General features: G+C 39.4%; 2 long non-coding RNA genes across 2 annotated transcripts; both read right to left on the reverse strand.

The window, feature by feature from the left end:
• Window positions 1-45,255: 45,255 nt before the first annotated feature.
• On the reverse strand, window positions 45,256-45,879 carry LOC141351374 (uncharacterized). The gene is made up of 4 exons (XR_012359616.1): window positions 45,814-45,879; window positions 45,683-45,733; window positions 45,494-45,538; window positions 45,256-45,403 (listed from the first exon to the last, which is right to left on the reverse strand). It is a non-coding gene; the product is annotated as an uncharacterized lncRNA (long non-coding RNA).
• Window positions 45,880-45,999: 120 nt separating this feature from the next.
• On the reverse strand, window positions 46,000-54,137 carry LOC129454747 (uncharacterized). The gene is made up of 5 exons (XR_008648047.2): window positions 53,770-54,137; window positions 48,943-49,687; window positions 47,367-48,721; window positions 47,174-47,257; window positions 46,000-47,064 (listed from the first exon to the last, which is right to left on the reverse strand). It is a non-coding gene; the product is annotated as an uncharacterized lncRNA (long non-coding RNA).
• Between the last annotated feature and the right edge of the window lie 6,811 nt (window positions 54,138-60,948).

The following is a 60,948-nucleotide window of genomic DNA, read 5'->3' on the forward strand; positions in this document are numbered from 1 at the left end:
AAGCATTCTTAAATACTGCTCTAAAATAATCACTTCTCCCACAGCCTCTACAGTCTTCCCTTTAGGTTGCACCCATTTTTCAAACAGTTCTTTAAGTCGAACATAGAGTTCTTTTGGAGTTTCATCAAGCTCAATTTCTAATGAGCGAAATCTTTGACGGTAAGTTTCTGGACTAATGGCATACTTGCTCAATATGGCAGACTTTACCTTGTCATATTCTAATGACTCTTCAATGTCCATGTGCACATAGGCACTTCTAGCCTTACCAGTCAATAAGGGAATTAACCTTAGGGCCCAATCAGTTTTTTCCCACTTACAGGCTAGAGCTATTCTTTCGAATGTGGTAAGAAAATGTTCAATGTCATCTGAATCTTGCAATTTCTGCAATGTAGGCTCTATCATACCTCGAACAGGATCTGGAGCAAGGGGCACAGAGGCGTTGGACCCATTATCTGAAACATCAGAATGCACATCAGGTCTTGGTAAAGGTGCAGGGTCAGGGGTAGTACGAAAATCCACTTCCTCCCTAAGAAGATTAAATTGATGCTGCATTGTTTTCCATCTTTGTTCCTGTCTGGCTGCCTCCCGTTCCATCTGAGCCTCTTGTTTCCTCTGTAAGTCCATACCTTTACGAAACATCTCCGCCAGGTCCTTCAGAGTCAGTTGCTCAGGCTCATCAGGCCCTTGAGGTACTCCTCCAACCGCTGATGACTCCTCAACTTCATCTGGTTGCTTCAGTGGTACTTTCTTCGGAGCCATAATGCACTTCCTCACCACTGCCCTCTACTGACTATCCCACCGCTGCCACCAAATTGTGATAGTCGGGGCCAAAAACAGGCAGGACAGATGATGATGATCCAGTGGAAAAAATTGTTTATTCAATAAGGGAAAATAATCTTCCCGTAGCAAGAATAACAAACAACAAAATTAACCACAAAAAACTCCATTGAAGGTTAGAAGCCCATGCTGTTATAAGAGCTTGACAACACTGCCCCACATTTTAACACAGCACCCCTATAAATACATTTTGGCCTCTACCAATTTCCCACAAAAGGTATATATTAAATAATACTTTAATCAATAAACCTTTAAACCATACTAATATTTTCAAAACATACATTTTGCATCACAATTAACTCAATACAATCAATTATCTAAGAAAGAATAAAGAAGTTAATTACTACAAACAAACAAAGAAATAAACTACTTGAAAAGAATAAATGATATCCCCCTCAGAGTCTGAACATGATGGTATAGTCCAACTTCCTCTGGAATAGCATAAGTTGAGGCTTGAAGCCCCGCCTCTTCCTTTGTGTGCTGGCACATGGAATGTGGCCATTCACTCCACACCAGAACAACAAGACTCAGGTAAAAGAAAAACAGTATTAAGAAACAGTATTAAGAAGTGTGCACCCTTCCATACTCAAGTTCCAATAAACTGTCAACTTTTAACATGTCTTGAGATTGTTTATTTGTATACATGAGGGAATCCAAAAAGCAACAAAATGCAATTAAACTTCAAACTAACTTAAAATTGGTAGGGCTAAATGCTTAAATGTGTAAGTGGGCTACGTACCCGTCACAAAATTATAATACTAAAGTTAAAGTAAAATAACTATACCAAACAAATTCAATATTCCACAAAACCATGTCAATGAATTTCAAATAAAATTAAAATAAGTTAAATGTGTAGCTACATATGAAATAAATAAATATAAAATAAATAAATAATACCAAAATATAATTAAAACAATGTAGAATGTTCTCATATACAACACACAGGCAAGAGGTTTTCCTCCTTCACTACTTTTTACAAATTATACTTTTAGACTTTAACTCTGTCTTGCTCTGAACTTTAATATTTGAACAGTGTTTTGAAAAATGTCTTGAACAGGGTGCTCCTTAGTACTGCCAGTTGAGAAGTGGCAGGTTGTAGTACAGGAAGCACAACATCTCTGCCTTGGAACCTGTTAGAGAGCTCCTCCTATCTTGATAGATATTGCCCACAGTGCTGAATACCCTCTCACTAGGGACAGATGAAGGTGGAGGAGTGAGAAACCTTCTGGCCAATGGAGCCAGAGTCTGGAAGCGGCCAGCGTTTTGCCTCCACCACTGCAGGGGGTCACCTGATGATGACAAATACAAATGTTATATACGTAAAGGAAAAGTATTTAGGATTGTGGCCAAAACTGGTATTGCAATCACAAAACTTGTGGCTAAAACTGGTACTGCAATCACACAACTGGGGCCTGTTGCACAAAAGTAGAATTAAGACATCAGCTGAGCTCAATGAAGCTAAAACAAGTGCGTCCAGGCTTAATTGGTTGCACAAAGACCAAGCCAGGATGATCAGACATGGATTCATTAAGCCAGGTGAAAGCAATCCTGGATAGGTGCGCGCTCACGGATCACTCAAATAGACCCCGCCACTGATCACAGATTCACCGATCCACCATGGCAACTAGCGACGTTCTTTTATGAATGTAGCAAACTTTATATGTGGGTATACTGTATGTGTATTTACAAACCCTTTATACAGAACGTCACATGTGCTGCTTTTCTGTTTTACAGAAAAATGCCAACGTAAAGCTTTCAATTTGTCATCCAGGAGTTTTTATTTTGTATATGAGAGATGACACAGCAACAGATGAAAGAGCAGGAGATGAAACGAAGATGATGATGATGAGACGACAGGAGCCATGGATGTTGAAATCCGACGGGAGGAGATGTCTTTAAATACACCTGTTTGTGCAGTCAACATAAACTTCAAGAGTAACACCGCGGATGGAGCAAACATCTCTATCTTCTCATCTTGGCTTTCACCATGCAAACAGCCGCATCAGTTATTTTCATTATGTTTGTTGTATGATGATGCGATCTCACTCCCGTCTCCTGTCAGATTGAAGTAAGTGACTCCCTCACGGTAAAACAGGCGGAGTTGTGTGACGTTACATCCAGGTAGGCGTATTAAGGGCGGGGTTTTCTGAAGCGCTGCGGCGCTATTGGCTTGACAATGCAAACGCGTCGTGATTTTGGCTACACAGCTGGAGGTCTGAGGCTATTGGCTCCGTGAGGCCCGTTTGAAGCCCTGGCTCGCACAGGCCCGATAGTGCAAAAGCGGCTACTCACAACAAGCTGGAGAGTGTGAGCACTGCAGCTGAGGTCAGGCATCTCCACCAACCTCATCGCCTTAACAACATTGGCTCCACTGTCCCTGAGCACCAGCAGCACACGTTCACTGTCTATATCCCACTCGGTAAGCATGTCTAAAAACAACTGTCCAATGTACTCACCAGTGTGAGATCCACTCATGGCTTTCACATTTAGGACAACTTGCACCCTGTTCAATTCTTCATCGATGAAGTGAGCAGTCAAGCTCATTAACGACTCAGTGGACCCTGACCAACAATCTGTTGTAAATGCAATATGCTTTGCATTTTCAACAGCCAAAAGCTCCTTTATCTTGATCACCACTTTTGCATGCACATGATGCAATTTATCTGTGCGATAAAACTTTTCTGTCTTCAGAGTGTACCTAGGCTCTGCAGCAGCCAGCAGCCTTCTAAACCCCACACCTTCCACCACAGAAAAAGCTTGGATGTCTGTCGCTATCATCTCCATTACTTTTTTGTCCAGGTTTTTTGCCCTTGGATCTGATGGACCCCATTTGAGTACCTTATCAAATGCTTGTGGCAGGGTAGGCTGCTGTGTTCTAACAGAAAGAGTTTTTTGTACCTCACTCTGCTGCTGTGCCTCTTTATATTGCTCACTGTGTTTGGTTTTCAGATGAGTCCACAAATTGGAAGTGTTTTTCTGCTTTGCTTTGACAGACCCCTGGCTTACATTAACTGCACACCGTCACGGAAAGTAGGGACACAAGTCGGCAGCACAAGTTCAGAGAAAATGAGAAACAAAGTTTTTTTTTCAAAATTTGTGATTTTCGTTTTATTGCAGAATCTGTTAGTTGAGATCACGAAGAAGCCTCTCCATGTTTGAGATAGCAGTTTTTGTATATTTAAAAGCGTACATTTTGCGGTTAAAATAGGCTTGTTTTTCCGGAGATTCTAGCGTGCAGCGGGGGCGTCATTGTCTGTGGGTATATTTACATCCTTTATAAGCTTGTGTTTTCGCCTCCGCCCGCCCCCAAAGGTAACAGCGTGACTACTAAATAAGGATAGTTCGCCCAAAAATGAAAATAATGTAATTAATGACTTACCCTTATGTCGTTCTAAACTCGGAAGACCTCCGTTCATCTTCGGAACACAGTTTAAGATGTTTTAACGTTAGATTTAGTCCGAGAGCTTTTTGTCCCCTTCATTGAAAATCTATGTATGGTTTCCATGTCCAGAAAGGTAATAAAAACATCATCAAAGTAGTCCATGTGACATCAGTGGGTCAGTAAGATTGTGTTGAACCATCGAATATACATTTTGGTCCAAAAATAGAAGAATTACGACTTTATTCAGCATTGTCTTCTCTTCCGGCTCGAGCGTGAAGTTACGTGACTGTAGTGTCGCGGCTGCCCTGTTTTTCAGATATGTTTGCTAAGTTGTTGTTTTTTTCAAGCTTATAGCGTGCGTCTCCCCAGACTGTAAAGCTCGGGCGCACAAAACAAAAGAAAAATAAAAGAAGCTGGGTGGAACAAGTAACAGTCAGCCGCATCGTATGTCAGCCGCGTCATTGACTTTATGCGGCGCCACAGTCGCATGACGTCAAAGTACCGCGAGAGCTCTTCAAGAAATCTTAGGGAGTAGTTTAATTTCGACTCGCTCTCGCTGTACTTTGTCGTCATCTCTTTGTCAGTTCTTGCAGCGCAGCATGAGTCCAAACACACAGAAGTTACACAGAGATTGTTGATTTCGTTATATAATAGGGCTTATTCGATCTACGTCATCAATGTTTGCGGCGGCCATATTGTTGACATAATACTGTCAGTCAGTCAATTGACAAGCGAGGCAGCGTGGGTAGTATGCATGGTATTATCGGTGTAATTTTTTTTCAAAACCGCGCGATGGTGTGTGGTGTAATACACGGATGTCTAACAACAGCAAAAAGAACCCTGGAATTAGTTTTTATGCGATACTGACTGTTAGAAAACATGAAAGGAAGGAGACAGAGGAGTTGAACCAGCGAAGGAGAGACTCCCAACAGCAAAGTCTGTGCCCATCATTTTACCAGGTAACGTTAGGGATATATGCTCACAGCAAAGTCTGTCCCCATAATTTGATCACATATGGTTAGCTGTAAGCAGTGGCTGAAACTGCTCTTTCAAATAAGCTGCCATAAATTGAGACCGTTATTAAATTAGTATTAATAACTATATGAACATAATAATAGGTCTGGCATTGATACTAGGTAGGGAATTAAGGAGTTTTGAAAATCGTTTTATATAAACAGAATAGCGGAGCTCACACCAAAACTACAACGATACAGATACAATGAACGACATAATTGGGATCACTTTCTGAGCGATTTTTCCCACCTGATGAAGGATAAATCATTGATAGCATTAAAATCTTTTGAACTTCAAGTGCACGGCCACTTAAAATTACAGTGAAGCTCATTGCTGAGGTCTATAACATTAGATTACCTCCAGTTGCTGTGAAAATTGACTACGTAATGCTTTTTAATCTATTACATTAACTAACTGTTATGCCAAAAGGTAAGAGATTACACAAACTATTAGATTCACTGTTTAGAGTTACGTGAAACGCAGCGTGTTGAGGACATCTGCAAAAGTTTTTATTACAAGCAATATTAAAGGCAAGTGATTTGTGTGAGTGCCGTGAGCGAATTAGCATAAACGTATTGTTTGGTGATGTGGGCGATGATATAGTAATCGGTATCGTTATAATGTGAACGGCCCTTCAGTGCTTGTATGATGAATGCGGATACTGTATGAACGATATAGTTATAAATATCCGGATAAGTTACGGCTGGCAATAAGGACGGATCTTTACTTAAGGCTATTGGGTTTATTTGATATTGTTCCACAATAATCAAGCTCATCTTCTCTTAATACAGACGAGATTAAGCCATTAGGGTACTGCTCCCCTCGACTCAAATCTACGTGCGGCTAGGGGCAGGACAGATGTTATGTCAACAAGATGGCCGCGGCTAGCGACTTCCGGTGTTTGCGAATAAGCCCTATTGGCTACATGTTTTGTCTATCAATATTTTCCATGAAGTCATTGGCTGATGGAGGAACGAGCGAGCGATTGGTAACATCTCTAAAGGACGTCACGTTTTCAACGGCGCTGTTTGGATGATCTGTTATATTACCTATTTTAAATAAAAACTTTGAAGGCGGGTTCATGTGTTTAACGGAGTGTAATCATATACCCATACATGTTACGGTGTAAATAGTCCTCAGATTGTATATTATGTTGTATTACTAGACATTCATGCGAAATCTGATGTAAACAATATAGACTAGGCCTACATCTATATTTGACGGATTATACGCATTTGTGGACAAAATGGTCATTGGATAATCTGAAACAGACTGGATTTCGACAGTAAAAAGTCATGTTTATTTTTGCATGTTGTCATTTGGACTTCTGTCATAAAATACTACATATGATGCTAACGTTAGAACATCTGAATCTCAAAACGGCTTTACAGGGGGTATGGCTTAGCTTAATGAGATGTAAATGAGCCCTATTGTCTCCCCCAGTTGGAAAGAAGAGTCCCTTTCGTCTAGATTTTCTCAGTTTGAGTATTTCTGAGTTCCTATATTCAAATGGCCACAACTTCTCCATATCTTATCAGATTTCCATGTGTTACACATCGTTGGAAAGCTTAGAAACTGCACTTTCAGAATCTGTGAATAACGCAAAATGGCCCAGATCCGACTTGTGTCCCTACTTTCCGTGACTGGTCACATATTACAGAACACTGCATTAGAGGAATCTTTGCAGAAGTAAAGACGCACCTACTGTAGTTACTCTAACTACACTGTACCACACTTGTTGTTTTTTCGAGGCACGCTGTACATAACTTCTAGTCATTGACTACACACGCCCCCCTGCCACAGTTACGCGGTCATTATGTGGTAGTGATGAGCGAGTCGCTCGAAACTCAGATCATTTAATCCGATCCCTAAAATGACTCGAGAACCATGAGTCCTTAGTGACCATTAACCCGAGTCAGTTGAGTCCTCTCAGACTTTGCTTTAAATATGAGAAATTGGATCAAACACAAAGCTCTTCAAATGTTTACAACAGAATTACAACACATAACTCTACACAAGCTGCCATATGTTCTATAACTTGCAACAACGAGTTAATTTACATCACCAAATGTCGACTGGGGGTACCGAGTGAGCAAATGTTTAAAAATTTTAAATACGAGGACTGCTGCAGCAGTGCTGCTGTAAAGATCCGCCACTGACAGACGTACACGGCTCCTCTTGACTGAGTCACTCAGAGTGACGTGAGTGGTTCACTCACAGGACCCGTGCAGGAGCGGGCGAGCGGCTCTGTCTGGGACTAACTCACAAGATCATGTTCTTGCGCGGATGAGTGACTGTGTGGCTGCATTAACCGAAGCCTATTGTGGATCTTGTAAGTCAATCTGGAACAGGACACGTTCCTCTCACGTCCCAATTCAACAAAGCCTCACATCTTTTAAACGTGGTGTTGATATACACTAGTCAACATTTGAAGTGGATCAAAACATTTGATAAAAGTTGTCTTAAAACCAAAATGTGTTTTTTTTTTTTCACAATTTATGCATAACATGTCAGTGTGCCACTAGTCAATGCTGTCATGAATGAAATGTAACCCCTCACAGCCTTCGATAGTCTCCAGCCACGACTGTCCGTCAGCAGGTACCAATTGACCCGTCACATGGGGTCCGTAATGGGGACTGGTGATTATTTAAGGCTCTGTAAGCTTCACTTGAGGTCAGAAAGGACTGAAAATGCCATGTTTAGTGAGATTGCAGGACTCTGACCTGAACAGGGCCATTGGGATGCTGCAAGGAGGCATGACTCAGTGTGAAGTGGCATTCGAAGTGGGGATGTCTCAAAGTGTTATTTCCAGAGCCTGGAACAGGTTTATAAGGTCTGGTAGTAGAATCCATGGTGGAGGCAGACAATGGGTCACAACACCAAATCAAGACCGATACTTGACCCTGCATGCCGGCTGAAATTGTTTCATGCCTGCAGTCAGCCTGCAAAATGACCTACAGGACGCAACAGGGATGCGAGTATCCAATCAAACTGTGAGAAGACGGCTTCATGAAGTTGGCTTGAGAGCCAGAAGACAGGCTGTGAGGGTGCCTCTTTCCAGAGCATACCACCTGGCATGTCTGCAGTGGGCCACAGAAAACCACAGGTGGAGACTGAATAAGTGTGGTACAGTGCTTTTCACAGATCAGTCCCGGTTCTGCGTGAACTTTCTAGACAGGGGTAGGAGGGTCAGGCGTCAACCTGGGGAGAGGAATTTCCCACAAAATGTTGTTCAGCATGACAGTTTTGGTGGGTCAATAGTCATGGTTTGGGGAGGAATCTCCATGGCAGCAAGGAGATAGCTTGTCATCATCTAAAATGGCAGCCTGCTTGGCCAACGGTATAGGGATGAAATCCTGAGACCAGTTGTGCGACCATATGCTGGTACAATGTGGCCAGATTTCGTGCTTATGGATGACAATGCTTGCCCACACCGAGCAAGGCTGGTGAAGGAGTTCTTGGAGGATGAGGGCATTTCAAGAATGGAGTGGCCAGCCCGATCACCAGACATGAACCCCATTGACACATTTGGGAGCAGTTAGTGTCAAGAGTGCAAGCATGCCAGGTCTCTCCAGGAACCCGTGTGAAGTTGAGAATAGTGTTGCTGGAGGATGGGCAAGCCATTCCTTAACAGAATATCCAAAACCTCATTTCAAGCATGCACAGGCGATGTAAGGCTGTGATTAATGTCAGAGGTTGTAACACTGCCTATTGACTTGTTGTCCCAATGCATAACTTTTGTTGTTTCTTGTTCATGTCTTGTCTGTCGCATTTTTTAAACCATGCAATTCATGTTTGTTTTACAATACATACTCAGATTTTTGATATGCTGTAACATGTGTAATAAAATCTTGTTTTGTTGAACTGTAAAAACATTATTTCCTGTTTTGAGTCCTGCTTCAAGCTCTCACTACAGTACAGTACAGTATCCAGTGCATCACCATTATGACTATTGTGCTGGCTTCTTGAGGCCCTCCAAAGGCACCACACTGCTGCACTGCAGGCAATAATGTTTAAGAGGCATTTCTAGTCCAGTGTGACTTCAGTTAAATCACAGATTTTTGGTAAACTATTGTCTTCACGAATGTGTGACGAGCCACTTCACACCTTGTGATAAACAATCATGTCTGGGCACCATTAAAAGTGATGACGCATAAAATTCCACTGATGGTAACATTGATTAATAGCAGACTTACGTGTTTTGCAAGAATTTTAAACAATACATGTTCTTGTCTTAGGACAATTTTGATGAACTTTTTTGATCCAGTTCAAATGTTGACTAGTGTATTTGTCGTTATGAAATTAAACTAAACACACACACCGAACTTTTACAATTATGTTATTGATAATGTTACCACGGACATGCATGTTTTTTTACAAGTTCCTCACGTCACATGAGCCCTTTTTTGCGAGCAAAGGAGTCGTAGACTCGTAGCTGCATGCGTGATCTGAGTTGCATTATTATTAGCGATTGGACCTGGGAGATTTTGACCAAGTGATTCAAGTGACTCAAGTGACTCGCACAACCCGGATCATATTAGTGAGTGACTCAGAATAACCTGAATCCTTAAAAAGATCCGGGTTGACCATCACTATTATGTGGGAAACAGATTTGCAAATTCATTTATAATAAGTTAAACGCTAACGTTATAGTTTGACCTCTTATTGGTCTCGTACACACTACAAACTTTCGGGAGTGGCAACCGCATTTAAATGCGGGAGTGAATCTCCTAAATGTTCGTTTCATGTCTGTACGGAACAAGACTCACTCCCGAAAATGCAAGGATTGACACAGAAATAACCATAGCAACGTTCTACCGTCTCACAAGCTTATCACTCACAGCTTTGACCAAAAAAATGTAACAGAATTTTTTTTTGCAATAAACCTCCATCTTAGCATTGTACGCTTTTGTGAGGCTGCTTCACAGCGCGTGGTCTTGTAGTGTTGCCTTGCATTTTTTGTCAGGGCGGATTTAGTGATTTGGGGGCCCAAGGCAAAACCATGTGTGTCGGGGCCCTAACTATGCACCCTTTACTGTATTTTTCTATCTCTTTCTCATTGCTATCTCTATCTCTTTTTTTTTTCTTGAGGAAGATGTTTCAGCCCCCAATGAGGTTGAGATTAATATATATTGTGTGTATATATATATATATATATATATATATATATATATATATATATATATATATATATATATATATATATATATATAGGGGTGGGCGATATGACCAAAATCTTCTATCACGATAGGATTAATTTTATATCATGATAACGATATGTATCACGGTAGAGTTTTTTTTATGTTTTAATAAGGTTTAAATCTTTAATACCATAGAAATGTTCATAATTCTCACAAAAAAACATATACAAGCATAGAAAGAAGATAAATACAAACAAAACTCAAGCTCTCTGAAGATAAACAGTGAATGATATGAGAATGATAATAAAAAATTATTCATGTATGTATAGGCCTATATATATTTTTATTTAAGGTAGAAAAGTGATTTAATCAGGAGCAGTGAGAGATTTTCTCTCAATGCTGTTTGATTAACACGAGTGACAGACAGGAGCAAAATTAGGTAACTTCCCCTTTAAGACCAAAGTCCCTCTCCAAAACACTGTTACACATGCGCTTTCTCTTTTAGCTGTTTACTTTCTCTTAAGACCTAACTGGTCATGTTTATGAGGATGCTTGCAAAGACGGGAATTTTGACGCATATGTGTATTTAAGGCCAATAAAGCGGAAAATGCTCACGAGCTTAATGAGCAGCGGTCGCGCGACTTGCGCGCTCCTCACAGACAGAAAAAGCAGCGGTTGCGCGACTTTTCCGCTCCTGACACACATAAAGAACGCACGCATACAGATCTGCTGTCTGTGTTTCAATAGCTTAAAATAACTTGTTTTAAAACTGCAGTGCTTAAATACGTGTACAAACGTTACGTTTTCGCGAGCACGCGCACAGGAGCGTGACGTGAGCGCGTAACCTCGATAGAAACGATAGTCCAAAATCTCTACCGGTTGACAAATTTCTACCGGTTAATTATGTCTACCGGTTTATCGCCCACCCCTATATATATATATATATATATATAAAACAGTATATATACTAGGGATGCACCGAATCCAGATTTTTTAGGTTCGGCCGAATCCCGAATCCACCGTTTAAGATTCGGACGAATCCGAAACCGAAACCGAATACTACTCGCATCCTTATTCCATTAACACAGTAAAACACATTAATGAAGTAAACAACATCCACAGCAGTGTATTTTTCATTTTATTTAATTTTAACTGTACATTATGCCAGGATGACAAGTTGGAAAAACTATTTTGACAATTACCATAAGCCTATGCATAATGAAAGCGATGCATTGCGACACGCTCGTTTTTCCAATAAGCAAGCAGCTCCGCGCTGAAAACTATATTTAACTTTGAGTGAGAACTGAAGCTCCGCTCGTCAATGTCAGTTTCACACGGCCATCCAATTACAGTGGAGGAGGGGCGGGACATTACCACAGCAACCAACCGGCTCACAGCTGAAGCATCACAGCTACCAAGTGCTCGGCTGAAAAACAGCTGGCATTTGGCGTCCTCAAGGCGTTTTCAGCCGTGTTTAAAAGTTTTGGTGTGTCCAGCCCCCAAACTTCACCGAAAGATAAAGCTCATCTCCACGTCAGCACCCGATGTGTGTAATCAACGGCCGCGTGACGTCGACCAGCGTAGCGCAAGCCAAGGGTTCGGTTCGGTGGAAAAAAAATCTAGGATTCGGCTGAACCCGAACCCCGTCAAAAAGCCCAGTATTCGGCCGAATCCGAATCCTGGATTCGGTGCATCCCTAATATATACACAGTATTATGATTGGATTTTATACTAACCACAGTACTACATGGTAAAAAGATGTGTATAACATTTCTGTACTTTTTTATTTTACTTTGTGTACTGAATTTCTTTAATATATTTTCATTTAATGCCACATTACATCTACAATATACTTTAAATTAAAATACTTTGTATTCAAATGAACATTATACGATGAGAAGAAACAATATGGTTTTAAAATGCAATCATAGGTGTTAAGGACCCAACATCCAATAGGAAAATTCAACTGCAGTAGCCACCGTTCAACCTGAAGAGGGCAGCACTCAGACGTTTTTTACACCATATATTGCAGTAGCATTGAAACACTTTCCAAATGTCAAAAAAAAAAACTTACTAAAATCAATGAACAGCGCTAATAATGCATCATTCTTACAGATCATTAACTAAAAACGTTGGTTTAGGGTTTAGTTACTCTTTAAGAACTCAAGATAAGATAAACAAGGGGTGAAATTTGACTTTATACAGTGAATGGTAAAGCGTCATGTATTGCTTCTCCATTACATTATGTAAACAGTTTTTATATTAATGAACTAAACAGATGTCATCTATCAGTTAATGTACACATCTTGTACTTTGACGTTTGCTAGTGAAACACAGGGCAAAGCCAATGCATGCTAAAAGTTACCGTTTTCATATGAGATTTAAATGAGACTGAAGCGATCACAAAGTCGTGTGCAGATTGTGGAAGGAATTACAATCTTTAGTGGGCAGACATTTCGGCGGACTAAAGCTTACCTAAATGCTACTGTACCTGAGATTACACGCTAATATTATATAAACTGTAGAACCTGTGCTATCAGTGTCCGTGGCCGACAGAGAGCTGTGTCTGACTGAAAATAGGTTGCTGACCGTGGTGGTGTTTGTGTGGTGTGAAGAAAAGCGGAGACTTTGGCTTTATTTTTGTGAGCTTTTTTCTGCTCCATTGGTGTAGCTACGTTTTACTGTTAGTTAATTTTCTTGCAGCTTCGCTCTTTTAATGTATCATACTCACTCGCTGCTGCCTGCAGCTCTGCTCGCTTTGTTGATTTGAGCTACGCGCTAATATGCGGTAGTGCATGGAATGATCCACTTTAAACTATAATGGGGGGCGGATTCGTGCAGATGTAATAACGTTCACACCTTTTAGGGAAATATACTGAAAAACACAAAATATGTTTAAATAGAATTCCTTATTAAACAAAATTATGATAGTCTTCTGGGAATCTTGATTATAACCAGGGGCAAAAAGTGGCAGCTCACCAAGTACACCCCTGCATTTTGGGGCCCCTTGGTAAGGCGGGGCCCAAGGCAATTGCCGACCTTTGTCTAATGGGTAAGTCCGCCCCTGTTTTTTGTACGTGACTGCCGTTTTGGCGTTTAACTGTTTATGGCTTTTGGCTCATAAGGCGATCAAGTCTTTGGTGTTAATAAAGTGTGAAGGTGCCGGTCCCAAATTTTGATCTTTTAGGTAAAGCATTTAGATTTATTTCGGTTTATTATTGGATTTTTCTTGTTTGCTGTTTTTTAGTGCAAGATCTGGCAACACTAGTCAGAAAACGCTCGTGCCTCTGTTATTTCGAATTCTATCGCATCAGCCCTATTGGAGTTGCTACAAGAAAATTTTCCGCTAAAAAACGCCTAATAATCGACCTCTCAGCCCCGCATAATTCTCTGTTTCCAAGCATAAATAGCCTCATCCCGCTAGATGAAATCTCTCTCCACTAACACAATATCAACCAAGCAATCTCATTAATAAAAAATGCCAGCCGCGGCGCTTGGCTTGCTAAAGTCAACATTACCTCAGCTTTTAAAGTCTTGCCCATCTACCCAAATTTATTTGGCGTCCGATGGCACGAAAAATATTACTTCGCCGTCCGCCTAACCTTCGGCTGCAAAAGCAGCCCTAAGATTTTTGACATGCTATCAGAAGCAATTTGCTGGATTCTCTCTAACAATTACGCAATTCCCTACCTCATTCACCTGCTCAATGATTTCTTAATCATATCGCCTCCCAATGCCATCCCAGCAATGCATCTCACTACAGTACAAAACGTTTTTCCGAGCTCTGTGTTCCCATCGCCCAGGAAAAAAACAGTGGCCAAGATACGTCATTGGAATTTTTAGGCATCAATCTGGACACTGTTAAATTCCAAGCTTCTTTACCTAAAGAGAAAATCGACAGAATAATTCTGGTCTCATCCACGTTACTAGATAGCCCAAATTGCTCTAAGCGCGAACTTCTTTCTCTGCTCGGCCCCAAAAACCTACAAATCAGTTCCATTAAAGGCTATCTCTAAGCGGAATCCAACTTTTCCATAAATTAATTTTCGGTTCTCCCTCCCCTGGTCTAATAAATTCACAAACATCACTGCTTATTAAAGGCATCCAAAAGAGCCACCCCACTCGCCCAGATGCTAGACAACCTTAAACACTAGACCTACTTACTAAATGTATCCGTACCCTGCGTCTAGGCTACCATTCCATCAATACAGCTCGCACATTGGATGCAAAGTTCATTTTGGCCTTTTTCAGGTTTCTCAGATCCTCGGAACTCACCACTACCTCAAATTTTAACCCAAAGATTCATCCCACAATTTCAGATCTATCCCTAGTAGACGATGAAACTATCTCCTACTTTATTAAACAGAGTAAGACAGACAAATTCAAAAAAAGGCCATTTCATTTATATTTTCAACCTCCAGTCACATATCCAACCTTACCAAACCCTCAAATCCTACCTTAAATTCAGGAAATTAACAAGCAAAAACCCCTCAGACCCACTTCCCGTCTGACGCCGCAGAAGCCTCTCTAATTCAAAACGTGCAACGAACCACCAGCGGGGGCTTACCGTCCATTCGCAGCGAGTATTGGACTCCCATCAGGCACAATTAGAAAGCCTCCTAATATAAATAATTCAATTGCCCTCCACCAACGGGGCTTACCCGCCCGATCGCAGTGAGTATTGAACTCCCGTCGGGCACCATTAGAAAGCATCCTAAATATAAATTATCAAATTGCCCACCATCAATGGGGGGCTTACCCGCCCGATCGCAGTGAGTATTGAACTCCCGTCGGACACCACAAAAGCCTCCTTACATAATTTAATCAAATTACCCATCCGACCACCAGCAGGGCTTACATGTCCGATCGCAGCGAATATTGAACTCCCGTCGGACGCCGCAAAGCCTCTCCAAAATCGTCCAGCTCATCGGAGGTGGCGGGCTTACCCATCCAACAGCGGAGCATACATTAATCTTCAATCAGAAACAGACTCAAAACTCCCGATTCCAGATGTCTTCTCAGCAAACATCAGCCTCATCATTACTACGTTTGGGGGGCACAGCTTCCGGCTGCTGTCCGAATAATCTATTTTGCCTTTTGGGGGGATACTCTGTGTTTCAGGCTCATTCCCTGCTCAGATCCCTCTCCCCGGACAGCACGTCAAATACGTTTACTAATTTAATTCTTTTAACTTATTTGTAAGTGTGAACTCGTGAAATGATGTTTTATTAACAAAGTTCGGGAGAAACACGCCAAATAAAATACCTAAGTGACTTCAGCTGTTTTCAATCAGTAGTCAATAGCACCAGCCGCTTACAATCGGTAATCAACAATACACCTAATCAGCTCGACAGCAAGCTATATATAAATCACAGTTGAACTCACTGAAAGTCCTTTGCATCTTTCAGAATCCCTCCTCCACCCCGTCTCCTCTCACTTACCAAGTTATTTCCTTAAAGGGGGGGATACTCTGTGTTCAGGCTCATTCCCTGCTCAGAGCCCTCTCCCCGGACAGCACGCCAAATAGGTTTACTAATTTAATTCTTTTAACTTATTTGTAAGTGTGAACTCGTGAAACGAACGGTGGGTGAGAGGAAGAAGGGCACACGACACAGCGAGAGAGATCCACCACTCGACTGGGCTCCACGCCACACAAGGCATACGGGTGAGGTGATCCTGAAGCGAGCAGAGAGAGAGAGAGCGTTAGTGGTGCTGACGGGAGAAGCTGGACAGCTCCAGAGGCGAAGGACCGCCCTGCTGGACAGCGGCAAAAGCAGCGGCGAGAATCCTTTACTCGCAGATGGAGAAAACAGTCTTTAATGCAGGCAGATGAAGAAAGCAGTCCTTAAAACAGGCAGATGGAAAAGGCAGTCCTTTATGAGTCAGAAGATCGCAGAGACAGGTCTCCCAAAACAATTCCCGGGTAGCAGAGAGCACAGACTAACGGGGAAAATAAACAACAAAAAGACTAGAACTACAAGAGAAGCACGACTGGACAAGACTAGAAACTAGCAAAGCTAGCAACTGGCGAGAACATACAAAGACGAATTTGCAACGAAACACTAAACACACAGGGATTAAGTACTGAACCTATGGGCCATCAAAATGAGCTGCAGCTGTGAAGTGACGCACGTAAAGAAGATCACAAATAATTACACCCATGTGAGAGACGCGCACGTGTGAGGCTGTCAAAACAAAACACAGGGAAACAAAAACACAGCAGACAATAAAATCGAAATCATGACAAACGTGGGTTGCTTACAAAAAGCAAAGGAGAGTAGAATCCATGTGCAAAAGAGGTTTATTAATAAAATCCACAAGGGCAGGCAAACACATCCAAAAAAGGGCAATCCAAGAGAGTAATCCAAATAACAGGCAATCGGTCAGGGCAGGCAGCAAACAAACAATATCCAGATTAACAGGCACGGGTCAAAAACAGGCAAATACAGAACAGGAAACAGGATAACAGGTTGAATGCTTAGTAAGTAGCTACACACCAACAATACTCAGCGGGGAGTGAACAGATTTTACTGGTTAAATACAAATATACAGGAAGTGGGAAGTGAAGCATGGCATAACATGATTTCAAAATAAAAGCCAGAACAGGGTGTCAAAATAAAAGTACAAAACACAATACAAGACAAAATCCTTACACAAATTAATAAATGATTGTTGCTAAAATTCATCTACAGTAAAAATGGTTTTGAATGGAAATGGCATCTGATTAAAGAAACCAAATAAATATTTACGGTAAAATGCAATAATCCATAATAATAAATAAACATAAACAACTTATAATAATAATAATAATAATAATAATAATATAAAATGCAGAAGCCATTTCGCAGTGGGACAAGTCCTAACTAAATACGGAAAGTAATATTTCATTATGCACAAATTATTAAAACATTTAAAAAGTCATTGAACAACATTGAAAAAATATTATAAAAAATATTAGTACACATCGGCTAAAGATCATTAGCCTAAACAAGCTTCTGCTACAAATTTGAGTTATTCTATTGGTGGCATTTCAGCACTTGACAAATGGATAGTGACTCTTAAGTAGCACTTAAAACCCAGGTGCGATCGTTTTACATACATCTTTGGGAAAGATGTTAAGTAGCTCGTAGAAAGCGTTCTTAAGTGCTAAGTTCAATCGTTATCGGGAAACCCAGCCCAGGACCACACCCCTAAATGCCATTGAAGCAACTGCCATCTGATAATGTTATTTATAAAGCATCCACACCCAATCTGGCTCTCTCTCAGTTACAACTTGCATTTGATATTGTTTAACATAACTTATTCGAATTAAAACTAGTTTTAAATGTTGATAAAACAAAATTCATATTGCTATCTAAATCCAAATCAATCCCTAAGAATAATCTTCTGCATATTACTAAGTCCCAAGGTTCAGAAATTGAGTTGTGTCTCAGTATAGGTATCTGGGAATTTTAATTAATGACGCTCTCTCCTTTGGCCCTCATGTCCAGCAACTGGTGAAAAGTGAAATTGGGTTTTTACTTTAGAATCAAATCCTGTCTTTCCTTTGAGGCAAAAAAGAGGCATGTTGAAGTGAGTTTTATGTCTGTACTGGACTACGGTGATGTTATTTATATGCATGCATCTTCACAGTGTTTAATTGCTATAGACACTGTTTATCATGGTGCACTGAGGTTTATAACAAATCTTAAAACCCTCTCTCATCATTGTGTGTTGTATGCATGGGCGTAGATTTAGGGTGGGACGCTAGGGAGATGTCCTTACCAATATTCAGGGAAGACTGAATTGTCCCTAGCAATAATTTCGACCAAAATTAATCTGTATTAATATATAACCACTGATGTCCGTCTTATTCTTGTGTTTTCTATTTTTTACTTATTATATTTTTTTCAGGAATCATTTAAATGAGATTAAAAATCTTTTGCAATCCCGTTCTGTAAAAAGAGCGCTCTATGTGGTACACAAACGGTTAACAGCTTTCGTTCTCTGCAATGCCCGCCTCCGTAACTCACATCGCTAATATGATTGGCTTTGCATTTCTTTAGTCTCTTGTCTTATGACTCGCTACTTGTGATAGGATGGTTTCACTTTGTACAACGCGCCAAAGTTCACTCAACAAGACGCGCGTGATTATTCGGGCTACATGTAAGTGAGGAAGAAAGTATTATTATACCCACTGTAACTGTTTCATGCACAAAATACGGAACAAGTTGTGTCACATAATGATTCAAGGACAGTGTTCGTTTCACCAATACACGACAATCCCATGTTAACCTGACGAGTTGCAAACGCGTGTCAACCTTTTATAATGGGGTAGCAAGGTTATTTAGGGGGTCCCTAATCCATGAAAGAAAATAACCCCAACATGGTAAAAACATGAATTCATGTCATGATTGCTGAATACTTTACATTACTGCACTGTGGTGATTACTTGCACAGATGTAGACATAATGTAAGGTTGCATTTTAAACTTAAACTATTTTTTTCACACTGATTAACTGTCTGTTAATGAAAAGAAGATTTAATGTGAACTACAGAAACATTAATAAGCGTTGTTCAGGAAACAGCATGATATACATACCTACTTTAACACTAGGATTTTTTGGCAAAATTAAATTAAGAATTAAATATTAATTGCATATTCTTCAATGTTATAAAGTAAATATGGATTCATATATGTTACAAAGTGATTTTCTTTTCTTTTTTGACAAAGACTTAAACAGTTACTGTTTATTAGGCTCTAGGACATATCGAATTGTTTATTATAGTACATTACATTTGGGATGGCACCGGGGGTGGCGATTCAGATGTCACTGAGTAAAGAGCATACTGAGTTGTCTTTGTCTTGTTTTTGCAATGCGACCATTCTATTTATGTCCCCACCAATGCCAGGAGTCTAAGTTGTCCATCCGAAGACAAAAACACTGGCATGTTTTTATGTATAAATCTATCCTGGGTTTACTTCCATCATATCTTTGTAGATACATCTGTAAAAAGTATGTTTGTAGATACATCTGTAAAAAGTATGTTTGTAGCTATAGCCTCCAGTCACATGAATTATTTCACTGTCTGTTCCAGTGGTACGTACTAGGGATGCCACAATTCTCAATACATTATTGAACCGTTCGGTTCGACCCCCACGGCCAATACGCGCATGTGAATTGCGTTTTTTTTTTTGTTTATCCATACAAATCTGTCAGTTTTATATTCCCTGCACTTTTGTTAATATGCGCGTCCGTGTGATCTGCACGCTTATAAACGCCACAGCGAGTTGATATCCAGTCACTGTGCGCTAGCTGCGTTAACTCTGCTTGAACTCTGCTTGCAATGCTGGTGTCAGATTTCATTCGCGCGCACACACACCCAACAGAAGTACGACAACAAAAAGCAGCAGAACGACTGTCTTTTAAATCTGAGGTGAGGATTAATTACTTGCGCGTGTAGATTAGCTATACAACATCAATGTAAAGATGCTAATTCGCGTGGGGAATGCGAATGACGCAAATTGGGCTTGTTATTGATGCAAACGTGCGTTATTTGCCTCAAACACATCTTCCTCGCAAGTTGAAAAAGTTCAACTCAAGAAGAGAATGCGGATGATGCTAAAATAAATCCCACCAGTAATCTTGATTGAGGAACGCATTTTTGGTTTCTACACAGACAGCATGATGTTGGATTTAACAGTAGTGCAGTAAGGTATAGCCTTCATTTACAATGTAAAGTTTAATGTACTAAGTACAGGTATATAAAATGGCCAATGTATGTAATGTAATGAATTCACATGTTCCCCAGTTTGAATAGGATATTATTTTTATATGTCTTTATTTAATTATATCTTATATTATTGTATCAATACACTAGAAATATGTAAGATGATTTTTGCATTTACATAAAATAAAGAGAACTGCAATTAAAACCAGTATTTTTTCTTCTTAACATCACACTGTTCCAGTTACCTAAGCATAGAATAAGTAAAAAACACTTTAATAGCCCAAGGCATCAGAACCGAAACCGAACCGAAAACCGTGGACAAGAACCGAAATATGTATTGAACCGTGAACTAAGGGTGTTTTCACATATACACTGTTTAGGTCGGCCCAAATGACGTGTCGCTCCGAGTACGGTGCGTTTGGGTCAGTGTGAACACAACAGCCGCACTCGGGTGCGCACTAAACGGTCGCTCCGAGACCGCTCTAAACAGGTGGTCTCGGAGCGGCTGTTGCCGAACTCTGGGGCGACCCACCTGTGGTGTGAACACTGCCGGACCTCGGACCGAACCAAATACAGGAAGTTCTCCACATGTTTGAGCCACTGGGCTTCCGTTGTGACGTGAGCAGGGTGTTATATTGTGGGTTAACAACAAACAAGCCAATCTGGTCCGTTGCAGAGAGATTCGCTGTCTCCTTTACGTTTGAGCTGATGATTTTATAAATGCATAGCTGTCCTCCACACACAAATAGTGACATTACAGGCTTTTTAGCAAACGGCTCCGTGAGAAAGGTTTTAATAGAACAGCTACGCAATTTCGCGTTAAAGCAAAGAAACTTCACAAAGACGTGCATCGTTTATCTCCACATCTTGATAGCTGTGCTCTCTCTGTCAGGCTGGTTGTCGTGGAAACGTGGGGGTGGTCATGAGACGGTAAGAGCTGTCAGAGACCAATGACAGCGCTGACCGTTGTCACATGGTGTACGGTGCGGCATTTCAAGTAAAGTAAAAAATATGTATATGTGAACACGGACCGCACTAACTGAAAAATGATACAATGTATTTTGGTGCGCTCCGAGGCCGCACCACGGTGCGCACCAACATATGTGAAAACAACCTAAGTGTATTGTTGCATCACTAGTACGTACTGAATGTGGGTAAAAGGCATTTAAATTTGCTGCTCCCTCTCCCTGGTTCCGTTGGACACCTTTACAGCTTTTTTTAATGATTTGGAGAATGAAACATTGGGCTGTGAATGTTTTAACTAGTGAATTAAAGGTGATGAAATATGAAAATTAGATTCTAAGATCTATCCAACAATATACAGTTTGTAATGATAATATAGAAATGTACAAATATTGAAGTAAAAGCAGGCCTCCTGTTGGCGGGATATATATATATATGATTGTCATGATTATTAGATTTTAAATTCATCTAAGGCATTATAAAAAGAACGTAATTAATAGAAATGTAAATATAAAAACACTAATGTCTCAGGAAATCTATTGTTATTAGAAATGGAAAACCTTTGAAATGCCTTTCAGTCAGAAAAATTATTTGCATACTTTTAAATTTGCTTAACCCAGAGTTCTGACTGCACACACCTGGCACTGTCTTTACATGTCAGAAGGGCTGGACCATGACGATGAACCTGGCAAAAACCAATATGAATCATACAATTTAGAAAATGAGTCAACGATTTATGCCAATATCTCACCTCTGTTGTTTATGCACAGCCACCTAGTGCTATATGCTGGCTCGGCAGAGAACTACAACTTGCTGCCTGTGACCCTACAACTGCCTAACTCTACAGGGTTTGAGTGATTAATTCAATCAGAACAAGGCTAATTGAATGAATGGAAGATATTGACACTTAAAGCCTCTATTGTTGTTTTGATTTAAAGGAATACTTCACCAATTTAGCATTCAGCTTTGTATCAGTAGAAACCTGGCAGTATTTCTGAATGACAGTTGTAGGTGCGTGATTGTCGAATATGAGGTCTTTGTGCTTCTGACGTGTCATTTGAAACTTGATATTAGATAAAACACTGTCCAAAACCTCAACTTCAAATTGTAATCATTAATAAACATTAAAGAAAAATAAAAATAAACATAACTAATCAAGTTCAAATACCACATTTGATGACTGTGACGCTGACGGTCAAAAAGTTTGTTTGACATGCTTCTTCACGCACACCTGTTGTGGTAATTCATCACCATAAATGAATTATGCGCCCTCTATTGGCGTGAAAGAAAACTACACAACCAACATAACCAAATGGCTCCTACACCCGGCCCCTAATTGTTTATGACTGGGGTGAGGAAACAATTAAATAAACATTTACATAAGGAGCCATGAATAACAATCATAATTATACATAATTGCATTTAATATTAAACACCTTTTTTACAATCATCAAGAAAAATAAAAATAAATTAACAGAATATTCCATTTTATGCATTTATGCTTGAATTTTCAAAGCTCATCATATTCTAGGTTTCTACTAAAAGACAAAGTTTTGTTACTGGTCTCATTATGACACTCAATTTTGTTTGGATTTTTGCAGACCTGACTAAACCTTTATGGTCTGGGAAAGTTTCTATTACTTTTCCAAGTACCCAAGAATTACGTGGGGCTGCAGTGTCTACCACGAGCACAATGTCACCTGGTTGCAAATTGCGTCTTTCCTTGGACCATTTTTGTCTCTCTTGTAGTAGAGGTAAGCATTCTTTTATCCACATCTTCCAAAAGAGGTCTGAGAGGTATTGCACCTGCCTCCACCTTCTTTTGCATACAGATCGTTCTTATCAAACAGTCCAGGAGGCAGGACAGGCCTTTTCTTTTTAGTAAGAAGATGGTTGGGAGTGAGGGGCTCTAAATCATTTGGATCTTCAGACACCTTTGTAATGGGTTGATAGTTCAGAATTGCCTCTACTTCACACATAAAGGTCTGTAATGCCTCATCATACAATGTTTGCTGAAAGAGAACTGAAGATAACACTTTTCTGATCATTCGTATGATCCTCTCCCACACTCCTCCGTGATGTGAAGCTGCGGGTGGATTAAAACTCCACTTGATGCCTTTATGCGCTAAAGTTGTCTGGATCCTGTTTTGATTCAACTCTGTTATAGCTTTCCTCAACTCTTTGTCTGCACCAATAAAGTTAGTTTCATTGTCTGATCTTAAATGAGATACTTGACCTCTTCTGCATATGAACCTACGTAATGCATTAATGCATGAGTCTGTGTCCAAAGAATAAGCGATTTCCAAATGGACTGCTCTGCTGGCCATGTATGTAAATATCACACCGTATCGCTTCATAAGTGAACGGTTTCTTTTAATTTCAATTGGACCGAAGTAATCTACTCTAATGTTGGTAAATGGAGGTAGGTCTACGGTCAACCTTTCCGAAGGCAGGTCAGCAATCTTTTGTTCCCCCAATTTCCCATTCTGACTCCGACAATAGACACAACTAGAGAGAATTTTCCTAGCAGCTGCATTGGCGTGGGTGATCCAATACTTTCTTCTTAATGTGGAAAGAATATGATTTCTCCCACCGTGACCAGTCTGTTCATGGATGTGTTTAAGAATAAGCTTGGAAATGTGTTGATCTTTGGAGAGGATTATAGGATGCTTCACTTCTTCAGGCATTGCAATCTTGCATAACCGTCCACCAACTCTTAGCAATCCATCTTCAAGAGTGGGGTTTGGCTTGTAAATAGCACTATCCCTTCTGATTGTAGCTTTCCTAGATTCCAGTGAAGCAATTTCCATACTGAACCTTTCTTGCTGACAGAATTGAATGATACCTTTTTCCGCCAAAGAGACATCATCCAAAGACAAACACTGTCCTCCTAATGAAGCTTTGGCTTCCTGCATTTTACGTTCCACTTTGTCCAGGTCTTCTGATGTTGCAATTAACTGCTTTCTTTGATGACTCAGTTCTAGTAAGTTGCTCTTAAACTTAAGTAACCATGCTACTACCATTTTGAGTCGTTTCCAATCAAAAAAGTATGTGATCAGTCTGTGAGTGGCATTATTGGCATCCTCTACATTTACAACATTTGTTGTGAGCTCCCTTTTGATTTCTGGATCATCGACAGAAATACTTGTCTCAATGTTATGGTTTAAACACTTCTCTTCATGTTTCCACAGAAACTCTGGACCATTAAGTCACCTCTTGCTAGATAGAAGTTTCTGTGCAGTCATTCCTCTAGACACATCGTCGGCTGGATTTTGAGAAGTATGGATGTACTTCCACTGTGTTACATCAGAAGCCTCTCTAATAATAGTCTATTTGCCACAAAAGTACGAAACCTTTTGTTCTCATTCTGTATATATTTCAGGACAGACGTGCTATCAGTCCAAAAACATGACTCCTTCAAATTCAGTTGCAGTTCTGTTCTCAGCATTTTGTCTATGTGAACAGCAGAAGTAGCAGCAGTTAGCTCTAGACGTGGAATGGTGTCTGGTTTAAGAGGCGTCACTCTAAATTTACCCACAAGAAATGAGACATGAATAGTGTCATGGCTATTCTGTAGTCTAAGGTAAGTTACAGAGCCATATCCCTTTTCACTGGCATCCGAGAAATGATGTAATTGAGCTTGAACAGGTTGTCCAAAACCATGCGGCTTTAAACATTGGTCAACTGTGAAAGCACTCAAGTGATTTAGATCTGTTACCCATTTGATCCACTGCTGATCAAGCACTGGAGGAATCTGTTCATCCCATTTATAATTTGTTTTGCACAATTCCTGTAGAAGGACCTTAGCAGGTAGTATCACTGGTGACAGGTAACCTAAAGGATCAAAGATTGAACTGATCACTGACAAGATCCCATGTCTACTGTGCATCCTTTCCTTACACAGAGTCTTGAAGTTAAATGTATCGGTTTGTATGCACCACTGAAGTCCCAGAGTCTGTTCCACTGGCAATTGATCTTGGTCCAAGTTAAGCTCAATGATGTTCTTGGATCTGTCCTGCTCTGGAATGGATTGCAGAACCTCAAGGCTATTGCTGATCCACTATGTCAGATAGAACCCACCTTTTTGACAAAGAGCTGCCAGATCCCTGGCCATGTGGACTGCTTCGATCGCTGTTGGTAGGCTCTTTAGACAGTCATCCATATAGAAATTATTGTAGACAGTGTTGATTACCTCTTGATCAAAACTGTGCTGATTGTCCTCAGCAGTCTTCCTTAGAGCAAAGCATGAACAACTTGGTGAAGAAACCGCTCCAAATAAATGAACAGTCATTCTGAACTCTGAGACATTTTCTGTTACATTGCCATTGGGCCACCACAAGTACCTAAGGAAGTCTTTATCCTCTTCTTTCACCTTAACTTGATAAAACATTGCCCGAACATCAGTCATGAAGGCAACTGGCTCCTGTCTAAACCTAAGAAGAACTCCAATCAATGAGCTAGTGAGGTTTGGGCCTTGTAATAGCTGACTGTTCAAAGAAGTTCCCTTGAACTCTGCTCCACAGTCAAATACAACACGCAACTTGCCCATACGGGGGTGGTATACTCCATGATGAGGAATGTACCAAACCTTACCATCATGTCGCACAAGTTGCTGTTTTGGCACCTCTTCAGCATAACCCTGATCAATCATATTATTGATGAAGTCGTTATATTCTTGCTGAAACCTCTTATCCTTTTCAAATTTCTTCCTTATACCAAGGAGGCGCTGCTTGGCAATGCAGCGATTGTCAGGCATAGTAACATCCATGCTCCTGAAAGGTAGTTTCAAATTGTAATGTCCATCCTTCAGATTTACAGACTCTTCCATAATTTTCATGAACTTAGCATCTTCTCTTGACATTTCCTCCTTATCTTCATACATCCTTTCACCAAAATCATGTTGATATTGCTTCTCCAATAGCAATTCTAATCTTCTTACATCAATTCGGTTCACTGTAGCAGTAAGGCATTCACTTTGACAACTGCCAATGATACCATTTATAACCCACCCCAATAGGGTTCGAATTGCATAAGGTCCATCTCCACAACTATTCACAACTTCCCAAGGTTCAAGTAACTTAGAGGCATTGTTACCAATCAATAACTCTACATCTGCTTGAATGTGTGGAATGTGAACAGCATCCAGGTATGGCCACTCCGCCAAGTCATCCTTTTTGATAATGTTAGCTGGACTCACAGGCATCCTTTTCTGTGTGTAGACTTCTGGCAGTCTGAAAAACTCCTTTCCAATGAGGCCTGAAATCTCCAAATTATTAACAACATAGCTTGAGACAGTTGACTTAGACTCATTGTAAGTAATGAGATTGTTGTCTTTCGCCCATTTAGATTTAACCTTCTCATCAAACTCTCTTAGCAAAATGTAGAAGTACTACCTGTATCCAAAAAGGCATAAGTCTGGATAACTTTGTTACTCATTGTTGACTTAACTTGTACTGGAAGTATAGGAAGGATGCCACTTTTATTCCCGGCCCCTGTATGATTACATGCCTGCGCTGCTGACACAAGTGTATTGTTTACGGTTGGTACAGTCGGTTCCAACTGCGGTTCACCATTTGTGTTGACAGCCTTATCAGCTTTCTTTATGAAGTGTATATGCATGACACTAGGATGCTTTTGGTAGCAAGTTTTGCAAGTTAAGCACTTTGAACACTCCTTGCTTCGATGTCCAATGTGTAGGCAACCAAAGCAGACAACTTTCTCCTTTAGAAAGTTGACCTTATCCCGAGGCTTTGTTTTCTCAAAGTGTTTACACTGATCTAAAGAATGATTTTGTGAACAAAACAGACAAGTGACATGGTTATTGGTATTACCATTTAATTGGCGAGCTGGATATTCAGACATTACCTTCACTTCCTTATCTGTGGTTCTGTTAACATCAGTAATGCTAGTAGCAAAGCTGTTACCTTTAAACTTGGGCTTTGAAAGAGATTGTGGTTTCCATTTGGTCACATCCTTTTGTTTATTGATGATTCCTTTCTCCACATTCTGAATGCATCCGAAGACTGGATCAGAAATTATTTTAACGTGACGTTCAATGAATGAGACAACATCATCAAAATTAGCTCTCTTATGATTTCGTTCCAAAATATCACATGCCACATATCTCCATTTTTCTCTTAGCTTGAAAGGAAGTTTTAGAACTACTGTATGCATGTTGGCTGGTATATTCAGTTCCTGTAAGTATTGTATGTCAAACGTTGCATTACAGCAACCTCGTAGAAAAATTGCATAGTCTTGAAGAGCTGTAACAACATCTACTCTGATTACTGGCCATGTAGGCAGCAGATACCACATGATCATCACCAAAATGTTGTTTAAGCATTGTTTTAGCTTTTCGATAGCTCCTTTCAGGTGTCATGTTCATGCAACTGCAAACAATTTCCTTTGGACGTCCTTTATTATACCTTTCTAGAAAATATAAGCAGTCTCTTTTGTTGTTTGTCTTGTCTTCCACGCAAAACTGAAATGCTTTCATAAATGAACTGAATTGCAAAGGATCTCCATTAAATATGGGAATTTCACGTGGTGGTAGGTGACTAGCCTTTTGCTGTTGTATTAGCAGCTCCGTTATTTGCTGTTTCTTTTGAAGCATACTTAACATTGAAACGGTTTGCTCCTCAGCATTTGATGAAGCATGTACTCCTCTGTTGGTACCTTTAGGACGTGTACTGTGTGATGTAGTTTCTCCTTGTACTGACCTACCAGTATGAGAATCCTGCTGTTGCACACTGTTAGAGGTAGGTAGCAATGGTAAACCTTTATAGCTATGTGATGTGGCATTTGGTGGTTTAATCCAATCTGAATTGAAAAATGAAGCTTTTGATTTAGATTTTCCTCTGTCAAAATAAAACTCCATCCCATCTGATATCACACTTTGAGTGATTTGTTGTTTAAATGTTTTGAGCACAGATAACTTTGCAGTAGAGGCTGCTATTTCAGCATCAAGATCCATTTGTTCCTTTCGTTTCCTTAACTTTTCCACTTGATCCTCAAGCACATGTCTATCTCTTAACGAGTGTGCACGTGCAACCAGAGCAGCTCTTTCAGCCTCCACTTGTATGCGCACTCGATGAACAGAGGACTTGGATTTGGTTGAACTTGAACTACTGTGTCGGCTCGACATGGGACTGTTTGCCCGGGCATCAATGTTGGAAATGCTATCATCAGGGTTGATTTCACTATCAGCACACTGATTTTCCTCTTGATGTTGTTTTAGCCACTTAATGACAATAGCAGAAAACTCCTCAACCCACAGTAATTTGGCTTTGAATCATGTTTCATGTTTCTCTCTCTCTTTATCAGGCAATAAACCTAACAAAGTCTTATGTACTTCGTTAGCTTCTTTGCACTGGGTATTAAACTTTTCAAAAGTGATTTCAACCTTTTCAAAATCAGCTTTAACCATAAGATCATTCAGTACACCTTTAAAATATGCTGCCATTTCAAACTTTGATTTTCTGTGTTTTTGCAGCGTATCAAGTTTAAACAACAACCCTTTTGTAGTAAGTTTAACCTCACGTTTTCTAACCGCTTGGTCAACTATATCAGTAACGTTACGCTTTGTATTTTGTGTTTGATCCTCATCAGGATCAGTCAATTTAGACACACAAGTTTCACTTTTCTCTGCCATTTTTAAACCTTTATAAAACACTTTGTTCATTCAAAACATACCCAGAAATACAAAGTTTATAAACATTGTGAGCATGAACAAAATAAACCATATGAAACACCCAATAGTCTCTTTTTAAATGTGTGCGCACACTTTGTTTTAAATGGCCATATACGTTTTTAAGTCAGTTTGATGATAGCTCGAGCTTTTAATAATATGTGATCACAACTCATACCTTAATACTCCATCGTTCGTCAGTCCCAAAGAAATACTGGCGTCCTCGTGCGCTGCTATGTCGCTTATGCAGCTCCTTTGTTGACATCTACGCCAGCATACAGCGCAAATCCACCGCAATAAACCATAGCGAAATTCACAAACAACTTGCCGAATGCAGTCGCTGCTTTCAAATGAACCATCGAAGTGAATCTCTCTGTGCAGATCAGTCGACTTGTAATTTTGATCCTCAGTCCGTTGAGATACACTCAAAGCTCAGCACAATAAACTTCTCCATTAAGGCCAAACTTTTTGACTTAAACTGTAGGTGCGTGATTGTCCAATATGAGGTCTTTTGCTTCTGACGCGTCGTTTGAAACTTAATATTAGATAAAACTCTGTCCAAAACTCAAAAAATACATTTGGATATTCCAATCCATTTATTTTGTGTCCTTCCTTTGACTTCAAATTGTAATCATTAATAAACAATAAAGAAAAATAAAATAAACATAATTAATCAAGTTCAAATACCACATTTGATGACTGTGACGCTGACAGTCAAAAAGTTTGTTTGACCTGATTACTTCTCGCACACCTGGCTGCGGTAACTCAACACCATATATACATTAAGCGCCCTCTATTGGCGTGAAAGAAAATTACAGACCCAACATAACTAAATGGCTCCTACAACAGTGTTTCCCTACCTCATGTCCCCCGTGAGAGGAGAGATATCTGTATTCTGGTTGTGCAAAAAAGTCCTCCGATGACGCAAAATGACGATTTTTGCGTCATCGGAGGAGATTTTGGCCAGAGGCAAAGACTACAGCCAGTATAAGTAGCCAACTCCGCATGTTTTCTCCCCGCCCATAGGGGTTGGACTGCGAGTTCATTCGGAAAAGCCTGAATCAAAATGAGAGTCAGCCATCTTTAATCTTCGCTAAGCTAAGCTAGCCTGGATCTTTGTGGAGAAAGCAGAGTAAACAAACCACGACGGCAGAGTGTAGTTTTGAAAACGGGTGGCAGAAGGGGATTTTGTTGCTCAGGATGACCTGTTGCTCGAATCTGATGGTCGTGTTACCTGTACGAGCCGAAATACAATGAGGAACAGTTACGGATGATTGAGGAACAAGAGGCTGCCACCGCGGCTGCTGTAGCCGAGGTGGGGCCGGTCTGGTGGTGTAGGTGCTCTCGCTGTGCGCCTATGGACACCGAAAGAGAATCATATTGGTGTCGCTAATTTCAGCGATGGCATTTTCTTCTTGAAGCCCGCAAGGAGAAACGGAGGCAGGGGTATAAAGTGAGTATTTTGTTTTTCACGTCCGTCAGCTGAGCTATGGTTGTTATATTTACACCTAACATTATGTTAGCCTATTGTATGTGAAAATAGCTTGCATTGCTAACGTCGTGCTTACTGTTTTTAGACAATATCGACTACTTACATCCTATCGTCATTTCTTGGAATGAGTTTTACAAGGCGAAAGACTGGGGAAAGGACATCGACTTGTTTTACCTGCCTGTGTTCGTTGTTCAGGACATCAGACGTAGATTTCCAGCTCCTCACGGATAATATAGCGTCTATAAAGAAACGTATGAAGCTCTGGATGAGCTATAAGTGTGAATTGTTTATGTTTTTAATAAAAAGTTAAAACTCATATTGATTGTGGTTCGTGTTATAGTCCTTATTGTTGCTACATTAGAGTGACTGCAATTTGAGGAAAGAATTCTTGCATTTTTTAAAAAGTTTAAGTCTAAATTGTGTAACAAACATAATACTGTATTTGGCTTTATTTTTAACCCAAATTATTTTGTAAAGTAAGTTATGACAGCTAAATCACAGTAACAGTACAGTAATCATTGCGCCTCCACAAGTCTATAATGTATAAATTTGGTGTACAAAAGACAGGGTTAGATGAAGAAATTTATTTTTTATTATTCACAAAGGAAAAATATTGTGCCACCAGTGAAAAGCACACATTAAAATAAACAATGACATAATTTACATCTGAAAATGTCCTGCACAAAATAAAAACAAAGCAAAAAATATATACAAAAACATTATGTGAATATATAAACACTGTATATAATAATATAAAGAGTGGTGGCAGAATCTGATTAGACACAGCAATAGGACTCGGGGAAGAGGTACATGTTATTATTATTATTAGAAAGTGCAAGTCTCAGAAGTGACTTTTGAAAGAAGTCGTGGCAGCCTCCTCTGATGGTTTAGGCACTGGTGCAATGTTGGGTGGCAGCGCAGGCTGTGGCAGGGCAAGTGAGGAGGTTGGCACTTTGAACACAATGTTTGGATTGAGTCTTGTCAATGGCCTTCTGGATGATCATCTACAAACTGTGTGGTATGAAGATTTTCTTCAAGACCTACTGCTTGGATCTCTTGAAGAACATTTGGTTGAACCGTACTTCTCCTGTAAAGGGTAGGAAATTAGATTAGACTCAACGTTACTGTCATTATGCAGAGTACAAGTACAAAAAAAAACTAAGTGTAATTTGTGTCCAACCAGAACTGCAAAAAAATTGTGCAGTATAGACAGTAGTATAATGTCTGTTTACAGAAGGTGGTTTAGAGTAATATAAACAAAATATAAATGTGTGCAGTTTATTAGCTGTTACCTTGTAAGGGCAGAACAAATATGGATATGTAATATGAAGCATGTATGTATGTGCGATGTAGTAGCAGTAACCTAATAGTAGTACAAATAATATTGATTTATGCAGTGTATAAACACAATAAATAATAAGACACAATAAATATTCATATTCAGCAAGAACCATATAGATAAGATATGTACAGCTATGGGCAGTGTGGTACCATTGTTGTCACGGCTGGAACACAAGGGAGACAGGAAAACCCAGACGCAGACTTAAAATAAATAATACTTTAATATATACAGACACTAAGAACCAAAACACCCACGAGGGGGTAAAACATAAAATAACAAACACGAAACTGATTCAAGACGCCCTCAGGAGGAGACACTAAACACAGGACCTAAAATGAGACAAGAACCAGGAAAACACAGAAACCAAAACCAATGGTAAACAGGACAACATAATCACAGGATTGGGATGGGCTAACAAAAACAATATACATGGAAGGGGGGGGGGTAACAGTAAAGTTTGTATTATGAAACTCAGCTTGTGTCCTTACAGTCTTATGAGTCTTTTTGGTGGTATTGGTGACAGAGGGAGAAGTCCGGGGGGAAGAACGAGAGTTCATGACAACGGGAGGGGGCTGACGTGGGAACACAGGGGGCACAGGAAGCACAGGGGACTCAGGAACAACAGGAGGCACAGGGAGCACAAGGGGCACAGGAAACGAAGACTGACACTGACAAGACTGTTCAGATCTGCCGGAAAGGGCGGATTCCTCCGTGTCCATCGACTCGGGACGCGCCGGCGACTCGGGACGCGCCGGCGACTCTGGAAACTTGGGGGAAGTAGATGGTACTGGTTGCACGGGAGAGGTGTTCTTCCTCCTCGTCTTCCGTCTAGGACGAGGAGCGGAAAGCGCCGGAGGAGTGGGAGACAGTACGGCCGGGCCACCCAACTCCGTAGATGAACCACCCGACGCCGAGTCCCAGGAGGCATGTCTCTCACGTTTCCCCCTGAGACTGTCGGGTGGACAGGACACCGGTGGCAGAGACGAGAAGGGCCTGTCTGAAGAAAACACTCCCACTCGCCGATGCTCCGGGATGGCTGCCAGAGGGGCTGGAAAAGAGGTCCTTCCTCCCTGGAATGCCCCTCTGGCCGTGGCACCTCTCCACGCTTTGCTTCCCCCGCGTCGAACCAGTCTTGTCCCACGGAAAGCCGCATAGTCGATATTAGGATTGAGATCCATAGTCCGCTGGGTCTTTAATTTGGCGTTGGTATTCTGTCATGGCTGGAACACAAGGGAGACAGGAAAACCCAGACGCAGACTTAAAATAAAGAATACTTTAATATATACAGACACTAAGAACCAAAACACCCACGAGGGGGTAAAACATACAATAACAAACACGAAAACTAAACTGACTAACATAAACACTGGAAACACTAAACTACCTAAACATACACAAGACCAGGAACGGGAATGCACTAGAGACTTTAGCAGGGAACACAGAAGAATACCAACGCACGGAGGACAGGACAGAAGGGTATTAAATAGGGAGTACTAACAACATACACCTGTAGCTTAATCAAACATAAGGGAGCGGGAAACAATTCACGAACCCTGAGAGAAACGTGGACCGCGGAAGGACCTGTCACACAACTCTCTCAGGGCAGACACGTACTGTCACAACCTAATCTCTCTCAAACTCGGATAAGACAAGAAATAACGAGATCAGGTCATGACAATTGCAGTGCAAGAACCTTCATTGGGGAGGTATTTCAAAAGTGCTCTGTGAAAGACTTCCAGCGGCCCTGTGTGCAATTATATAAAGAGATATAAAAAAGGGATAAAACAAATTAAAACATGATCATTAGGATTTGGAAAAACAATCAAGTGTACAAGCGCAACTTCTCACCAGTATGTTTGAACAGGGCCATCTTTTCCATGTCTCTCAGAAGCCTTTTGTTAAGGACCAGCGATGACAGGTCTTGAAATGCCACAGAATCCTTCTTCATGTCCCCCTTAGTGGTTGCACAGGAAAACCACATATGATTTAGGACAGACCTATAAAAGATAATACAATTAGTAACTTTGAACCTTGCAAACCAATGTAAAGTCTCCCACATTACAAACAAACACTGACCTGGTCCATGCAAGGAGGATTTCATTGTTCTCTTATCCCCCTTCTTCCACATCTTCTTCCGGAAACCTGTGAGTAAATGCAGAACAATACTTTTGCATTACTTTCACCAAAATAACAGCAGAAGTTTGACTTTGCAGGTAGCTTTTGAATTTCACCACTGGATCAATAAAGTCTGAATATGAATATGCAAAGTAACTAAAGCTATAAAAACGACATGCAATACAGCAATATGCAATGATAAATTGCATATTACTATATTTTACAGATAAAATGCAATGGTATTTACGTGTAGCAAGCATAAATATTATTTAATTAATAATGTACATCTCGCAAATGTATCTGCAGTAATCTCAACCAACGAATAACTTTACAGCAACAGGCTTTCGTGCTTACGTAACTCCAGAAGTAGCTCGGTAGCTAACAGTTGTTTTATTTTGAGAACAGCCAACTTGTATGTCGTTGTCTATCTAACGTTACTTTGCTAACTTTACTGCTTACAACTGTATCACTATGTAAAGGCTACTGTGTGATCAGAAACGAGTATTAGCAAAAGTCTTACCTCTAACGTAGACAAATGCCTTTGATGCCAGATGGCCCCTGCTGTTCGTCGTGTCTGTGAAGGTACATATAGACGGAATCGCAGTGTCCTTTAGCGTGTTTCGCTTCATTCCGAGTACATTGGGTTCGATATCTTCCAGCTTGAAATGGAGACTGCAAACCCTCAGGTTTTTAAATTTTACCGCATCGGTGTCTTCTCGAAACTTTGGGTGGTTGATAGCCCGCAGCCATTGTTTACACCGCGGCAAATTATGCAAAGTTAATGCTTGTCCTTTCCCGGTTTTGGTCAAACATCCCGGTACAACGCAACTTATCACCATTTCGATGTGGAAAAGGTAGTATTTATAATAATATATCAACTAAATCGTCACAGAGACATTTACTGGTGTCTGTAAAAGTTGTATTTAGCCTAGTTGAATCTCCCTCCCTCCTGCCGTCTCGAACCGATAGGCGTGACTAGAGAGTGGCCTGGTAGAGCAGCGAAGCAACGCATTCTGGGATTTGGTGTTTTTCATCCACATAAGCCAAAAACCAAATTTTCTGGCTTTTCTCGGCCTAGAAGGCACCAATTTCTAAAATAACTTCACACTTCTACTACATAGGTGACCCAATTTAATAATATATTCAAATTTAAATTGTCTGAAGAATTCCTTTAAATCATTCTTCAGTTGCTTAAAATCTGCCAGAAAATCAGACCCAACAATTATGAACCAATATAAAATAATAATCACTATTACAAGCATCCATTTGAATAAAATGTTACGCATTGCAGCTGTAATGTGTCAAGGTAAAACTGGCCCTACAGGCTAAGCCTGGTTTTTCCTCCATGAATTTTGATTGTTTGCTGCTGTCGCCCTGTTGGTTTGCTTCATGGAAAACTGCTGACATTAGCTTAGCTTTGTGTTTGGTAAATTCTATTACTATAGCTTATTTTATAATGGTCTGACTACAGTTTTAAAAACTTTGCTATTTCACTTTTGTAAGTGTGTACAGATGTGGCCTTTAAAAATGTGCATCTCAGAGAGAAGAATGCCGCAAGCACTTCCAAAATTCTGCGGGATCCTGCAGAGGGGGGATTTTCTGTCAGGCGCAGGAAATACTAAAACCTGTAGATTGCTGGACTTCAAGCTGAACATACTTTATGATAATGAAGTAACATGACAGGGATTCTCAGTGCTCTGACAGTTATTTGATGTCATACAGTACACATGTAGGCTTTTTGGCAAACATTTGGTTGGCAAAGTTTTCTTTTGCCAGTGACATAGACAGTCACATATTCTTCATACAAATCTGACTCAAACGCACATCATTTGATTAATTTTTCTGTGCAGTTAGAAGAGACGTGATGTATAACTGAGCCTTATAACAAACCACTAATTAATGAAGACCTTTGAAGAGACAGAGAACATTTGTGCAATATCATTAAAGGTTCTCTAAGCAAATCTGTGTGTTGATTTTTGAAATGTGTTTTCAAACAAACTGAGCGTAGTTAACTCCTCCCCCTCCCTTCCGTGCTTTCATGAACGCGCCCAAACCCAACCCCCAAATCCTTCTTGGCGTTTATTGGTTAGAACACTTTGTTATGGTTTCTGGTGTAGGTTTGGCCAGTTTGTTTTTATTGCAGTTTGTGGAGGCTGGGCTGTCTACAGAGATCGCTTTTTTTACAGTTTGATCTGCGGACATGAAGCAAGCAGATAGTGAGGAGATGTTTGCTGTATGTAACAAAAAATGTTTTATGGTCTAAAATGCGTGAATTCGCTTAGAGAACCTGATAGCCTGCGCGAGGGCGTGGATGTACTGAAGAGCTATTTATTTACATAATTTAAATTACTGTTAGTTTGGAGAAATATTACTTCAATTTTATATGTTTACTTCAAATTTCTGCGGGGGGGGTAATATTTCACCCATTTTTATTCCAAACATGGCGATATGAGCAAGCTGGAGTCAGCAGTCATTCACACTCAGTTTGTTTCATTCATACGTGAAGCCGGAGGGCGCTAAAGTCTGAAACTCTCAATATGAAAACTTTCATAAAGCAAGACGTCAGAGCTCAGCTCAGCTGTCAGACGTGAACTTGAACAGTGACGTGCAACGATCGATCGCTGTTTTTATAATAACATGCAAATAAAGATGTTTTGATGTTTTAAAACCATGGAGACAATAAACACGATTAAGATTATATATGGTTTGTCTGTATTTTTAACGCTATGTCTGGTATTTTCATAACAGTACTGTATATTATAATGCTATGCTAATCGAGCAAAGCTAACAGCATAAATAGCATAAAATTTTTTATTTTTGGTCTTATTTTATGATCCAAAGCCACATCAGATCACGCATGATTGTTTAAGCACTCGACTTTTGATGTTATAATGTGAGTTTTATTATAAATGCTTTTATTTGTAGTGTTTTGATGGTATGCTAAGCTAACGTACTAGCTGTTCTGTAAACATCTGCTGTCTGGAGATATGAGATATGTGTTTCTAGGAATAATTTTGACTGGTAAAGATTCTTTAAGGTAAGTTTCTTTTTGTAAGAAAGGAATTTAATAAAAAGAAGGTGAATTGAGACAAAAGGAGGAAATAAAACACTAAATAGAATGTATGAGCAAACTCGGATAAGACAAGAAATAGAGAGATCAGGTCATGACAATTGTAGTGCAAGAACCTTCATTGGGGAGGTATTTCAAAAGTGCTCTGGTAATTTATATTTAATGTTAATGTAATTGATTAAATGTGGTTTGTTTTTCTGTTTTGTTTAACAGATTTTCCATTGTGGAACTTTGTACACATGGACCTCTGATTCTTAGGCCCTGCTGTTTTGCTTAGGATTAAATTGTGTTATTTGAGTTGATTATATATTGATTGTTTTGGAAATTATTCATTATATTAATTTATTATTATACATTGATTGTTTTGGAAATCACTCATTTCATTAATTTATTATTTTGATTTTGTTTTGTATGTATTGTACCAACCGCCAAGACCTCAAGCACTGTGACTCGGGGAGAATTTAATCAACTTCTCTGTGTTTTAGGAGCCAGCCTGCGTGGAGTTCTTTCTCTTTGGGGTCATCTGGGTTTTCCCCACTGCCTGTGGTATGAGGTGTCCTGCACTGCATGGATGTTGAGTTTAGTGTGTAGAATTATTTGCATTGTTCACTGCACTTTTATTTAAACGTGTGATTTGCATCACGTGTGTGTGCTCGAGGCGGTGAGTTCCTGTCCCTTGATGCCCTTTTCTCCTTCGCGCAGGCCTGGTTAACCTGGAACTATAACTGGTGGGTTATATTTTAATATTTGAACTGACATTTACCCCTTTTTAAATTGAATGTTTATTTTTAAATTATTGTGAATAAACTGGGAAAATCCTGATCTATTTTGGTGAAATTTTATTAATGATAAACAATAAAATTGTTGAACTTGAAGGTCACGTCTCTGTTCTTGTATTTATTGATTATTGAACCTGAGGTTCTGTGTCTAACGATTTCCGGGGATAAGCCCGGTGGCGTAGTCGGATGTAAGAGTGCCACTCGGTTACTTAGTGCTCATTTTGGACCTCTGATAGGATTTTATAAGTTTCAGCTTTAAAGCTGTGCCACAGGTTGACCCAAACTTTAAAACCTGAACTTTAAATTATGCAAATCTATGAGTCTGACACCCTATATGCATTTGTTGCGCATGTCATTATGCACAATTGATTAACCTTTGAAGGAAGTTATAAGACTCAAGCTCTTTGACTAATTCTAGGCATAAGACAGGCTACCCAAAAAGACTCAATTAACAAGAAAAACAACATACTGATTCAGCAATAGGCCATGTCTTATAAATCAGTTAGTTAAACAATCACTATAGTTAGGTCGTAATTGATTTGTATAATCAAAATGCATTATTTTATTAAACTATACAATAAGTTGTATCCAGTTATCTAGTTAACATATTGTAATAAGATGAATGACATGGCTATACATACTTTAATACTTTGTTTTGTCTGGACTTCTATTTAGTTTTTTCGACGTGTGCACCATTCTTACATCTCTCTATCTCTCATCTCTACAATGTGTAATGTGATCCTCCTGCGCGAATGCGCGTTCTTGAGGTTCTGAGTGAGACAGGGAGCTGCGTACTGATGTAGATTAACTGAGCACATAGTGACAAAAACGATCGACGCATCGTTTAAATGAGCGGTAAAAACCCGGTTTTGTCACGCATGCACGAGTGTGTGAAGCCTATACGTCATTATTCGCGTCACTTCACACATACCAGCACAGCGTGTGTGGCGCTGAGCATAGCGAGACCTTCAGTATGTGTGCAGTCCTGGCCCAATTTAAACCCTGCATATGTATCCGAGTCCTGATCGGAAGGTAACGTCCGATTCCGATCGAGTCTGAAACCACGTGATATAGTTAAAAGCATGAATTATTTCATAGCCTTTGTTTAAAATCTGGTTAGTTAAAACATACAATAGGTAAAAGCTACTGACATTTGATACAAAATGCATTCAATAACTACATCTCTAAAATTTCATGAATTATTTTCTCACTCAGACACAACAACTGCCAAAAACCTTTGTACGTATGCGCCAATTTGCACATGCTTACATACTGTTTTCAAAACTGTCAAACTTATGTTCAAAACAATAACATGATATAAAACTGAATAAGACAGCAATTCACTACACTTCTACAGTAATATTTTAATAAAATATAATTTAAATCTTAAAATTAAATGCTATGAAAACAATTGGCCAAATGGAGAAGACTGAGTAAATTAGCATTACTATTGTATATATCAGTGGATAGTGTGTATACAAATTCTTGTATTTTGGAATTAATCAGTGCAAAAAATAAAATAAATAAACAACATAAAATATTGACGAATTCTGCATCATGTCTGATTAATTCCAGTAACATATATTGCAGTAAATTATAAACAGAGATTTGTCCTTGTTTTACACAAGAAAACATTGTATAATGTTACATGTCGTAACTTGTTAGGGTTTTTTAGGTCATTGTTTTGTAGGTGACAAAGTGTGTTTGTCGACTGTCAATCTTTGCTAGTGTTCTGGAAGAATGAGTTAATTTGAGACCTGAATAAAGTGTTTTGGTAGTTGTAGTGCATTTTGAATGTGAAATGAACTGCTTTGCCAAGCTGAAAGTTGGTTAGGAGAACTGTGAAGAGTTTTGCAAAAGTGACCTAAGTATTGAGAAATTTGTCCTAGCGTCTGTAAAAAACTGTAAGTGCTGAATCATGTAATACGGTTATGTGTACGTATTACAGTTAAATGTAATAATTGCTATTAAGTTATGGTAACACTGCCAATTAATGCATTTTATTGGTTTTCTTGTGTTTACTATATTGTATGTTTGTGTCTTTTCCTCGCCTGAGGAGGGTGCTTCTCGCTGGCTTTCAAGCGGTCGATCTGGTTGGGGTCCCGGCTAAATAATTGGATCTGCGTCAGGTGTTAAGTAAAGCCAGAGCTACCTCCTTGGCTCCTCACCGTCCTTACGATGCTGCTATTGAACTCCTCCCTGGCACTTCTCCGCCGAAGGGTCACCTTTATTCCCTGTCGAGTCCTGAAAGAGAGGCTATAAACAAATATATTAGTGATTTAATACACACATGGGGCATTTTGAATATCTTGTTTTACCGTTTGGTCTAACGTCCGTGCTTTCTGTCTTCCAGGCTCTGGTTAGCAACGTGTTGAGAAAATTTATGATTAATAAATTTGTCTTTGTGTACCTTGATGAAATTCTCATCTTTTCCCCTTCTATGCGGGTGCACACTCAGCATGTTCGCAGGGTTTTACAACGACTGTTAGAGAATAAACTTTATGTTAAGGCAGTAAACTAAATTGGACACATGCATCACTAGCCTGGTTCTATATTTAACTCTCATAGCTCCAGGCACATCAGGGTACCTACCCAGGCCCACTAGACAGGATGGTGTGCCTTTCCTGGCCAGGAGGGAGTAGGATGAATAGCCTGGTTCATTTTTTGGGTTGAGTCAATTGTGTTGCTTGAAATTAACTCATCGTTTGTTAAAACAGCAAGCCCTCTGGTACAGTGGGGCAAAAAAGTATTTAGTCAACCACCAATTGTGCAAGTTCTCCCACTTAAAAAGATGAGAGGGGCCTGTAATTTTCATCATAGGTACACTTCAACTATGAGAGACAAAATGAGGAAAAAAATCCAGAGAATCACATTGTCTGATTTTTTAAGAATTTATTTGCAATTTATGGTAGAAAATAAGTATTTGGTCAATAACAAAAAAGCAAGATTTCTTTCTCTCACAGACCTGTAACTTCTTCTTTAAGAGGATCCTCTGTCCTCCACTTGTTACCTGTATTAATGGCACCTGTTTGAACTTGTTAGCAGTATAAAAGACACCTGTCCACAACCTAAAACAGTCAGAATGCAAACTCAACTATGGCCAAGACCAAAGAGCTGTCAAAGGACACCAGAAACAAAATTGTAGACCTGCACCAGTCTGGGAAGACTGAATCTGCAATAGGTAAGCAGCTTGGTGTGAAGAAATCAACTGTGAGAGCAATTATTAGAAAATGAAAGACATACAAGAACACTGATAATCTCCCTCGATCTGGGGCTCCACGCAAGATCTCATCCCGTAGGGTAAAATTATCACCAGAATGGTGAGCAAAAATCCCAGAACCACACGGGGGGACCTAGTGAATAACCTGCAGAGAGCTGGGACCAAAGTAACAAAGGCTACCATCAGTAACACACTATGCAGCCAGGGACTCAATTCCTGCAGTGCCAGATGTGTCCACCTGCTTAAGCCAGTACATGTCCGGACCTGTCTGAAGTTTGCTAGAGAGCATTTGGATGATCCAGAAGAAGAGTGGGAGAATGTCATATGGTCAGATGAAACCAAAACATAACTTTTTGGTAGAAACTCAACTTCTTGTGTTTGGAGGAGAAAGATGCTGAGCTGCATCCAAAGAACTCCATACCTACTGTGAAGCATGGGGGTGGAAACCTCATGCTTTGGGGCTGTTTTTCTGCAAAGGGACCAGGACGACTGATCCGAGTTAAGGAAAGAATGAATGGGTCCATGTATCGTGAGATTTTGACTCAAAACCTCCTTTCGTCAGCAAGGGCATTGAAGATGAAACGTGGCTGGGTCTTTCAGTATGGCAGTGATCCCAAACATACCGCCCAGGCAAAGAAGGAGTGGTTTCGTAAGAATAATTTCAAGGTCCTGGAGTGGCCTAGCCAGTCTCCAGATCTCAACCCCATAGAAAATCCTTGGAGGGAGTTGAAAATCTGAGTTGCCCAGCGACAGCCCTAAAACATCACTGCTCTAGAGGAGATCTGCATGGAGGAATGGACCAAACTACCAGCAACAGTGTGTAAAAACCTTGTGGAGACTTACAGAAAACGTTTGATCTCTGTCATTGCCAACAAAGGGTATATAACAAAGTATTGACATAAACTTTTGTTATTGACCAAATACTTATTTTTCACCATAATTTACAAACAAATTCCCAATAAAATCAGACAATGTGATTTTCTGGATTTTTTTCTCATTTTGTCTCTCATGGTTGACGTGTGCCTTTGGCGGGGATTGCAGGCCTCTCTCATCTTTTTGGGTGTGAGAGCTTGGACAATTGGTGGCTGACTGGGTACTTTTTTGCCCCACTGTAGAAAGCATAAAGGGTATGGGGATTAGAAACCCAGACTGCCTCGGACACGGTATCTACCTGGAAATACCAAGGCGTTGGGGAGCCTCTGATGTCCTTTGCGTGTTTCTCGTTGACGTTTTTCTACTGCCCGGATTGCCATACACAACATGTTGTGTGTTAAAGCTCCGAGAGACGAGTTTAAAGGTGGGCTCGTCCGGGATTTGAGCTTGGGGCCTCTCACACCCTAAGCGAGAATCATACCCCTAGACCAGTAATTCTCAAAGTGTGGTCTGTGGAACCTCCCCAGTGGTCCGCCAAAAGATGACCTAAACTAGGCTAGTGTTTATACAATCACAACTTTTTTAAGTAGATTTTTAATGCACTTGTGAAACTGTGATATCAGTTCTTGCCATTCTGTTTTAATAACGTAAAAATGGATCTGTGGCTAAACCAAAGAGGAGTCAAAAGAAAAGATCAAGCGTCAACTGAAAGCAGCTAAAATCCACATATCTATTAGTTTTGTAATGTACTAGTTTTTGTTTAATGTGTAAAATCCCTGTAATTTCAGTGATTTTGGACATTAAGGGGAACATTTTTTTCAGCATTTTATTGTTACCATAGTTACAACCATAGACTTCATATACCCACCACCTCAGCTCTTGGCTCTTTGGAATGATAGCCAGTGGAACCTAGGCTGTTACAGTATGTTTAATTGCAGTTTTTTTCACATGTGCGGTTTGTTGTTCATATTAAGCTGCAACTCATTTCACATTTACTTTTTCAAAATAAATAAAATTCATTTAATAATTTCTGAACATGGCATTGCATTTGTGTTTAAAAAATTAGTTTTTGACTTAAAACAGTTGCATATTAAACTTAAATTTAGCTTATCTTTCCTATTATGTTGTTTTTTTGGGGGTGTGTTAGAGTGAGATTTTGTTAGGTGGTCCTCAGAAAAAAATTGGAAGATAAAGTGGTCCTTGGGTTGAAAAAGTTTGAAAAACACTGCCCTAGACCAACGAACCAATCGGGGAACCCCACCGGCCCCCTGGGAAACATTTTCCACCATGTAGCAGCCAGCTTCCAAAAAGCCAAAGCAGTCACACATTGGGCGCAAGGGGAATTAGCTCAAATGGTAGAGCGCTCACTTAGCATGCGAGAGGTAGCGGAATCAATGCCCGCATTCTCCACGTGATTTGTTGTTAAATTCTCTGAAGTTGCGGACCCGAGGCGTTCCCTCTCTGTTGGTGCTTTTGCGGTTCAGACTTGCAGAAAAGGGCTTCACTTTGGCTCCAGATCTTACACTTTGCCTCAAAAAGCCAACAGGTCCCAGTATACCCAGGACCTATATATCCCGTGGGTTAGCAAAGAAAGGAAATTATTTCAATGTTCATTATTTTTTAAATGTTTTAATTCATCATTGAAAGCCAAACACTCCACGGCAACAATCAACAATGCATACCTGGAGTGCAGTGTTTGTAGATGTCTTTATATCAGTGCTTTTAGTGGCCCAAAAGAGGTGCCGGTACTCTATTTATTTATTTATTTATTTTTTTGCTGACTCGACTTCTATATTGAAGGGGTTTTATATTCAGCAGTCAACAGACAACCTTGTAAAAAATAATAAATCCTTTTATAAGTTTGTGGATTTGCTTGAGCTAGAAATAGCTACTGAACATAAATAAAATGTGCAAAGGGATTTTGAAAAAATACCATTAGAAAGAGCTACTGTAGAGCTTTTGAACATAAATAAAATGTGCAAAAGGTAGATATGTGAGTAAAATTTTCAGCATGGTTAAATGCTAAAACTAGTTGTTCAAATAGAAAGAGCTTGAAAAAAACTTAAAAAATGACACCAAGACCATGATCTATGGGTTCAAGAATAAAAAAATACTGGCCATTTGAAACTCGAAAGTCATATATTTTGTCCCATTGTTTTCCATTTTGCGGGTGGTAAAACTACTGTGCACGTCGTTCAAATTCATTGAAATTTCGTTCACTTGTAGTTCAGCAATTAAACTAAAGGTATATTACAATTTCAAGAATGTTTTCTGCACATCGTCTGAGGAAATCCGAAGTTGCGTTGAGGGGAACCAAACTGACAGCCACGACAGCAGAGATTAACACGTACCTACAAAAGGGTATTGGATAAAGCTTGCGTCTGACCTGCAGCGATATCATTCTGGCTTGGTGGGATGTCAGCCAGCGAGTCCTCTCTCTGATTCTGACCTTGTTCTTTTACTACTCAGAGGCTAAAACAAGGAGGGCAAAGTGTTCATTGTATTTTCATTTTAACCGAGCAGCTATGGTTGCGCGTTTCACACACAAACACACACCTCTCCAGAGCACGTTAACACTGACTGACCGACGCATGCCCTTTTAACTTGTAAACTCAAGGGTGTATGGGTAATGTAGTCTCTGCTCTCGGTGGGACGAATTAGGAAGCGTACATTAAGGGCGCTCTGAAAAGCCGCAGTGCAGCCAAAGGATTAAATAAAACCTCTGATTTTTAAACAGATGTGCAAATGAGCGTTCCGGTACGCTAAAAGCACGTTGGTGTTGGTACGCTCAAGAGCTATTTTTGGAAGTAGTGGTACTGAGTACCGGGGCGTTCCGGCCCACTTAAAGCACTGCTCTACATTGACTACAAGTTTCCAGCGTGTACATTTTGTAGAACTCCGCCTTGTAGTATGTGGAGATAACAGTCCAATTTGTGACACCTGTACACATAAAACATTTTCTTTTTAAACCCCACATTCAAAAATACACAATGCTTGAACTCATTAACAAGCCAATCAAGCAAAAATCACATACATTTTTTAGGGGATTTTTATAAAAATATGTAACTTAAGTTATGCAAAAACTATTGACTGCACAGACAAGCAATTAATACTTACTGTCTGTCAAGCCAAAGAAAATGGCCTCGTCTCCTGAACCCTTCCCATGTCACAATGTCCCTGAAGCGAATGCACACAAGGGCCAGCTTCAAAATTGCGTCGTCACCCTCCTGGAGAACCACATCAATAAAAATGTCCTCCAGAAGAGATGCTGGAAGCTGTCAGCAATAAACAGAAAAGAGAAATATAAATCAAAAGATTCTGGCCAAAAACTCCAATTCTTCAATTTATGTATTTGTCTTAGTTTTTTGTAGATATGCATGTAGTGGGTAAAAAGTAAGGGATGACAGTTTTTATTGTGAAGTCAAATCTAACAGGGTGATTGTGAAGTCAGGTTGTGTAAAATCCACATACTCCCTGTACAAGAAATATAAACACTGGTATCCTGTGAGATAAAATTTCTACAATGTAAAAATTGCTAATGACTTGTCAGACATTGTACCATAAGAATCCAGTTGTCCTTGGAACAACCATGCATGTAATCCACTTGAACCTTATTGAGGCTTCCTTATAACACAGTAAATGGTTTAAAAAAATAAAACAAAGAAACTGAAAACTTTGGAAAAACAACATTGTTTTGCAAATCTGATTCTCACCCTTCATGACCTGTACACAATGCAAATTCTTCAGCCAGCACTCTCGAATTAAAGGGATGTCAGTCTAAGGAAACAAACAAACAAAAAAAACATCCAAAACTGACAAAATGAAACAGTCATCAAATAATTTCTGTAATAAATTAAAGGCTCTCACCTGGGTAAAATCAAATGGCCACTCAAAAGTAATGCATAGTACACACTGCAACACATAAGGTACATTTATCTTAAAATTATATATTTCCTAGCACTTACAAATTCTTCCTATATCCAGTGCCTTTGGGGATTGCATTAGTGGCATTAAGTAATTAAGTAAGGTTAACTTGGAGCTTCATTTGTAACATACCATTAGCATGAACACTCCACAATCCAAGGTAATTCTCTGAGATGGAATATTCTGGCAAAATACAAAAACATAATATTTTTGTATTGATGACAGTTGTCAGAAAACAGTGTTGAATGCTGAGGGCAATGTACCTTGTTCTTAACGAGTTGCCAGTTTCCAGCTACCAATTTTGTTGCGAGAACAGTTACAGGGTTAAAACTTGTAGGATCCAACTCTATAGGTCCACTATTTGGATTGCAGTAGCAAGTTTGGCGCATTCTTTATTCTCTACTGTTATTTCAGGACCCGTCAGAATCATGTGTTAAATTTTATGTAGTCTTTGTGTTCGGGGTCCTGGCAATACCATGTTCTATGTGGGAGATGCGTGGTTTTAGTATTGGGTTATTCTGACCATGCATTTCCCGGGTCTCGTCTCTTTTTCCTCTATCCCTTACTCTTAATGATTACCAGCTGTATGTAATTTATTTTGTCCCTATTTATTGTCCTTGTGTTTGCTGTTCTGTGCTCGTTCGTCTTGTTGCTTCTTGTCGGTTCCTGTGTCAGTATCTGTGAGTATTTAAGAGTCATTTAGTCTAGTTTGTTATATGTCATGTTAAGTTTAGGATCAGTCTAGTGTTGTGTTTGCCCCGTCTTGTTTTGCCCCCTTGTGGGTTTTGTTTTTCCCCTGTTTATCAATAAATCACTTATTTGTTCACGTCTGCATCTGGGTTCATTTCTTGTCCATATTCCCTCACATTAAAATTTAACATGATTCTGACGGGTCCTGACATGTTATAGTTCTTTCAATGCCATTCTTTCAGTGGTTGACTAGGCCTAAACCCACATAGTGCTTACTTTTTGAAAATGAAGTTTACAAGAATTATTGAAGAATAATAGTTACATTTCTAAATAAACCACTCTGGCTCAGTCTTTATGATAGAGAGAGTTGGATCTTTTAAGCGAGGACCATCTCAACAAACATGCAAACATTAAAAAGAACAAACACTGAACAGCAGATGACAAAGAACAGTCCCAAACCTCGCACTGAACAGGGGACAAAGAACAGTCCCTAACTATTAGAAGAAAACCTGAACATGGACACATAATATGCCTGCCCAAAACCACAAGGGTCGGATGAATCAAGAATCTACGTCCTTTTAAGTTTGGGCTTCATGACCTGTAAATATATGTAAATCAATCAAAACAATGTTGACACACTAGTGCATTGTTGTTGTACAGCTCACGTTGGAATTTACAAACCTACTGCTTACTCACTCCTTATTAGTAAAACTGTAACACGTCTGTCTTCAACACCTATTTAAAATGCTTAAAAGATGACACAAGTGCCAGTGTCCAGGTGTCCATACTGGAAAAAGGATGCAGTCTTTAAGTGCTGCATCTGCCTGTTGGTGAGCAAATTACACAGATCAAAGTTGATAGTGGAACAACAGTGTAGAGTACAAACACATCTTTTTGATTAAATTGTAATTATATGAAGTAATAACCACTGACTGGTAGTGACTCAAAAGGGTCTAGGCAGTGAGGTGGACTCCAACATGCCAATACATAGGAATCCACAGCAAGGACATCTAATCCCTAATATCAGATGAAAGTGGTTAAGTATAGCTTTATCAAAACCATAACTTTCAGAAAAACCTATTGCTTTCACATAAGGTATTAAAATGTAAACGAAATCATAACATACCTTCTGTCTAGCAAGGCAGCATATCAATGAAAGACAGCAGTTTACAACCTAGGAAAAGAATAATGTTAGCACAGGAAACCTTAATGGAACCGTATAAATGTTACTTACCGTTGCCTCCAGTTTATAATTGGTTACCAGACCAACACAGTCTGCTCTTCTTAAGACTGTTGTGCCGATAGAACAGACTACTTTGTCCTGTGGCTTTGTGCAATCTAACACACAGTCATGCTGGAAAATAAACAATACATATCAGCACTCTCCACAATTTCCTCAATCCCACAATTAAGGTATTATGTGGTGCATGAACAAGTGTTGGTGAAATCATGACAATCAACAGGTTCATTGAACACTGTCAAAAGGAAAATTACCAAAGTTTTCAGGCCTTCCCAGCGCTGGATTTTTTTATTTTACCTTTCCGCATGTATCAACCTAACCATGAATCCAGGTGTCGCAGCCGAGGCTGTGGCAGCAGGGGTCCCAGATGAGGCTGTTTCGGCAGGGGTCCCAGATGAGGCTGTTTCGGCAGGGGTCCCAGACGAGGCTGTTTCGGCAGGTGTCCCGGACGAGGCTGTTTTGGCAGGTGTCCCAGACGAGGCTGTTTTGGCAGGTGTCGCAGACGAGGCTGTGGCTACTGGGGTAACATCAATAAAATGAAAACTGTAATATAACCAACTGAAAAGTCATGACAGGAATCAGAATTTATAAACAAATAAACTGAGTTACCCATTATTATTTGGCTAAGTACATTTAAATGCAACTGAGCATTTTGTGGTACAATCTTTCTGATGTCATCTTCTATCTTCTTATTTTTTTGTTGTAATGCTGTAGTATATTTCGCATCAGGAAAATTTGTCCAGATGGAGTGAGTGTGTTGAGAAAGTAATTGTTTTTCTCATGTCAGAAAAAAGCTGTTCGGCACATTGGCTGTTCACCCAGCCAGCCAGTTCTGGGACTATCTGATGCATCTCGAGCATCTTTTGTGTTATTTTCATGAAACAGAACATAAAGTGCATAATCTTCAGCAGAAGCTGTAACAGGGTGACAATTTTGGTCCACGTTGTCCTTCTTTTCCTTCAACCAAAGGAGGTTTACTTTCAGTTGACCCTCAGTGGCTAATGCAATATTTTCTGGAGTAGGCTCTTTTAGTCGTCCCTCATAAGGTCTGAAAGGGATACTTTCTGGCTGCCTTAGGTTAGTGTGTGTGGCTAAGCCCCTCGCAAAGTCATAGATATTGATATTCGGGAAATGTTTAAAAGACAAAAGACAATCTGCGTAGTCCCGCGGAGACTCTGCAGGAAGAAGGAACTTCAGGGAATACACAACTCCACAGGGGCATGTGATGACTGCCCAACCCCCTAAAAAGAAAATCATTATGTTTTGGTTATGCCAATAAATATAAAATTCTAAGCTGTCTTAAACAAAATCTATATTGAAAGCAAAACAGCAAGTCTCTTGAAAAAGAGATGTTGCCTCTCAAGAGGCTATACATAAATACATTTAAATTGAAAATACCCCGTGTTAAACACAACACCATTCACATTACATGGACTAAAATATTTCTCAAAAGTAATCCTACCTGAAGCCCCCCAAACCTTCTGGAAGACCTTGTCATAAGATGACCTGTTTCTCATCTCCTGCCTAAGTCTTAGAACAAGATCCATTTTGGAACCTGATGGGTCCACACCACATTGCTTGCAAAGCCGCCGTACCACATCCACCTGCACATACAAGGTTGCAATAAAAAAAAGTATCCAATATATTGACTTATGTTGAAAACCAAACAACATAATTACCTTAAAGGTTCTCTAAGTAAATTCACGCATTTTAGACCATAAAACATTTTTTGTTACATACAGCAAACATCTCCTCACTATCTGCTTGCTTCCTGTCCGCTGATCAAACTGTAAAAAAACGCAATCTCTGTAGACAGCCCAGCCTCTACAAACTGCAATAATAACAAACTGGCCAAACCTACACTAGAAACCATAACAAAGTGTTCTAACCAATAAACGCCAAGAAGGATTTGGGTTTGGGCGCGTTCTTGAAAGCACGGAAGGGAGGGGGAGGAGTTAACTACGCTCAGTTTGTTTGAAAACACATTTCAAAAATCAACACACAGATTCGCTTACAGAACCTTTAAGATTGGTAAGCACTTCTTCTAGCCTCTCTTCTGTAACTTGAAGTTCAGCATCTGAAGTAGCTGGTCTTGGGGCGTGCATCTTGGCATACTCAGTATTCAAAACTGTGTCTTCTCTTCTGGTGTTGGGACCAATCCAAGGAGCCCAGTGATGGTGACACCAAAAAAGGATTTTGACGGGCACCTGACATTTTTTTACTTTACCAATAAGTCAATACGAATATACATTTGGTTAGTAATTTCCCTTGCTCAATGAGGGGGCAGCACCAAGACGTTTTTACACCATATATTGTAACATTGAAACACTTTATACCCAAATGTCAAAAAAATTATGCAAATCAATGAACAGCACTAATAGAGCCACATTCTTACAGATCATTAACTAAAAAAAGCTGGTTTAGGGTTTAGTTAGGGCCCAAGCACACCGGGGTGTGAGTACCCTATTGTTCTTCAAGGAGTTATTATTATTATTATTATTATTATTATTATTATTATTATGGGAAAATGGCGCTATAGTGCCACCTACAAATTTTCAACGAAGCAGCCCTCGGACTGTGTTTGACGTACAATTACGAAATTTGGTACGCTTCTGTAGCATGACAAGACCTACAAAAATGTTTCTTGGAGCGAAGCCGTAAACCAAACAGGAAGTCAGCTATTCAGAGTTATTTTTGTGATTTGGGCGCAGTTTTTGTCATTTCCAGGCGTCCTTAACTAACTCCTCCTACAGTTTTCGTCGGATCATCTTCATATATGGTGAGTGTCATCTTAAGGCCTTTGTGAAGCTAAATTGCGAAGGATTTGACTCTACGTAAAAATTTGTGTCGGTTCTGGCCCGACAAATTTTGATGTTTTGTCATGAAACAGGAAGTTGCTGGAACTCATGCATACAATGTCCGATCTGTCCCAAATTTCACATGATTGCTAAGAGTCCTGACCTGAACACATCTACATAACAATTTTCATTTATAGCCATAGCGCCACCAGCTGGCAACCTGAAGGAACATGTTTTAGCGCCACTTTCAAATATTCAATGAAGCAGCCCTTGGACTGTGTTTAATGTACATGTACGAATTTCGGTATGCTCATGTATTATTACAAGCCCTACAAAAAAGTCTCTTGGAGCAATGCCCTAAACCAAACAGGAAGTCAGCTATTTTGAATTATTTCTCAGATTTTGGCTCAGTTTTTCTCATTTCCAGCAGTCATACTTTAATTAACTCCTCCTACAGTTTTGGTCGGATCATCATCATATTTGGCGAGTCTCATCTTAAGGCCTTTGTGATGCTTAATTGCGAAGGATTTGATTCCATGTTAAAATTTGTGTATGTTTTGGCCAGCCAAAGTTTGATGTTTCGTTATGAAACAGGTTGCTGGAACTCAGGCATACAGTGTCCGATCTGTCCCAAACTTCACATGATTGCTAAGAGTCCTGACCTGAACACATCTACATGTCAATAGTCACTTGTGGTTATAGCGCCACCAGCTGGCAACAGGAAGTGACATGTTTACAATGATTATGCAATGTCTGATCTGTCCCAAACTTCTTATGATTAATAAGAGTCCTGGACTAAACACATCTACATGTCAATAGTCACTTATGGTCATAGCGCCACCTGCTGGCAACAGGAAGTGACATGTTTACACTGATTATGCAATGTCCGATCTTTCCCTGACTTCACATGATTAATAAGAGTCCTGGACTGAACACATCTACATGTCAATAGTCACTTATGATGCCAATAGTCAGTTATGGTCATAGCGCCACCAGCTGGTAACCGGAAGTAACATGTTTACAATGATAATGCAATGTCGGATTTGTCCCAAACTTCACATGATTGCTAAGAGTCCTGAACTGAACACATCTTCATGTCAATAGTCCCTTATAGTTATAGCGCCACCAGCTGGCAACAGGAAGTGACATGTTTATAATGATTATGCAATGTCGGATTTGTCCCAAACTTCACATAATTGACAAGAGTCCTGGACTGAACACATCTACATGCCAATAGTCAATTATGGCCATAGCGCCACCTGCTGGCAACTAGAAGTAACATGTTTTACACTGATTATTCAAAGTCAGATATGCCCTACATTTTACGTGATCAATAAGAGTCCAGGGGCCTGATGTATAAACGTTGCATATGCGTACGCAATTTTCCACGAACATATCGGCATTTATAAAAAATAAACTTGGCGTAAATAAGTGCGCACCGTACGGATGCTCTCCACTGTGCGTACGCACTCTTTTTGAGTGGATTGAAAGAACACAAACTCTGTTCTTGTTTTTATACACATTTAGTTTTAATATTCCTGTTTCATTCATGAAGATCAGCACTCAAACTGCATATAGGAGTCGCATCTGCCTATGCGTAGCAAATATTTAACAGATGAAAAGTATTGAAAAGACGAAGCCTCTGCGGTGAATGGAGTCCCACACACATCTGTCATGAGCGCGTCTGCGTGTTTGAAACGCAAAAGAACTATATGAATAAGTCTTCTCTTCACTCAAACACTAAAGGCTAATGTTTCATGTATTTGAGGAATGATAAGAAGTCTTTATCATCTAATCATAGACAAAACTGTAAAAAATAGTTTTGATTTTATTAGGCCAATTGACAGAAATAAACCCGAGTGCCTATACAATAAACTTTATAACCTGTAAGATGATGAAAAATAATGTGATGTACTAGGACATTTAATAATGTAGCCCATTTAAAGTTTAGCCTAAAACAAAGATACGTTCAATGCGGGTTTATATAAGAAAAACACTAACACGTAAGTTATTTAAACTCATTGGTTTTTATATTCTGATTTCATCTGCTTACCTGTAAATATGCTTTTTTAGGTTTGTACTGAACTTTTCGTTTGTAGCTACTGAACTTTTTTTTATCTTAATGCCTTATGGCAGCGCCGCGTAATACATCATTGTCTTTATGTTTTATTATGGGAAACACTTAACGCGAAACTTTTATATGTTGGGCTCGTCTACTTGCCTATAGCAGTATATTCTCTATAAGGTTTGTAATATTGCAGTCTTAATGCACAAGTCGCGTTCAATGGTATAATTGATGCACTTGCCACCTGAGATAAAGACGAACATGACCCGAAACGATCTCCACCATCCGCTGGTCAAAAACATTTAATCTCCCTCTGAGTTTGTTTTATATAAAAAATGTTATGAATATAATGACACCTGTCTGGCCATATGTGAAACCAGTATCAACTTTGACAATGCCAGTGTTTAAACAGCGTTTTTATAATTTCATAAAAAACCAAAAGGCAAAAAATTATAATTTCTCTGGCCAAAAGTATATTTTAAACATATGCTAAATAAAAAATATAATTGAAAAAAAGTTGAAACTATTTAATTTTAATCTTTTAAAACTGTTTTGTTTACAGGTTAATAACAAAATTTTTCTTCCAGTGCGACGTGAATATATTTCCTTTAATTAAAATATATGAAGGGCTAAATATATGTTTTAATGTTTTAAAATGTATTTACTTGTGAAAAATATATTTTTGTAAACATATTTCAAAATATATTTCAGCAAATATATATTTTTGGCATTTTTTAAAATGATTTTGAATTTAAAAATATATTTTTACGATATTTTCCTTGTGTTTTGTAATGTCAATCCATATTAAAATTATATGCAGACCATATTATGCCCAGTAAAACTAAGAGTTGTACGCTCCATATATGGTTGTTTCGGGGAGGAGATGGGGGTGGGACGCACGTACGCACAATCTTCCGCTCATTGGGATTTATGAATGGAATTTTGCGCAGTTTCTGGAGTACGCATGGTTTTATAAATCTGAAAACTTTTGTGCGTACGCAAATTCTGCCTTATGTGCGTACGCACACTTTAAGGATGGAATCTACGCAAAGTTTTATACACGAGGCCCCTGGACTGAACACATCTACGTGCCAATATTTACATGTAGTCACTCATACTCACACACACACATTCGCAGGCTCACTCTCTCTTTCTCTCTCTCTCTCTGTCTCTCATGCTGTCTTACACGATGCTACCTCGCTGTAATTTGTAATTAGCAACAGGAAATGTGGCACATTATACTACACTTTTAAATAGTTCACCTATGTTTACATGCTTAAATGCCTATTTACTACTGTTCCCTTTAATTCTTATGCCACGGCGTGGCGGTGTCATGTGTGCGAGGGCCCTTCCATCACTGCTTGCAGTTTTAATTACTCTTTAAACTTGTATGTCTAACTCTAACAGAAACAAAATAACTCCTTACTGCCCAACAGGCCACGGCAAACTACTTCGGCAGTCACGGATGTCCAAAAGTCTTTCAGATTGATTTGACCGTCATACTCAGGTGGTGGAACAGGAATCTTACTCACTGTAATAAAAATTCTCAATGAAACAAAGAACGTGTGTTTAGAAGGTTTATAAGATTATTAAGTAGCTCTAATTTGATATGACCTACCAGGCATATTAAATGCCGCCTTTTTGTGAAGATCCATCACAACAACCGCTGGATGGTAGCCGCACTTAACACAGGAGTACGCATAGTCATGGTCTGTTAGTGCTTCGAAGTGCATGTACGCATGAAGGATTTTGTCTTTACGTGGAAATTTCAGTTGCTGCACATAAGGTAGTATGTAGAAAATCCTGTTAAAAAAGTATTCATGAACATGGTGAAAGTATTTAAAATCCCAAAAAAGTATTTGTCACATGGTGACGTTTTGAAGGGCGGAACCGAAGGTAGGAAGGATGAGTTCCGCCCGGAAGGAAGAAAAACATCGGAACTTCCGGGTTTGTCCCGAAGCCCAAATCAGCCCGTATTAGGTGCAGGTGGGGGTAATAATCAAAGCGATCGCTGATAGGACACCGAGGAGGAGGAGCCGCAGATATAAGGAGGTTTGAAATCACGATCGGTGTGCTTCTCTGTGGTGCTGTCCGCTGTGTTTTGGCTGTGTTGTAAGCTGGAGAGCGACGATCTAATTCCCTTGGGGAAGAAGGAAACAGGAAGAGGTGAATGTTTACCGTGAGGAGGAATTTATGTGAGGATAACTGGGTGAAGAAAGCAACATGAGACGGGTTGACATGTGAGTACAGCTGGGATATTGTATATACGTTGCAGAGGTGAAACTATTGTGCGTGCTTGGAGTGTCTATTTATAGTTCCGGCCCCACCGGAAGAATACGCGTGGGTGAGCTGATGGACGTCTAGTGTATACGAAGAACGAATCCAGAAGTAATCGTTTTCCACCTTTCCCTTGTGTTGGAAATTTCGGCCGACGAGCCGCAGGAGGAATCTGGGATTAGCTGCCTATGTCCTTACCTCACAACGAGTGTGTGCGTGTGATGCTGTGGGTGAGTCCCGACTTTCAATTTGTGTATTTTCACTGAAGCTTGCAGTGTAGTGCTGTGCTTTCTTTCGGAGATAGAGACTGTTTCATCCCAGAGGCTCCGTGTGGAAATAACAACGTGTCGAACTGACCAGCGCAGTGGAGAGGAATTACTTACCTGTAATATAAGTGTGATTTGTGGAGAAACCAGAAAGCCCCAGTCTGTAAGTCACGCACTCCTATGAATGTTAACTTACCTTTGCTCCTAGCAACCCCGTGCAGAACGACCCCAAGCCCTAAGTTGTGAGTAACGTGTGTTATTAAATGACCACTTACCTCTGTCCTCAGTGAACCTCTGGAGAAACCAGAAAGCCCCAGTCTGTGAGTCACGCATTTCTATGAATGCTAACTTACCTCTGCTCTTGACAATCCTGTGCAGAACGATCCAAAGCCCCAAGTTGTGAGTAACATATGTTATGTGATGATCATCTACCTCTGTCCTCAGTGAACCTGTGGAGAAACCAGAAAGCCCCAGTCTGTGAGTCACGCACTTCTATGAATGCTAACTTACCTCTGCTCTTAGCAATCCTGTGCAGAACGATCCAAAGCCCCAAGTTGTGAGTAACATATGTTATGTGATGATCATCTACCTCTGTCCTCAGTGAACCTGTGGAGAAACCAGAAAACCCCAGTCTGTGAGTCACGTACTTCTATGAATGCTAACTTACCTCTGCTCTTAACAACCCTGTGCAGAAGGATTCAAAGCCCCAAGTTGTGAGTAACATATGTTATGTGATGATCATCTACCTCTGTCCTCAGTGAACCTGTGGAGAAACCAGAAAGTCCCAGTCTGTGAGTCACGCACTTCTATGAATGCCTACTTACCTCTGCTCTTAGCAATCCTGTGCAGAACGATCCAAAGCCCCAAGTTGTGAGTAACATATGTTATGTGATGATCATCTATCCCTGTCCTCAGTGAACCTGTGGAGAAACCAGAAAGCCCCAGTCTGTGAGTCACGCACTTTTATGGATGTTAACTTACCTTTGCTCCTAGCAACCCCGTGCAGAACGACCCCAAGCCCTAAGTTGTGAGTAACGTGAGTTATTAAATGACCACTTACCTCTGTCCTTAGTGAACCTGTGGAGGAACCGGAAAGTCCCAGTCTGTGAGTCACGCACTTCTATGAATGCTAACTTACCTTTGCTCCCAACCAACCTGCGTAGAGAGATTCCAAAGCTCCAGTCTGTGAGTAACGTGTGCTATTGGGTGACAACCGACCTCTCTTTACAGTAAGGCCGTGAGGAGGAGCCAAGCGTTCCAGAGCCGGGAAACCATCTAGCCCTTATTCATTGTGTCTCTTGTGTTCTGCCTCCAGGACAGCGGAGGGCGCCAGGGACAACAGGGAAACCCCCAGACAGGAACCCCACCCTTTCACGTCTTGTGGAGTCCCGTCTGAAACCAGAGAGAGAAACGAAGTGTTTTAAAGTGTCCTTTCCCTTTTTCCCTTCCCCCGCTTTTAACTATTTAATAAAGTTGTATTTTAAACGTAGTATACTTGTTCGTCTGGTCATTGGGGTGGTCTTGGGAACCTCCTCGAGGTGGAAACTAGGAAGGGGCGTGACCCTTCAGCTATCTCGGGTCCGCTCCGACCTGTGACAGATTCATTCAGACAACTTAACATAGTGATGTTACACTTATTAGGTAGATTTTACTCATACTTACCCTCAACAATGCCAGGACCACATTGCCGGTACATTCTGCGCAAATAGTCTCCTTTGGCACAAGGTGTTTGGGAATGTCACTGATTGAAATTGAGCCTGTGACATACTTCTGGGGGTGTTCGGCTGGCAGAGTTTTGTTTTTCATCAGGTAGTATATCATCTTTTTGAGACCTTCACCACTGGGGGGATATGAAATCATATGATATATATGAAATGCATGTTCTTGAGCTAAACCCTGAGCAGGTTGGTCGATGGGTGATGTAAACAACTCTCTGTGTACCTGGAACAGATGCCACTTACACTGTAAAAAATAATATGCCCCAAAGACAAACTGCAATTTGCAATTAAAAAGTTTATTAAAATTTAAACAAAAATATTGGGTATACTAGACAAAGATCTAGCACTATACAATAAAAAATATTATGCCATATCTACTCAATAAAAGTGCGGCAACAGATTACAAGCAATATCATTAATTAAATTTAACAAATAAAAATTGAGTTACAATCACTCCATTAACTCCTTAATAGTAACCCATTCAAAAAGGTTAACTGCAATTTGCAATTAGAAATTAATTTAAATTTAAACAAAATATTGGGTATACAGGACAAAGACCTAGCACTATACAATAAATACTATTCAATTATACTATTTTAATTTAACATCATGATTTAAAATGTATCCATTAATATTACTATTAGTAATAATGAGTATTATATCTGATTTTAGAAAGACAGACAAAGATTAATCAATTCTTATTTTATTGCAGTCAAAAGAACAGGAAAGCATCTCATTCATTTTTAATGGTGTATTTGTAACAGTGTAAACTTCAAAAAGTATTTTACAGTCTTTAAAGAAAACCGTTCACATTTCCCGACAAAAGGTTCCATGTTTGTGTTCTGTTACATTGATTCACACCCAGACAGCAGTTTAGACTTACTGTACTGTAATCAGTTTATAAACTTTGAAGAATCCAGCTCCAAGAAAAGTTTCTGAAACACCTGAAAAGATGCCTGGGATACTGGAGATTCAATGTATAGATCCAATCCAAGGAGGATAAAGCCTGCCCTGGGAACACCTTTAAGGCCTCGATAACAATTCCAGCATCCCTTGGGCTGCCACTCCTAGAAGATCCATTCTTTACAATTACAGCCATCACAAGCTGCCCAAGTCCCGCATCTTCATCTTTATCCTGCAACATTAAACAGCAATTATGTCTTAAAATGTTTTAAAGAAAACTGGAAGATATGTGCAGTGGAGTTCATCTGAGTTTGTGGCTAATTATGAATGTTTGAAATGTGCAGTAATATCGAAAACTGATAATAAATTCTCATTGGAATTACAAATAACACAATAGGATACAGTCACATATTTATTTGTTAACCAAGTTACTCACATGTGTATATACAAACACATACACTATATACACAATATAATATGTAGAATATATTTAATAACATTCCTCACCTTTTGTTGTGAATAAAGTTCTCCCTCACCAATGTTTCACGTTGCTTGCAGGAAACTGCAGTACAGGCCTTCATGAACACACAATTTAGATAATAGGTTGCGAAATTAATAATAATAATAATAATAATAATAATAATAATAAATGTTCAATTTACATTATGTAGAAAGCTTAAACATTTTAAAAAGATAACTTATACATTTAATATCTGCCTCACCTTTTGTGGAATTAAATGAATAATGTTATATTTCCCCTCAGTAATGCTTCAAGTTTCGGTGGGCAGCAAAAAACTCCAGTAAGAGGCCTTTGTCAAACAATTCAGTCAGCAATGGTTCATGTTTCCGCAGGAAAATTCAACACAGGGCGTCGCAATTGAGCACACAATTAATTTACAGCGGAGAATAGTTTTACATTACCAATTTATTCGAATACTTTGTGGATATAATTAACACAAAACTAAATAAAGCGAAAAAGACCGCAGTAAAGTCACATTTATCTTTAAAACACGGAAGCGAGCGAGCGAGCGAGCAGAATTTGTCATAATAGATACATACATATCTATGAAAGTTAGTGATAAGAGAATCCACCCATTCAGAAGAACAGTATGATTGGTCAGTTTTTCTGTCACTCAAAATAAGTTAGAGCTGGACCACCAATCGCAGGCCGTTTCTGAATCCGAAGGGTGCAGACTGCGGAGGTCATATGCAGACTGCATATGCCATTAAGCCTGGTTTGTTTAAGTTAACTAAGTATTACATTCGCAAATCATATGCATATTACAACAATGTATGATTAACTAAGAATAAAAGTCAACTTGTTAATATTCTGGGTAACACTTTACAATAACAGTACATGAATCATCATGTACTAATACACAAGTTAATAATCACTTTAATATGAACTAATGATGAGTTAAGCCTTGTACTAATAAAGAACTAACCATAACTATGTCATGAGTCATACGAATTCATGCTTGAACAACGGCCACCTTAACTACACGTTAGAACATGTTTGTTAGTTAATGTATTAATTAACACTTTGGTTTACCCAAATCAAATGTGCTCTAAAAGAACGAAAATAAGTTGTTTATGCATGATGTTTAGATTTGTAATGCAAACTGTTTCTAAATTTGCCCTTGCAGCTGTGTCACAAACATCATAAAATGCACTGGATTTCTTGCAGTATTTACAGTCAACCTTAATCATAAAATGGACAGTGATGCATGTATAAATAAAAGGAGCAATTTTCTCTTATTTTGGGTGATTTCACTGCTGCCATCAAGAGTTATTTATGTATTTTTTTATAGTTTTAATGACAGTTTTTTTCTAAATTAAAATTAGTTAGCTATTAGATGATACTTATTGTGCAGTTAGATTATATTTATTGTGTGAACTGGCTTAATGTATTATCAACATGCACATTGCTGTCTTGTATTCCTGCTTTTCTTTTAAGCCACTATCATTTTTAAATGAACTAAATCTGTGTAGAATGGGTGTACTTGATAACTTTTTAACAATGTGTGTATAAGTTATGAATTATGAGTAGTTAATGATGAGTTAGTACAAGTCATGACATAATGACACATTAACAAATCATAAATTTATGTTATTTTACAAGTAGTTAATGATGAGTTAGTAATGATGTGCCTCCCCAAGTAAAGTCATGACATGATGACACATTAACAAATCATGAATTTATGTTATTTTACTAGTAGTTAATGATGAGTTAGTAATGATGTGCCTCCCCAAGTAAAGTCATGACATGATGACACATTTACAAATCATGAATTTATGTTATTTTACTAGTAGTTAATGATGAGTTAGTAATTATGTGCCTCCCCAAGTAAAGTCATGACATGATGACACATTAACAAATCATGAATTTATGTTATTTTATGAGAAGTTAATGATGAGTTAGTAAAAAAATGTAAAATCCCAACTAACATCCACCAAAGTGGTTTTTATTATGAACCAGCACAAAATGAATACTTTGACAAACAGGTTCAGCAGCACAGAATAAAATAAATAAATAATGGAGCTTTAATTTAACAAAGCTTTTTAAATGTAAGGTATGCTGCATCTTACATCAATGCTAAACATAAAACAAAAATCTGATTTTAAAACACTCCTTAAAATCCGAGAAATAAGATAAACGACATCTAAAATCAAGATGCTAAAATGTACTTGAATTTACTTTACTTAAAACAAAACTACTTAACAGTTGAGAAATAAAAGAAATAAACAGTATACAAAACTGCGATTAAAGAACACTGCTATGAGGTTCACTATAACCAACACTTCAACCAGTAACCTCTCATTGTAACAAACATTCCCTGATTTGCGTACTGCACCTACGGGTACATATCTTACTTCTTGGAGATATCAAGAAGGCCACTACTCTCTTTCAATTTTTTTATCATGTCTACGTTGGGCTGAGCCAGGCAACTTGTACGACAGAGGTCAGAAAATTTTTGGATGCTTTCTCCCTTTTTAAAGGTTGCTCTTAAAGCTTTGTATTGCTCAGGATTTGCAGTTGCCAACTCTGCAATAGGGGCTTGAGCGACAATGGTATTCCTGTCAACATGTGTTTTGTTGTAAGCTTCAGCTTTACTGAAGCCACCTTTAACCAACTGCAGCACTTGATGGTACCGTCTGATGGAGTCTTCAGGAGTTTTAACTGGGGAAAAGAAGAATGTTTAACAAGTCTGATACAGCATGAAGGCAAGTAAATTATATTAACAATGGGAATTATTACATTTAAATTGTTTAAAAATAAACAACAATGGCAATATATGGTTCTATGGATAAAAGAGTTTATGGATTTTAACAGGTTGCATTGCTCCTAGGTCAGGTCATTTGCATGTGCTTTGAGCTGTGTTACAAAAAAATCTAAAAAAAAAAGCACAATGTTCATTGCATATGCATGTTGACATCTAA

This window comes from Misgurnus anguillicaudatus, chromosome 20, assembly GCF_027580225.2.
Source record: "Misgurnus anguillicaudatus chromosome 20, ASM2758022v2, whole genome shotgun sequence".
NCBI lineage: Eukaryota > Metazoa > Chordata > Actinopteri > Cypriniformes > Cobitidae > Misgurnus > Misgurnus anguillicaudatus.